Raw genomic sequence first — 72,089 nt, 5'->3', positions numbered from 1 at the left:
TTGCAGTGCTTTCACCTTGCTGGGATTTGCTTCGATTCCCCGCTCGGTCACTATGTACCCCAAGAAACGCCCTCCTTTAGCTCCGAACAGGCACTTCTGTGGATTTAGCTTGACTCCATATTTGCGCAGTGTTCGGAAGGTTTCTTCCATATCCTTGAAAAGATCGGCCGCTCGGACGGATTTGATAAGAATGTCGTCAACATAAACTTCCAGATTCCGCCCGATCTGCTCCTTGAAAACCTTGTTCATCAAGCGTTGATAGGTGGCTCCGGCATTCTTCAATCCGAACGGCATCACATTGTAACAATATGTGCCGTCAGTCGTTACGAAGCTTACTTTTTCTTGGCGGTACTTGATGATATCCTTGGTAAGCATCAAGCATGCAAATTAGTTAGCGGTGGAGTCCACCAACTGATCTATCCGGGCAGAGGATAAAAATCCTTGGGGCATGCCTTGTTTAAATCTCGAAAGTCGATGCAGACCCTCCACTTGCCGCCCGGCTTGAGACCAAGACTACGTTGGCCCCACGGGGCTGCACCTCACGATGTGGCCGGCCTTGAAGTTTTCTACTTCCGTCGGATGATGGCATTACGCTCGTGGAAGTCCCTTTTCTCCGCTTCATCGGCGTCGGTCGGACATGCAATTCATGTTGCGCTAGGCTCGGCATCCCGGGTAACTCATGTGTCGACCAGACGAAGACATCATGATTTCGTTGGAGGCATTGGATCGCTTCTCCTTATGTTCTTCCGCCAGATCGAGGCGATAAAGTCGTGGCCTCCGATCGGGTCGGATGGATCTGACTTCCTCCTTTTCATCATAAATTAAAGCGGAGGTTTCTCGGTTATGGCATGTACCTCAATTCGGGGAGCCTCCGAGCGAAACAAGCCTCTGCTCGGATCATCTCTATATAGCACCGCTAGCTGATCTCCCGCACTTCTCCTACTTTGTCCTCCACGGGAACTTTATCTTGATGGAAGGTTGAGACAACTGCTCGGAATTCGCCGAGCGCCGTCCCAAAATGACGTTGTAGGATGAGGGAGAGTCGACCACCACGGTTAATTGTCCCGGTCCTCTGAGGCTCTTCTCCAGTGAGGTGGCACCGGATTTGTCCGACCAACTTGCATAAACCCGTAGGCGGGGTTGTCATGGCAAGAGCTCGGCTCGATCAATTTATAGTCGAACGCCTTCTTGAATATGATGTTGACCGAACTTCGTGTCAACAAATACGCGGTGAATGGTGTAATTTGCTATTACCGCTTTAATGAGCAGCGCGTCGTCGTGGGGCACTTCTACTCCTTCTAAGTCCTCGGGTCCGAAAGTGATTTCCGGTCCACTCGCCCGCTCCTGGCTGCAACCGACCGCGTGGATCTGAAGTTGCCGGACGCCCGCCTTTCTGGCTCGATTGGAGTCTCCTCCGGTCGGCCCGCCAGCAATAACGTTGATCTCGCCCCGGGAAGTATTGCTCCTATTTTCCTCCTCCCGAGCGGACGGTCGTGACCGTTCTCTGGACGCCCGGCGATTCTCCTGCCTCGGGGATCGGTGCCGATCGGGTGTCTGCTGATGTCGCCTCTCGGTGCGGGTTCGGTCAGCTTCATGAGTCCTAAGTCTCCTGTCGGTGGGAGGAGACCGTCGCTCGGCTTTCCTGGGAACAGGATTGGACACAAAGGGAAGGCTTCGGCAATCCCTCGTGTTATGCGTATCCGTCTGGTGGTAGGAGCAGAACATAGGGGTCCACCTCTTCTTTGGCTTGGGCCGAGTGGCAGCCACCTCTTGTACGTGAGATCTGGCGTGGGGGGATCGGATTGCTTCGGCCCTCGGTCCTCTAGGTGGCTGCTGAGCGGTGTGCTGTTTCCGCTCGGCATGAACAGGTGCACGCTCGGCTGGAGTTTCCTTTTTCCGAGCGGCTTGCGCTTCTTCCACATTTATGTATTCGTTGGCCCGATGCAGCATGTGATCATAATCTCGGGGCGGCTTTCGGATGAGCGATCGGAAGAAGTCCCCATCCACAAGGCCTTGCGTGAAGGCATTCATCATTGTCTCCGATGTGGCCGTTGGGATATCCATCGCCACTTGGTTGAACCGCTGAATGTAAGCTCGAAGCGATTCTCTCGGCTCTTGCTTGATGGCAAACAAGCTGACACTTGTCTTCTGGTAACGCCGACTGCTGGCGAAGTGGTGGAGGAAGGCCGTTCGGAATTCCTTGAAGCTCGTGATGGATCCGTCCGGCAACCTTCGAAACCACCGTTGAGCCGATCCCGAGAGGGTGGTAAGGAAAACTCTACACTTTACTCCATCTGTGTACTGATGGAGCGTGGCTGTATTATCGAACTTACCCAGATGATCATCCGGGTCCGTTGTTCCATTGTATTCGCCGATCGTCGGAGGCACGTAGTGCTTGGGCAGAGGGTCTCGTAGGATAACCTCCGAAAATTGACGATTGATCCGCTCGGGGGAGGAGTCCGCTCGGGGAGCTTTTCCCTTCCTGTCATCCCGCCTTGGCATTTCATCTGAGGAAGATCCTCTATCTCTTCGGGCTGGTATGGCTTCAGGGGTGCGAAACAAGGCCCGATGGAATGCGACGGTGGTTGGAGGTGCTTCCGCTCGGCCATGAGACGCAGATGTTGCTTGCTGCTCCGCCCGCTCGGCGGATGCTTTTTGTTTTTGCTCCATGAGTTTGGCGGCCCTTATCTCGACCAGGGCGTCGAGTTCCTCTGTTGAAAGCGTCACCGTGTGTTGTCGTCCAGCCTCGTCCATTGTCTCCGATCGGATGCAGGAGCGTTCCCACAGACGGCGCCAATTTGATCCTGTCCGAACCAAGAGTCCTGGGCACGTGGCGCTCTCTGGATCCTCGAGTACTCCGCGAACTCCGCAAAAACCGAGCCGGGAGGGGTGTCCCGGCGACGGTCCTCCGACGCTCAAGTCAGGCGAGGAATGACAAGAAGGTAGCCTCAAGATGAAGACGAGCATACCTCCGGTGAAGAAATGGAGGCCTTATATAGACCCCTCGAAGAAGCCTGGGTGCGCCAATCAAAGCAGCCACCTGCATTTGACCATGCCCAGGCGTGGGTCTGTCAGAAGGGCCATGCCCAGATATGGACCCGTCAGAAAAGGTGTCCATGAGGCCATACTGCTACTGTATCAACCTTTCCATGATGTGACGGCAAGATCCTCTATCGTGCGATCTTATGTACGGCCTAATCATCAGACATGCTTCTGTCGATATTCTATATCCCGAGCCGAGCGCATAGGTCGCTCGGCCACCTTTTTCTCCCCTGGCCCTTATTTTGTCCGGGCGGGTTGCCCGCTCGGCTCTTTGGCCCCTGACGTTCGGGCTCCCGGTCGGCCCTTCGATCCTCCTGCCTTGGCGTCGGAAACCCAAACCCATGGATGGGTTATCTAACTCCGCTCGGACATACCCGGATGATCGGCTCGGCCATTAACCGCTTAGTCAGCCCTTCATCGGTTCTCAAGCCGAGACCCTTCAGGAAGTGGGTTCCCCATTCTTACTGCCGGATCACCAGGTTTTGATGAATGACAAATAGGTTAAGTTAGGTTTATTATTGATCTAACACTCTGATCGAGTGTGCAAGATAAGTCCAGACAGGTCGACGGGCTGACCGGATGTCTGGCACGAAGCCCAGCTAGGTCGACGGGCTGACCAGATAGCTGGCACGAAGTCCAAGCGGGTCGACGGGCTGACCGGACGCTTAGGCACTAAGCCCAGCTAGGTCGACGGGCTGACCGGATAGCTGGCACGAAGTCCAGACGGGTCGACGGGCTGACCGGACGTCTGGCAGGTAAGTGAGGTAAGTCACTAAAGGGGAGTGACTGCGAGGACGCGTTCCCAGGAAGGGAACATTAGGCGTCGATCCGGCTTAGATCCATTTCGGATATCTAAGTCGAGATTGTGACTAGATTCCGGTCTCGGAAAGACGAAATCTAAGTCATACTTTTTCTATTAATTCATTGTGCTAAAATCTGTGTTGCAGTGTATATTTTGCCTCGGACTAACCTTGTTTTGCAGGAGAAGGAATCTCTGGAAAAAAGTGGTCCGGGCTCCCGGAGGCAAGTTTTATCCTCTGCGTCACCTCGCCACGTGGAGCATCCTGACTGGACTTACCACGTCGCACCAAGGTGCCCGGAAGGGATCCAGGCGCCCGGAGCAGCATATAAAAGAAGCCCCAGGGGTGGAGCTTCTAAGAACACATCTCTTAGAATTCCCAGATTGCTTTGCTGCTCTGTGATCCAGCGACGCCAACAAAGCTCCGACAACGCACCCTTGCTCTTTAAGTTTTCTTTTCTGTCGGTACAGCTTTGTGTTTTGTTTCATTAGCATTTCTTGTACTCTTTTTGTAATCATATTTGAATTGCTAGTGATTGCCCAACGAAAGTGGTCAAGGACCACGGACCTTCGAGTAGGAGTCGTCACAGGCTCCGAACGAAGTAAAATCAATTGTGTTCATTTACTTTTCCGCTGCGTACTTTTACACTCGAGTTTTTGAATCGATATTCACCCCCCCCCCCTCTATCGAACGATCACGGTCCTACAACCTTGACCTAGGGAATATTGCACCAATAATCTCCCCCTTTTCGATGTTTGACAATACCACTTGTAAGTTAGGCTAATCCCATAGCCTCTACTCCTTTCATGCCAATGTAAGAATGATGGTTTCCTTCATTCTCCTCCTTTTCTAGAGGGCGAACTCCCTCTTAGGTAATGAAGACCTAACTTAACCACACATTCTCCCCTTATTGACACACATCAAAAACTCTCCCCCTGAAGAGTTACCCAACGTTGTTGACAACTTCACTCGTTGTTCACAACACAATAACGAAGGTCTCATACCCTTCATTATTCTAAACACTCATCCTTGAGCATATACCACTTGGTATATTCACACAATTCAAATGAAGGTCTCATACCCTTCATTGTCATCAAATGCTCATCCGTGAGCAAACACCACATGAATAATGAAGATATCCATGTTGGTGCGGGAAGCATCTAACGATAGAACCTGAGTTTTGATAATGGCAAAGGATTCAAAGTTAAGGTGTGTTGTGATCTAACATGTTGAATGAGTATTTCAGGAAAAGTCCTAACTGCGGTTAGGCAGGTGAAAAACCCTAGGGGGTGGTAACCCTAGGTCCTAGGGGGTGGTAACCCTAGGTGGAGAAAAGTCCTAACTGCGGTTAGGCAAAGGGAAAACCCTAGGGGGTGGTAACCCTAGGTCATAGGGGGTGGTAACCCTATGCGGAAAGTCTTGGCATGTCGATGGCTTCAGGCAAAAGTCCTAGGGGGTGGTAACCCTAGGTGGAAAGTCCGTGTCGCGAACCGGTGAAAGGCTGGACTAGCGGGAAGCGGATGTCCAAGAAAGTCCGGGCGTCGAGTCTGAGCAAAAGTCCAGTCGATCCGGAGGATCGACGGTAAATCTCCGAGTGGAGTAGGTGAGGCGTGTTCCCGGAGGAGCAATGGCGTCGGGTCGACCTAGGGTTTCGGGAGGAAATCAGACCCGGACAGTTCGAATCTTGTCAAAACTTTCATTATTATCATTCATTATGTTTCTGTGCTAACTTTGTTGGGTATGTGTTTGGGACTAACACATTTTGCAGGAACAAAGGAGCAAGTTACAACTCGGATGAACAGTGTCCGAGGCGCCTCCATGGAGCTTGGAGGCGCCTCGGGTGCGAACCAGGAAAAGCCAGCGCAGAAGGTTGGAGGCGCCTTAGATGAAGTTCAAGGCGCCTTGGGTCGAAGGTTGAAGGCGCCTTGGGTAGGCTGAAGGCGCCTTGAACTGGATGAAGTTCGACCAAGTCTGTGCTGATCTCCGCGGGTGACTCGGCCTGTTTAAGGCGCCTTGAAGGGCTTCAAGGCGCCTTGAACACCCTTTATAAGGGGTCTCGAGCAGCAGCACCAGTATAACGAACTCCAAGCAATCCTTACGCTACAAGCTGCTCTAGAAACACCCAGAAGTGCTGTTACAAGTCCCCGACAACCCGGAGCTTCAGATTCTGCTACTGTATTGTTGTCGGTATAATTTGTTTTAGTTCTTTCAATTGTAATATCTTATTGTACATTTTACGAGCTTATAGTTGTTGCCCACGGAAAGCGATCAAGGATCACGGGCCTTCGAGTAGGAGTCGCCTTAGGCTCCGAACGAAGTAAAACTTCTTGTGTCCCTCTGTGATTGCATTCGTTATTTCCGCTGCGTATATTTACTTTGATAGTTTTACGATTCCGATACGATCAAAATAGCCACGAGCGCTATTCACCCCCCCATCTAGCGCGTCTCGATCCAACAATTGGTATCAGAGCGGGGTCGTCTTGAATCAGTGCAACCACTATTCAAGACAATTTTCTTTTCGTGGTTTTGTTCGGAGTCAATTAGAATTTAGCCTCATAGCTATATTCTAATTTCTTTTTACGAATCGATTTTTTGCCCGAAGTTGGTGCAACACCACTCGAGCTCGTAATTATTACTATTCTCTTCCCACACTACTAATCCAAGACTCAGTCTTGGAATAGATCTTGTTGTTTTTTTTGTTCTTTTAGATCTAAATGGCCCAACAAGAAGGATATAGCACCGTTCGCCCCCCACTATTTTCCGGAGAAGACTTCGGATATTGGAAGGGGCGAATGGAAATATATCTAAAGATCCAGTTCGACACCTGGATGATCGTCAGAACAGGACTACAACTACCAACTGGTATCGATGGTAAGCCTACATCCTGTGAAAACTGGGAGCCCGCATTTATCAAGAAGGTGGAAGCCGACGCCAAAGCCACCTGCACCATCCAATGCGGTCTGACCAAAGAAGAGCTCAACAGAGTCGGTCCATTCTCCTCCGCAAAGGAACTATGGGAGAAACTGATCGAACTACACGAGGGCACCTCGGAAACCAAGGTAAGTAAGCGTGATTTGTTATTAAATAAACTATACAATTTGAAAATGCAGGAAGGCGAGACGGCAAGCTCTTTGCACGCCCGAATTCAAGATATCCTGAATTCTCTACATGGAATCGGGCAGAAGGTAGAAAACAGAGATATAATAAGGTATGCCCTTAACTCATTCCCTAGGAGTACACTATGGGCATCAATGGTAGATGCCTATAAAGTCTCTAAGGATTTGTCTTCCTTAAAATTAGATGAATTGTTTAGTGAATTCGAACTCCATGAACAGACTAATGCACGGCCATCCGAGAAAGGGATTGCTTTGGTTGCAGGAACGAGTCGAACACGGGAATCAAGAGGACGGTGAAAAATTGAATCGGAATCAGAAGACGAATCCGATTCAGAAGATTCAGAAGATGAACTGGCCGGCGAATTTGTGAATCTTGTAAAGAAACTCTACAAGAAGAAGAAGAGATTCAACAAGAAAGATCTGAAGAAGGCAGTTCAATCCAAGGAGGCCCAATCAAAGACAAAATTTGAAGTCACATGTTACGGGTGCAACCAGAAGGGCCATATCAAGGCCAACTGCCCCAATCAAAAGGAAGCCAAGAAGCAAAGAAGAAAGAAGGCCCTAAAGGCAACCTGGGAGGACGAAGACGACGAACTCAACCAAACAAGTTTACTCGCATTGATGGCCCGGGACCAGATCAGCGAATCCGAGAGCGAGTCAGAAGCCGACTCTGAGCAAAGCCACGGATCCGCATCTGTTTCCGAAGGACCAGACTCCGCTGTAAGTATTCCTAGACTCAATAATTTAGTCAATTATTTACTTCGCAAATTAGCTAAGTCAAATTTGAAAATTAAGTCACTTTTAAGAGAAATAACCACTCTTAAAGGAGTAACTAACTCAAAATCTTTAACTGAAGATTCAACTCAAGTACAACGACTTGAGAAAGAAAATTAAAATCTGAAAAATCAGTTAAACAAGTTAAAAATTACTCTAGAAAAGTTCTCTCTGGGTTCCAAGAATTTGGATCTAATTCTTGGGACACAAAGAGTTGTCTACAATAGAACTGGGCTAGGATACAAAAGTAAAAAGAAATATAAATCCTATTTATCTTTAATAAACAAACAAAGTAGTAAATCAGTCCAAGCATGGGTCCCCAAGTCCAAATTGATCAATCAAGTTGGATTTGGTCAATACTGGGTCCCGAAGGATCAAATATACTACCTCGATAGACCACATCGAGGCCGTGATCCAGGGGGAGCAAAAAGAAAAACGATACTAAAAATAAATTAAATTTAAAATTAAAAATCTAAATTTAAAATTCGAAATTAAACTATAAATTCGAAATTCAAATTCAAAATTCAAAATTTAAAATTATAAATTCAAAAATTAAATTCAAGAATTAAATGAAATTCAAAATTCGAAATTAAATAATTAAATCAAATTAAAAGGAAGGCTCCAGATTATCTTGCACCTTCGAACTTAATCTACCCGAAATGGGTAAACAAGAGTAGACTACCCGGCAGGGTAATTAAGGTTAGAGAAAATTCATTGAAACCTCAATCTGTAATGCTTGTCAACAAGGAAAACAAACTAAGTCAACACACAAACCAACAAATCTAGAAAGAACCAACTCATTACTTGAGCTCCTTCACCTTGACCTATTTGATTCACATGGAGCCAAGTCATTAAGCAAGAACCAGTATTGCTTAGTAATAATTGATGACTATTCTAGGTTTACATGGGTAAGATTCCTAAAAACAAAAGATGAAACCTATGAAACATTTAGTAATTTTTGCAAATTAATAGAAAATGAAAAAGATACTAAAATTAAAAGAATAAGAAGTGATCACGGGGGAGAATTTGAAAATCATAGATTTACTCAATTTTGTAAAATAAATGGATATCTACATGAATTTTCATGTCCTAGAACCCCTCAGCAAAATGGCCTAGTGGAACGTAAAAATAGAACACTACAAGAAGCCGCCAGAACTATGTTAAATGAATATAATTTAAATCACCAATTTTGGGCTGAAGCCATAAATACTGCAAATCATATTCAAAACAAAATTTTAATCAATAAATATCACAAGAAAACTCCTTATGAACTATATTATCATAAAATTCCTAACTTAAACTATTTAAAAGTATTTGGTTGTAAAGTTCACATTTTAAATACTAAAGATTACTTAGGAAAATTTACACCCAAATCTAACCAAGGAATATTCTTAGGATACTCCTCTACCAGTAGAGCCTTTAGAGTATATAATCAAAATACCTTGAAAGTTGAAGAAACAACTAATGTGATATTTGATGAAGAAAATAATTTAACTAATGAAAATAGTGACACTAATCCAAGAGCAGTAGACGATGATGAAATCCAACCTAATCTTAATGAGTCTGAAGAACAAGGTTCTGACTCACAGATAAGACCAACTAGAATAAGCACTTCTCACCCACCTGACCAAATTTTGGGTGACCCAAACCTTGGAGTCAGAACAAGATCATCCTATAGAAACCTTAGTCAGATCGCTCTAATTTCTAAAATTGAACCTAAAACTATAGAAGAAGCTCTGCCTGATCCAGACTGGATTATAGCAATGCAGGAAGAATTAGCCCAATTTGAGAGAAACCAAGTCTGGGACCTTGTACCTAAACCCATAGATAAATCAATAATAGACACCAAATGGGTTTTTAGAAATAAGTTGGATGATCAGGGTGATATCATAAGAAACAAAGCCAGACTAGTAGCCAAAGGGTTTAGTCAAGTTGAAGGATTAGACTACGATGAAACCTACGCACCAGTAGCTAGACTCGAATCCATTCGAATGCTATTAGCCTATGCAGCAAATAAAGGGTTTAAATTATTCCAAATGGATGTTAAGTCAGCCTTTTTAAATGGTTTCATCAAAGAAGAGGTCTATGTAAGCCAACCCCCAGGATTTGAAGACTTAGACAATCCTAATCATGTATTTAAGTTAAAAAAGGCCTTGTATGGACTTAAACAAGCCCCTAGGGCATGGTATGAACGGTTATCCAATCACCTTATATCCAAAGGCTTCAACCAAGGTCAAATAGATCCAACTCTATTTGTAAAAACTGTAGATAAAGACATCTTCATAGCCCAAATCTATGTTGATGATATAATTTTTGGATCTACTAACTCTAAATTTCTAAAAGAATTTGTTAGACTAATGGAAAATGAATTTGAAATGAGTATGGTTGGTGAACTTAATTTTTTCTTAGGCTTACAAATAAAACAAACTAAAGATGGAAGTTATGTTTATCAAACTAAATATGCTAAGGAGTTAATTAAAAAATTCTGTATGGAAAATTCAAAAATAATAAATACTCCAATGGCAACCAACATCAATATTGACTCTGACCCGGTTGGAAAATCAGTAGACCCAAAATATTATAGAAGTATAATAGGTAGTTTACTGTATCTAACTGCAAGCCGACCTGATATATTGTTTGCTCTAGGTATGTGCGCAAGATACCAATCCTGTGCAAAAGAGTCACACTTAACCTATGTTAAAAGAATACTTAGGTACATTAAAGGTACTCTAAATATAGGACTCTGGTACCCTAGAACTTGCACTCTTGACCTTCATGGCTATTTTGACTCAGATTACGCTGGATGCAAGTTAGATAGAAAAAGCACAAGTGGCAGTTGTCAATTTATAGGGCAATGTCTTGTAAGTTGGTCAAGTAGAAAGCAACATTGTGTTGCTTTATCTACTACTGAAGCTGAATATATAGCCTTAGGTGAATGCGCATCTCAATTGCTATGGATGATGCATACTCTTAAAGACTATCAACTAGAATATCATAAAACAAAATTTTCAATTGATAATATAAGTTCAATAAATCTAACAAAAAACCCAATTCATCACTCAAGGACTAAACATATAGAGGTGAAGCATCATTTTGTAAGGGACCATGTAGCTAAGGGTGATATTATACTCAACTATATTGAGTCAAAATCAAACCTAGCTGACATTTTCACAAAACCCTTATCTGAACTTGAGTTCAGCTCTCTTAGAAGACAAATAGGTATGTGTTGGGTAGAATAGATACTATAACATTATATTCTTACATTTTTTTCTAGGTAAAATCTTGATTTTGTCAAAATCCCTACTTTTCTAGAATGTCAAAAATTGGACTTAGCCTAGGATTTTTCCATAGAAATCATGTTCCCCTAGGACTCAGCCAGAGCATCTCACAAACACCTAGGTTTACCTTGATTGTGTTTGTAAAACATAGAACGGCGTGAGATGCATAGGGTACAGCCTGGACTCAAGAATGCTTATATCTGTGCATCGATATGAGTCTGGGCGTTAAATATGCAATAAACACTAATCAAGTTAAGTTCTCCAGCTCTAGTCAAGTCTATCTGGACCAAAATAACTTAACTTGACTAACCAAGTGAAAGCTATTGTCCTGTAGACAATCAGCAAGTAACTCAAGGTTAGACAGTTGGCAAAGGATACTCAATCTTTTAGTTAAAAATGCCTGTACTTTAGGGCTCTGATATCTGATCAACACCAATTACATTGCTATTCAACTTGACTCATGCTTGGACTTAAGGACCAACTGAATAAATAACCTAAATTAAAATTTTAGCTACTCTCTCTCTTCAACTTAAAAATTAACAAGTTTTTTTTAATTAAGCTAAGTCACTTTTCACTTAAGCTACATTTTCAAAGTTCAATGTTTGCAAAAGGCTTAGCTAAGTGGTTCATAGAGCAACTTTCAAATTTTTTCAAACTTAGCCAACCTTGAAACCTAACGTTATATATTATTGCTAAGATATTTTCTAGGTTACCCTTCAGATAGTTTTGCAAAATTTTAACTCAGTGCTTTTAAAATTTTAGGTGAAAAGTTATTTTTCAACTTAGCACTTATCCTGTTTTTTAATCTAATTTATTTTTCAAAAAGAAATATTGAAACTGGCTTATTTTTTTATAAAGGCAAAGGGGGAGAATAAGAAAATTCAAAAGTAAACGTTAAAAGTAAAAAGTAAAAATTTAAAAAGGAAAAAAGGAAACCCTGTATTAAGGGGGAGCTTCACAAAAGTTTAAGTGTTAGCTTAAGTTAGGCGTTGATTTGATTTTATATACTTAAGCTTGCTCACTTAAAACCTTTTTATGCATTTGTTTTTACTTAACTTTGAATTTGGGTTGCCATAATCAAAAAGCGGGAGATTGTTGGTGCGGGAAGCATCTAACGATCGAACCTGAGTTTTGATAATGGCAAAGGATTCAAAGTTAAGGTGTGTTGTGATCTAACATGTTGAATGAGTATTTCAGGAAAAGTCCTAACTGCGGTTAGGCAGGTGAAAAACCCTAGGGGTGGTAACCCTAGGTCCTAGGGGGTGGTAACCCTAGGTGGAGAAAAGTCCTAGCTGCGGTTAGGCAAAGGGAAAACCCTAGGGGGTGGTAACCCTAGGTCATAGGGGGTGGTAACCCTATGCGGAAAGTCTTGGCAGGTCGATGGCTTTAGGCAAAAGTCCTAGGGGGTGGTAACCCTAGGTGGAAAGTCCTGGTGTCGCGAACCAGGTGAAAGACTGGACTAGCCGGGAAGCGGATGTCGAAAGTCCGGAAGCGTCGAGTCTTGAGCAAAAGTCCGGTCGATCCGGAGGATCGACCAAGTAAATCTCACGAGTGGAGTAGGTGAGGACGTGTTCCCGTAGAGGGAACAGTCGTCGGGTCGACCTAGGGTTTCAGGGAAACCGAAGTCAAACCGACGGTTCGAATCTTGTCAAAACTTTCATTATTATCATTCATTATGTTTACGTGCTAACTTTGTTTTGCGGGTATGTGTTTGGGACTAACACATTTTGCGAGAACAAAGGAGCAAGTTACAACTCGGATGAGCAGGCGCCTCCATGGAGCTTGAGGCGCCTCGAGTGCAAGGAAAAGCAGTATGAAGGTTGGGCGCCTTAGATGAAGTTCAAGGCGCCTTGGGTGAAGGTTGAAGGCGCCTTGGGTAGGTGAAGGCGCCTTGAACTGGATGAAGTTCGACCAAGTCTGTGCTGATCTCCACGGGTGGCTCGGCCTGTTTAAGGCGCCTTGAACACCCTTTATAAGGGGTCTCGAGCAGCAGCACCAGTACAACGAACTCCAAGCAATCCTTACGCTACAAGCTGCTCTAGAAACACCCAGAAGTGCTGTTACAAGTCCCCGACAACCCGGAGCTTCAGATTCTGCTACTGTATTGTTGTCGGTATAATTTGTTTTAGTTCTTTCAATTGTAATATCTTATTGTACATTTTATGAGCTTATAGTTGTTGCCCACGGAAAGCGATCAAGGATCGCGGGCCTTCGAGTAGGAGTCGCCTTAGGCTCCGAACGAAGTAAAACTTCTTGTGTCCCTCTGTGATTGCATTCGTTATTTCCGCTGCGTATATTTACTTTGATAGTTTTACGATTCCGATACGATCAAAATAGCCACGAGCGCTATTCACCCCCCCCCCCCCTCTAGCGCGTCTCGATCCAACAATCCACTCTTCATTACTTTCAAATGCCCAACTTTGAGCATTTTCGCTAAAGAAGGTTAACCACCTTCCAAGGTGTATGAAAAATAAATTTTCATGTCCTTAAAGAGTAACTCCCCCTAAAGACATGCACGAAACTTCTGTCATTACACCAACAATGACTTGGAATCCCTAAACCTTTAGAAAACCCAAATTTAGAAGTTTTGAGGTTCAAAAATTCAATATTGAAACCAAACCTCTACTTGGTCTTTCTTAACCAATCCATCCTTGTTTTCATCATGAAAACTCCCCCTTTTTGTATACAAATATATTTTGAGGGGTTAGGAATGGTTACCTAGACTAAAGGTGGTTCAAAATATTGAAATCAGGCTTTCCCAGCCAAAATCAACATCCCCAATCGATTGGAGTTGGGTCCCAATCAATTAAATCCTGCTGAATCGATCCACTGATCGATTCAAACTGCGTGGATCGATCTAGCGAGCTTCTGCTAACAAGAGATGCCTTCTCAATTGATCGCACGATCGATTGAGACACTCCAATCGATCGGTTGATCGATTGAAGCTCTGAAAAAGCTGAAATTCAATTTCAGTCAATTTCAGAAACTCCCCAAAAATTTTACAAAATTCGAAAAATTATGAAAATTCATGTAGACATTCCTTAGGGCATATATTATCATGGAAAAATAGTTTTCTAAGAAAATACTTCATATTTTCTAAGATTGACACAAACTAAAAAACTTGTAAAAACTTTAGTGGTTTCTCCTAATTTGTGTCTAACTTTTCAATAATGAGTACTATCAAAAGATAGTCTTCACCAAGGTTTTCCAAAACATATTTGAAATCATTTTCAAAACCAATTTCCAACCATGTTCTTTGGGCTCAATGCACATGACTTGTACATTAGCTTTTCCAATGATTGGAAAACACATAACTATGTGTTTGATGAACTTAAAACTCAAAAGAATGCACTAAATCAATATATTGAGTTTTGTTCATCATCCTAATATCTCACTTGTATTTAATGTGTACTAAACCACATACAAGTCACCTTATAGTTCTTTTGTGAGATGTAAAGTTTGGTTTTGCCATAATCTAAGAATCATGCATATCTACCAAGGCATTTTGAGGTTATTGTTGGGATCCTACGTACTCGGCTAGAGAGGGGGGTGTGAATAGCCGCCCCAAATCACTCGTTTCTTCCTACAATTCGTTAGCGCAGCGGAAAAATAAAATAGAAACGAAAGGAAGAATATCAAACCTTAACACAGCGATGTACGAGGTTCGGAGATGATGCTCCTACTCCTCGGCGTGTCCGTAAGGTGGACGAACCCAATCAATCCGTCGGTGGATGAGTCCCCGGAAAATCGGCTAATAAAAACACTCCTTCTGGGTGGAGAAACCTCGCCACAGAAACTTCTTGCAACAGCAAGAAAAGAGTACAAGGAAAACAAGAAATAAAGTACAATACAAATGTAAACTTTCTTGCCTTCTCTTCGACTGGAAGAAGCAGCCGCTTCCAAGCGCCTACAACAGCAGGTGACCCAGCCAGAAGCTCACGCGAAGCTTCAAAGCAGCTCAACAAAGCTCAACAGCAAGCTTAGCAGCACCAAGAACAGGAAGAAGGAAGAAGGAAGAAGAAGAGAGAGAGAGAGGCTCGCAGCAGCAGCCCTCCTTTTATAACCTGCGAAGGAAAAACGAAGAAACACAGAAGAAATCTAGCCGTTGCGTCGCAACGGCTAGTGCCTGGATCGATCCGTGGACCGATCAGGCTCCATGTGGATGGGTCCACAGAACGCTCCATATTCCATTCCCTCCTCCTGCAGGTTCCCCGATCGGTCCATGGACCGATCAGAACCTCTGATCGGTCCGGGGACCGATCAGGGCTTTCTTGATCGGTCCCGGACCGATCGGCCCCTCTGCGCCTCGCTCTGTTCGGCCGATCGACTCACGATGGTCACGGACCGATCGATTAACACTGATATGCTCGATGTGTTCGATCGGTCACCGACCGATCGAGAATATTCTATCCTTTGGATCGATCACGGATCGATCCACTCATGGTTTTCGCCCAAACCAAGTCCAAACCAACATCTGGTCAATCTTGACTGTTGGTACATTGCGCCTAGCATCCGGTCACTCCCTTGACTGCTAGGACTCCCGCTAAGTGTCCGGTCAATCCTTTTACCCACTTAGACTTTTCTCTCCGTACCAAGTATCCGATCAGTCCTATGACCTACTTGGACTTCCCATCACCGATGTCCGATCACCCTTGATCCATCTGGATTTTCCCTGCCGGCTTCACTCACGGGACTTTCACCTAGCTTCACTCACTAGGGTTTTCACCGCTTCACTCACTGATTTCCAGCTGCCTGGCTTCACTCACGGGACTTTCCAACCGCCTAACATCCCAGTTAGGACTTTCTCATTCACCTAGCTTCACTCACTAGGATTTTCACCGCTTACTCACCAGGATTTTCCCGAATGCCCGGCTTCACTCACAGGACTTTCACCTTCACCTAGCTTCACTCACTAGGATTTTCACTGGATTCACTCACCAGATTTCCATTGCTCGGCTTCACTCACCAGGACTTTTCAACTGCCTAACATCCCAGTTAGGACTTTCCCACTGCCTGGCTTCACTCACCAGGACTTTCCACACTGCCTAACATCCCAGTTAGGTATTTTCCGTGCCAAGTCTCCATACTTGGACTTCTCCAGTGCCAAGTCTCCATACTTGGACTTTTCCCGTACCAAGTCTCCATACTTGGACTTTTCGCGTGCCAAGCTCCTGTTTGAACTTTTCCAGTGCCAAGTCCCCATACTTGGACTTTTTCCCGAATCAGGTCAACCAGGTCAACCAGGTCAACCTTGACCTAAGGTTGCACCAACAATCTCCCAAACATCTATTCTTGTCCCATATCAAGAATACAACTCTTCCACGAGTGTCAAACATCAACATGCAACTCAACTAGGTCAACCTTGACCTAAGGTTGCACCGACAATCTTCCTAAGTCAAACATCAAAATACAACTCGAGTCAGGTCAACTCGAGTCAGGTCAACCAGGTCAACCTTGACCTAAGGTTGCACCAACAATCTCCCCCTTTTTGATGTTTGACAAAACCCATAATCATGTTAGGTTAACCCGATAACCTAACTTAGGTTTTCCAATCATCTTCCAATGTCCAATGTTCTTTCCTTGAACATTCTCTGGACATTCTCCCCTTAGGTTAACCCGATAACCTAACTTGGGTTCTCCAATAATTCTCCCCCTTTTTGACACACATCAAAAAGAATTCCAATGTTCTTCCTCGAACATTCCTTGACATTCTTCCCCTAGCTTAGGTTAACCCGATAACCTAACTTGGGTTCTCCAATAATTCTCCAATGAACACTCTCCCCTTTTTGACACACATCAAAAAGAAAAAGAGGGTATCAAGATCAAGAGTTTCTTCCTAATGAAAGTCTCATACCTTTCATTGAAACTCTTAATTTCCCCCTTGATACTAAACTCAACAATCAACTTAGTGATAATCCCATATCACTAATCCTCAAAAGTCTTAAGGAGTAAAAACTCCCCCTAAAAGTCAACTCCCCCTTGACAATTAGGTAAAACTCCCCCTAAAGGTCAACTCCCCCTTGACCATTGCACCAACAATGTCTTTGTGAGTTCCAAACCTTTAGAAATCCACAAAAACACCATTTCCATAACTGAAATTTCAGACAACAGCTGAAAATCAGAAACTGGCACGCTCTGATCGGTCCCCAGACCGATCAGAAACCCCATGGATCGGTCCCCAGACCGATCAGGCCTTCACCAGATCGCACCAAGCTCTCTGGTTCTTACTGGATCGGTCTGCAGACCGATCCATGCTTCACTGGATCGGTCCACAGACCGATCAGGACTTACCTGGATCGGTCCCCAGACCGATCCAGACTCTGATAGGCAGATTTCTGAAATTTCCTTCCCGAAATTCAGAAACTCCTAGAAAATTCCAGAAAATTCGAAAAATTGTGAAATTTTGAGGATACATTCCTCATAACATATACTATCATGGAAAAATAGTTTTCTATGAAAATAACTTCCATTTTTCAATCTTGATACAAAGTTCTAAAACTTTGAAATAGTTCAAGTTTAACTCAACTTTGTATCACAATGTTCAATGATGAATGCTATCACTAGGAAAGCTTCATCAAGGTTTTTCAAATCAATTTTAAAATGATTTTAAACCTTTTAATTTAGGACCATAATCTTAGGGCTAAATGTACATGACTTGTACACAAGCTTTCCCTATGATCCTCCATTTCTTGAATTAGGCTCATCTAGGTACAAAAACTATGCACCTTGATCCTAACTCATGATCCTAATATCTCACATACATCTAAAGTGTATCAAATACATCCAAGTCAATGTTGATGTGAGATATGGGTTTAGGTATCTTAGACTAAGGTCTCATGCATTTTCTAAACACAAATTTGATCTCAATATCAAAATGTGTTTTTCATCCTTAAATCAATTTCATTGATTATTAATGCAAGAGATGATGACATGGCATAAAATGATATCATAAGTAAAAACATGTGCCAATGTCATGATGTCATGGCATAAAGTTTGAAAACTTAAATAAACATGACATATAGATAACCTAAGCATTATCATGACATTTCAAATGATAATAAAATAAATATGATGTCATGGCATGGCATATGGCAACCAATCATGGCAAGTTAGCACAAATAAAATACCTAAATTCCCTATCTAAGTATCCTTAGCCTTGGCTAACTTAAAATCTAACCCTAGATTGCCCATATATCCCTAAGAGAAAACCAAAATCCCAATTATGGTATTTCTCTAGGTTTTCTTAAATTGTGCCAAATAAGATTAAAATCGATATTTTTCAAATATGGCACAATTTACTCTTCAAGGAGTAAACGATAATTCCTTTTCATTTTCAAAGGTTCACAAAACCTTGAAAATGCTCCTTGAGTGTCAATTTCCTCAAAGTTGGGTTAACTACCCTTCTTATTGGAGTTGACACTCTCTAACCCATTTATGGGGTAGAGAAGATGCTCCTAGGAACCCAATACCTATTTGAGCTCATTGGGTTCACTAAATATTCACTAGGGATGACTTCCCTAGCAACCCTCCTAATGACCCTCTTAGGCTTTGTAGCCTTGGTCGTTTGGGTCTCGTCAAGGTCAACTATAGGGGTGACTCCCCTTGTAACCTTGGTAATGGTCTTCCTAGCCCTAGGTTTTGTTCCATAATCGAATGGAACATTGTGGTAAGTGGGCTTGACCATTTGGGACTTAGGTTGGTGACCCAAACCTTTCTTGTCCTTGGACTTGGGTTTTTGACCCCTAGACCCTAGAGTCAAATCCTCAAGAGCCTTTTCTAGAGAGTCAAGTCTTGACCTCAAGACTTGATGTTCTTTCTCTAATACCTCAAGCTTTAATTTATCATTTTTCTTTGAGGTATTCCTAGGCATATGTCTAGATGATTTTGGATTCCTACCTAGGTTTTCCTTAGCCTTAGATGGGCTAATTCTAGGGTTGGCTTTCCTAGTGTTATCCTTATCTAGGCTCACATGTTTGGCACCTAAGCATGTGTATCGATTTCTATAATTAACATGCTTATCATTCTTGACAATAGCAATAAGGCTACTAGCATGCATCCTACTAGAATTGCAAGAATGTGCCTTAGAGATTACCTTAGGGTTTGCCCTAGCTCCCCCTATACATGTGCTCGATCTCTTGTCCTTGTGAGATTGCCTCCCTCTCGGACATTGGCTCCGATAATGTCCCCTTCGCTTGCATTGGAAGCACACCACGTGCTCCTTGCCCTTGCGTGTTGGGACTCCGGCTTCCTTGACCTTTGGCGCCGGTGGAGTCTTTCTAACTCTCTTTGGACATTTACTCTTGTAATGTCCATACTCCCTACACTCAAAGCACATTATGTGTAATTTGCTAGAAATTAAAATGCTTGAGTTACCTAGGTTTGAGGGTGGATGAAAGCTCTCTTCTTCATCCCTTCCGGAGGTAGACGCTTCTTCTTCTTGCTCCGAACTTGAAGAAGAACTCTCCTCCTCTTCTTCTTTAGATGTTGAGTGGCCCTCAACTTCTAAATTCATTCCTTCATGAAGTGAGCTCCTTGGCTCACTTGACTCCTCTTCATGACTTGAAGTGGAGTTCTCCTCATGGAGCTTTGCCAAGTTATTCCACAACTCCTTGGCATCGTTATACCCACCTATCCTACACAAAACATCATTAGGTAAAGAAAATTCAATGATTTTCGTTACCTCATCGTTGATGGTTGATTTGTGGATTTGCTCCTTCGTCCACCTCTTCTTCTTGAGAGGTTTTCCTTCTTCATCCTCCGGAGGAGTGAAACCTACTTGCACACACCTCCAATTCTCAAGATTAGTCATAAGAAAATATTTCATTCTTACCTTCCAAAACGCGAAGTCGTCGCAATCGTAGAAGGGTGGAATCGTGATGTCCTCTCCGAGTTGATCCATCTCTAGCTTGTGCTCCCTCGGGTGTTAATCCGGCGAAGAGCGACCTCGCTCTGATACCACTTGTTGGGATCCTACGTACTCGGCTAGAGAGGGGGGTGTGAATAGCCGCCCCAAATCACTCGTTTCTTCCTACAATTCGTTAGCGCAGCGGAAAAATAAAATAGAAACGAAAGGAAGAATATCAAACCTTAACACAGCGATGTACGAGGTTCGGAGATGATGCTCCTACTCCTCGGCGTGTCCGTAAGGTGGACGAACCCAATCAATCCGTCGGTGGATGAGTCCCCGGAAAACCGGCTAATAAAAACACTCCTTCTGGGTGGAGAAACCTCGCCACAAAAACTTCTTGCAACAGCAAGAAAAGAGTACAAGGAAAACAAGAAATAAAGGACAATACAAATGTAAACTTTCTTGCCTTCTCTTCGACTGGAAGAAGCACTCCTGCAGCTACAAAACCAGCACGAAGCTCACGCTAAGCTTCAAAGCAGCTCAACAAAGCTCAATGACAGCTAGAAGGGCACCAAGAGCAGGAAGAAGAAGGGAGATAAGAGGCTCGCAGCAGAGCCCTTATAACTGCGAAGAAAGCGAAGAAACACGGAAGAAATCTAGCCGTTGCGTCGCAACTCAACGGTCGAATCGTGGACCGATCAGGCTCCATGTGGATCGGTCCACGGACCGATCCATTCCCTCCTTCCTGCTCGCCCTCTGATCGGTCCGGGACCGATCAGGCTGATCGGTCCCGGACCGATCAGCCCCTCTGCGCCCCGCTCCTGTTCGACTTCGATCGACTCTAATCGGTCACCGGATCGATCAATTAACACACATGCTGCGATGTGTTCGATCGATCACCGACCGATCAGAATATTCTCGGTATCGGATCGATCACCGGATCGATCCGACTCATGGTTTTCGCCCAAACCAAGTCCAAACCAACATCTGGTCAATCTTGACTGTTGGTACATTGCCTAGCATCCGGTCCTCCTTGACCTCTAGGACTCCCGCTAAGTGTCCGGTCAATCCCTTTTACCCACTTAGACTTTTCTCTCCGTACAAGTATCCGATCACTCCTATGACCTACTTGGACTTCCCATCACCGGATGTCCGATCACCCTTGATCCATCTGGATTTTCCTCCGGCTTCACTCACGGGACTTTCACCTAGCTTCACTCACTAGGGTTTTCACCGGCTTCACTCACCAGGATTTCACCATGCTTCACTCACTAGGACTTTCCAACCGCCTAACATCCCAGTTAGGACTTTCTCATTCACCTAGCTTCACTCACTAGGATTTTCACCGCTTCACTCACCAGATTTTCCCAATGTCCGGCTTCACTCACTGGACTTTCACCTTCACCTAGCTTCACTCACTAGGATTTTCACCGGATTCACTCAGGATTTCCATTGCCTGGCTTCACTCACCAGGACTTTTCAACTGCCTAACATCCCAGTTAGGACTTTCCCACTGCCTGACTTCACTCACCAGGACTTTCCACACCGCCTAACATCCCAGTTAGGACTTTTCCATGCCAAGTCTCCATACTTGGACTTTTCCAGTGCCAAGTCTCCATACTTGGACTTTTCCCGTGCCAAGTCTCCATACTTGGACTTTTCGCGTGCCAAGCTCCTGTTTGAACTTTTCCAGTGCCAAGTCTCCATACTTGGACTTTTTCCTGAATCAGGTCAACCAGGTCAACCTTGACCTAAGGTTGCACCAACAATCTCCCAAACATCTATTCTTGTCCCATATCAAGAATACAACTCTTCCACGAGTGTCAAACATCAACATGCAACTCAACTAGGTCAACCTTGACCTAAGGTTGCACCGACAATCTTCCTAAGTCAAACATCAAAATACAATTCGAGTCAGGTCAACCAGGTCAACCTTGACCTAAGGTTGCACCAACAGTTATGAACATCCACCAAGGATGTGATATGTTAATAAATGTCATTTGTCCTTAAATTGCAAGGAATTAAAATAGTGCATGATATGTTATGGCATACATCAAAAAGAAATAGTTTTCAAAAGAAAATTTCCTATAACTATATGATGTATGTATGACATGACATGGTATTTTTGTGTTTTTCATAATAAAACATGAATACAAAATATGATGTCATGGCATATGATGGGCAAATAAAACATGACAACTTAGCATAAAAGAAATACCTAGATTATCTATCTAAGTATCCTTAACCCTTAGTTAAATTAAAATTTAACCCTAGATTGCCCAAAATGTCCCAAGAAATGTCAAACCCCAATTTTGACATTTCTTTTGCTTTTCTTAATTTGTGTCAATTTAAATTAAGCAAATTCCTCAAATTTTTGGCACAACTTACTCTTTTAAAGAGTAACAAATTGAAATAAGGCTTAGACTTGCCTTTAACTTTCCAACAAAATGCCAACATCCCAACTTGGCATTTCTTTACACTTGATTTCTTGTGCCAATTAAAATTATATACAAATTCTCAAATTATGGCACATCTTACTCTTTCCAAGAGTAAATGAAAATCCACTTCATTTTCAAAGGTTAATAGTTACCTTGAAAATGCTCTCCAAGTGTCAACTTCATCAAAGTTGGGTTAACTACCCTTCTAATCAGAGTTGACACTCTCTAACCCATCTAAGGGGTAGAGAAAATGCTCCTAGGAACCCAAAACCTATTGGTGCTTCTTGGATGCTCTAGGTATTCACTAGGGATAACTTCCCTAGATACCTTCCTAGTGACCTTGTTAGGCTTCTTAGAGCCCTTGGTCACCTTTTCTAGGTCAACTCTAGGGATTTCTTCCTTTGTGACTTTCTTTGTGACTTTCTTGGATTTCTTAGAAGTCTTAGTCACTTTTGTTGCAAAAATACTCTTAGGAATAATCTTCCTAGTATTTTTGACTTGACCATTTGACCTAGGGTTGGTTCCATAACTATATGGAACCCTATGATAAAAAGGTACATCCTTCTTAGCCTTAAGTTTGTACCCCAAACCTCTATGACCATTGGACGACCCTTGTTGTCCTAGACCTAGGTTTTGACTCTTGAATCCTTGTGTATCATTTATGATTTTCCTAAGAGTCCTCTCCAAATTATCAAGTCTTGACCTTAAGACTTGATTTTCTCTCCATAATCCCTCAACCTTGGATTTTTCACTAAAACCTTGATTTTCCTTTTTCTTAGGTAAATACCCAAAATCCTTAGGATTACTTCCTAGTTGGTTATCTACCTTTTTAGCCCTAGATGTGGTAGTCTTAGCATGGAGAGTCATATGTTTTTCTTTAATACTATTATGCTCCCTATTTTTATGGTAAATAACATTAAAATGATAAAAATTTGAATTAGCATGCTTTTTACCATTATTTAACGGGGTAGGCTCAACAAATGATACCTTTCGTTTTACCTTTGAGGCTCCCCCTTGACTCATGCTTCCTCCCTTAGGCTTGACTGCCTTCTTGCCCTTAGGACATTGGCTCTGGTAATATCCTTTTGATTGCAAGAGAAACACATAATGTGCTCCTTGCTCTTCTTTGTTGTGGGGACGGTCTCCTTGGGCTTCACCTTGCCCTTTAGTGCCACTTGGCCCTTCTTCTTGGCCAATTTGGGGCACTTGCTCTTGTAGCGCCCATGTTCCCTACACTCAAAACATATAATATGATTTTTATTTTTAATTGAAACATTTATACCTTCATGTGTAGGGATGACACTTGATCCTTCATTTGATTTAGCTTGACTTGTGGAGGTGGAAGCTTCTTCATCCTCTTCTTCTCTTGACCCGGATGTGGAGGCTTCTTCTTGCTTCGGTGTCAATGATCTACACTCTCCCTCAATCCTAGAGGTGGAGGCTTCTTCATCTTCATCTTGTACATGGAACAAGGAGTATGCCCTCTCCTTGCCCTCTTCATTGCATTCCTTTGAAGATGAAGCTTCTTGGACTTCTTCTTCGGAAGATGAGCATCTCTCACCTTCGGAATTCTCCTCCTCTTGGTCTTGCTCCAATGAGTCACCCTCTTTGGATTCTTCATTGTTTTGTACAGTGGAGGGGATCTCATGAATCTTAGCCAATTTGCTCCATAGCTCTTTGACATCTTTAAAATCTCTAATTTGCTCCAAGATGTTGCTTGACAATAAATTGACCAAAAGCTTGGTCACTTTGTCATTGGTCTCACATCTTTGGATTTGGTCTTGGCTCCACTTGCTCCTCTTGAGAATTTTGTCCTTTGAATTCTTTGGAGCTTCGAAGCCTTCCATTAGAACAAATCATTGCTCTATCTCCACCATTAAAAAATTCTCAATCCTTGATTTCCAAAGATCGAAGCTAATCATTGTGAATGGTGGAGGCACCCTTGTGTCGAATCCAAGACCATCTTGGAATTCCATTTGAAGTTGAGCTTGATGATGAAGTCTTTGACTTGATAGAATTTGCTCCAACTTCTACACCCTCTAGCTTTGTTGCCCCTTATGGCAATGATTCCGGTGAAGAGCGGTCTAGCTCTGATACCACTTGTTGGGACCAAATATGTAGCTAGAAGGGGGGGGTGAATAGCTCGGCGCGATCCTCGTGCTCTTCGTTGCTTGTTTCTTCAAAGATATGTAGCGGAAATACAAGAAACAACACATACAACGCTAACACAACGGATTTACTTGATATCCACCTCAAGAAGAGGTGACTAATCCAAGGATCCACACACTCATGCACCCTCCACTAATAAAACACTCCTTTATGGTAACTACCGAAGGCGGAGAAGCCCTACAAACTCACACTACAAGAAGAAAGGGAAGGGAAATACAATACAAGTAAAAGCTTACAAGAGATGCACAAAAACCCTAACCCTAGCTTCTTTCTCGCCTCTTGACTTGGACGTGCACCAGCACAAGCCTCCAAGAACCTTCAAGATCTGGCGTGAGAGCTTTGTGGAGTCGCTGTGAAGATCTGGGATGAAAATCGTGAGCTCTGGAAGTTCTACCGAAGACGAATGCACACCAACAGTTATATCCTGCGCCAATGGTCAAATCTCAATCGATCGGATTGCTCCCAATCGATCGGGGAGGCTTTGGATCGATCGACCGATCGATCCAGAGCACCTCTGTGCTCTTGGGAATCGCCTGGATCGATCGGCTGATAGATCCAGGGTTTATCGTGTGAAATCGCACCTCCCAATCGATCAGCCGATCGATCGGAGGCTCCCAATCGATTGGCTAATCGATTGGGAGGCTTTCTGTTCGCGCGACACTTCTGGATCGATTGGGAGAAGGCTTATCGCGGGGACTCTCCCAATCGATCGGTCGATCGATTGAGCATGAGCCAATCGATCGGTCGATCGATTGGGCATGAGCCAATCGATCGGTCGATCGATTGGGCATGAGCCAATCAATCGGCTGATCGATCCAGCTCTTGTTTTTGTCCAAAAACAAGTCCAAAGTCCCCTAAACCAACATCCGGTCAACCATGACTTGTTGGTACATCATGCATAGCATCTGGTCACCCTTGACCTGCTAGAACTCCCTTACCAAGTGTCCGATCAATCCCTTTGACCCACTTGGACTTTTTTCCTCGTGCCAAGTGTCTGGTCATCCTTGACCCACTTGGACTTATCTCCACCAGGTGTCCGATCAACCTTGATCCACCTGGATTTCCAGTGCCAAGTATTCGGTCAATCCCTTTGACCTACTTGGGCTTCCCAACACCAGATGTCTGATCAAACTTGATCCATCTGGATTTCCTGTGCCTGGCTTCACTCACCAGGACTTTCCTTCTGCCTAGTTTCACTCACTAGGACTTCTCATTTGCCTGGCTTCACTCATCAGGACTTTCCATACTGCCTAGCTTCACTCACTAGGTCTTTCACCTGGCTTCACTCACCAGGATTTTCCAACTGCCCGACTTCACTCACTGGGGATTTCACCTAGCTCCACTCACTAGGATTTTCCTTCTACCTGGCTTCACTCATTAGGACTTTCCTTTTGCCTTGCTTCACTCACCAGGATTTTCCATAATGCCTAGCTTCACTCACTAGGTCTTTCACCTTGCTTCACTCACCAGGATTTTCCAGCTGCCTGGCTTCACTCACTAGGATTTTCCTTCTGCTTGGCTTCACTCACCAGGACTTTTTAGTCAAGTATCGAGTCAACCTTGACCTACTTGACTCTCCTTCACAATCTCACCACATAAACAATTGCACCTGCAATCTCCATGTCTTGTCTCCATGTATTGTCAAACATCGAAACCCAAACATCAAGACTCGAGCTTGACCCAATTCAAGCTCAGTCAATCAGGTCAACCTTGACCTAGGGAATATTGCACCAACAGTCTAGCTTAGAGCCATTTTGAATGTATAAGCTAAGACCATGACTAGATCCTAGTCTTGGGAAGACAAGATCTAATTAATAATCATTTTATTTTAACTGTGTTAACTCTGTTTTGCAAGTTATATTTTGTTGTGTGTATTAACTCTTTTTTGTAGGGTTAAACACAAATTTGATGAGATGAATAATGTCTAACGCACCTCAAGTGGGATCTGAGGTGCCTCCGCACGAATAAGCAGTGAAGATGAGAATTTAGCGTTAGAGGCGCCTCAGTTCGGATTCAAGGCATCTTAGATGGGATTGAGAGTGCCTTCGAGAGGATAACCTGCACAGTTTGCTCATCAAATCGGAGCTGCGAAGTGAGGTGTCTTAGTTGGGAACAAAGGCACCCTCAATGACCTTTATAAGGGCTATTCGTCCATGCAATCAAACACAATTGCTAGAAGAACTATTTTGATCATTCTGCAGCTTTATTCTCCAACCGCTGCAAATCTACTACGCTCGACCGCTGATGGTAGATCGACACCAATACACAAACTCGATTAAATTCCATTCTTCTAAGTGTTGGTAGCGATTTCATTTATTGTATATCTTTTATATTTGCAAAAGAAAAGTATAGAATGCTACACTTTCCTCATTTATGTACTTGACTATTCAATTGGGAGTTTATCGATAAAGAGATTTAGTGATTACCCATCGAAAAGGTTTAAGGGACTTGGGTCTTGGAGTAGGAATCATCGAAGGTTCAAAACCAAGTAAAATCTCTTGTGTTCTTCCATTTGTGTTTTTGTTCGTTTATTCGCTATGCACTTGTATTTCTAAAAATTGGAAAAGAAATATTTTAAAATACACGTGCCCTCCCCCCTCTCACGTGCATCAGTCCTATAACAACAACTTATGAGTTACTTTTATAATTTGTGGGATGATCCTCAAGTTTCTTCAATTGACTGTTAGGACACTTTGGCGATCTAGAGGGAGGGTGATTAGCTCCAATTGCTTCGTTGATGATGATTGCGACGGATAATTGAAACAAAAACTCCACAATGCTAACACTCTTAATTTTACTTAATATTTAACTTCTTAAGGTGACTAATCTAAGGGCCTACTCTTCCTAACTCATAGATATACTATAAAATCGTCCTTCTAGAAGGTCGAGAAGGCTCGTACAAACTCGAACATGAGAATACACGAGAAGTACAACAAAAGATATAATAAAACAAGAAAAGTAAATACAACATGAGGAACCTTGAATTTGATCTTTTATTGCTTGGAAACGCCTCTTGTAGGCTTTGAAATGAGTATCACTTCACACAAAAATCTTTTAAGAACTAGCAGAAAGAGTGGAGAAGAAGAATTGCGTTTGAATCTTCGTCGTCGCCTTTATACCTCGTGGATTAGGGCTCCTGATCGATTGGCCCAATCTGAGTGCATCCAACCATCCAAACCTTGCAACGACTCTTTTTTCTTTTTGCCAATCAATCACTGATCGATTAAGCACTTCTGGATTGATCACCCAATCGATCCGGATCACCTTTGTGCTCTCACGAGAATCTTCATAATCGATTAGGCACCTTCATAATAGATTCACCATTTTCGCGACACAACTACTATGCTTTGTGAAAAACCAGCTCCTAATCGATTGACTGATCTATTGGCACAACTCACTCGATCACCTGATCGCTTGGGAATACCTCTATTGTATTACGAAAAAGTGCGCTCAATCGATCCACTAATCAATTGGTGCAACTCTCAATTGATCAATGAATCGATTGAGAACGCCTCTACATCACAGAGAAGTGTGATCAATCGATCCACTGATCGATTGGCACAATATTTGATTAATTGCGGAACTCTAACTTGCTTAACCTTGCAAGTCTAGGGTTTCTTGCCCAACCTCCGGTCAACCATGACCTATTGGTACTTCTCCACCAAGTGTCTGATCAACCTTTTGACTCACTTGGACTTTGCTAACTTCCCATTCGAGTTCCGATCACTAAATGTGGTTCTCCTTTACCCACTTGGATTTTCTCTTGCCTAACATCAGTTAGGACTTTATCTTGCCAACATATGATTCCCCTTGATGTACTTGAACTTTCCTTTGCTTAATCACAGTTAGGACTTTCCTTTGCCAACGTGCGATCCTTTTTGATCCACTTGGACTTATTTGCCTAACCGGAATTAGGACTTTTCTTACCAACGTGCAGTCCCCCTTGACCCATTTGAACTTTCCTTGCCAACGTGCAATCCTCCTTGATCCACATGGACTTTCCTTTGCCTAACCGCAGTTAGGACTTTCCTTACCAACATGTGGTTCTCCTAAACCCACTTGGACTTTTCTTTGCCAACGTGCAGTCCTTCTTGACCCACTTGGATTTTCCTTTGCCTAACCCTCGAGTTAGGACTTTACCAGTCAAGTACTAGTCCTCCATGACCTACTCTCTCACATATGTCTTACAACATATTGTCTAAACATGTTGTCCACAATATATTGTTCAAAGATCAAAACTCAAATTCAACTCCACTCAAACTTAGTCAAACTGGTCAACCTGAACCCAGGGAATGATTGTACCAACAATCTCCCAACATTGACGATTTGGGAATTCTTGCTTAGAAATTAGTTGAAATTGAAAAACATTTAGTTTTTCCATTGGTTTGTCATATGATAGAGTTAACATTAGTTTTATCAGTTGTAGCTACTTCTATTGAAAGAGTTTTTTCTACAATGAAGATTGTGAAAACTGATTTACGTAATAGAATAGGAGACGAATGAATGAATAACAACCTAGTTGTATACATTGAAAAGGATATTTTTTTGCAATTGAAAATGAGCAAATATTGTAATATTTTCAACAAATAGAGTCTCATAGAATCCAATTGTCTTCTTTTGTACTGACTCATTACAGTAGGTCCATATCCAAGACTAATGCTTCATCTAGTGTCAATCATCAGTAGCTTTATAATTATATTTTTTTCATGTATTTTTATATTTTTTTACCATTGTTAATGTAAAACTTTAATTATTAAATATATTTATTTAGCTGCACAAAAACAATTTGACCAATTCAGCTCCCGAGAAATTTTTTTCTAGTTCTGACCCTTGATATATATGGAGGGGTTAAGGGGCACTATTTGTTTTTTAATGTAAATTTTCAAAGTTGGTAAGGGATTAAGATTATATATATATATATAGAGAGAGAGAGAGAGAGAGGAATGATTCCCTGCTTGACCTTATGTGAGTGACCGTGGGTGACATCCGACGTGGGCGATTTGACGTAGCCAAAATTTTTTTTTTTTAATCTCCCTCTCATTTACATGTAACAACTTTTTTCTCTTTCCTCTCTCATCTGCATGCAATAACATTTCTCTCTTTCCTCTAAAATTCTCTCCTTTTCTCTTTCAATTGAATGCAATAATCACTGTACTGATTTTTAAAAATGAACATAGTACATACTACAAACATGTAATAATTAGTAGTTGCTACAACATATAGCAGTTACTGTGTAGTAGCTGCTACAACGTATAATAGTTAGTAGCTGCTACAACGTGTACAAGTTACTGTGTTGTAATTGTTATAACCATAATTATTTTTTATGCTATAGCAGTTATGGTTTTGTAGGCATTACACAATTAAAGTAGCTACGAAATTATAGTAATTGCTATAACATGTGTAGTTGCTACAATTATATAGCAAATTTGCAAAGACTACTTTTGATTCGGATATCATAATGAGACAGTCTTTTAAAAAAAAGTTTTATTCTGATATTCAAGTTAAAAGTTATGATTTTTGGAAGTTTGTTAGACAATTGTAGCAACTACATGTTCATAGTAGTTATAGCAATTACACAACCGTAACTGCTATAATAAGAAAAATAATTGTAGTTGCAGTAGTTATTGTTGGTCCCTTAGCGGTCGGCTAGAGTGGGGTGAATAGTCTGCACAATAAAAATGAACAAAATCCTTTCTCGATCTTTATTGCTTGATAGAAATATACACTTGCATAAAAGGAATTAAGAAGTAAACTAAAGACAGAGGCACACAAGGAATTACTTGGTTTGCAATCAGGGAATTGCTAATACAAGGAAGTTGAAAGCTCACTAATGTCTCATTCGGGCAAAAAACCTCTTACAACAATCAAATCTCATAATTATAAAGCTAAACTAAATTAGAATCGATTATAAGTGTTCTTTTCTCTTTTTTCAGTGTTATGTAACTTCTGGGATCAGGGTTGTATTTATAGCTTTGATCGGGGTACTTGGAAGGGTTCCAAGCGCCTGAACGTAGATAGAATTTTATCCGCTTTGCAACAGATCACATTATGTTGTGTTCCAATAGAATTTTCGATCTGGGCGCTCAAACCAGCTCCGGGTTCCCGGACCAAGTCTAAGCACTTGGACCAAGTCAACCTACTTGTTGACTTTTTGGTCCGGGCTTCTTTCCGACTCTGTTCACTTGGGTCCGGGTCTTCCGCTTCAGCTCCGCTCGCTTAGGTGATTTTGACCATCTAGAATAGGGCTCATCTGAACCCATCTTCTGACCTTCTCGAGCAATTTTTTGCTCCGACTTCTCGTCCCTCGGAAACGCTGGGCGCCTCCTTATCGTCCGCCAGCGTACTCTTCCACAACGCCTTGTCCCTCAGATGCACCGAGCCAGTCGACTCTCTCCCGTGTCATCCTTCTCGCTAGCTGCGTCTTTCGCTGGACCTCCTATGCTCCTAAGTGCATGCACACTTAGACACAGGACATCAAAACATAACAGGACCTAAGTTGACTTAGTTTGATCACATCAAAACTTCCACTAGGTACTTACAGTTATGAAACCGTAAATGCTACAACATGAAAAATAATTATAGTTATAGCAACTACGAAACCATTACTGCTATAATTTTATAGAAGGTAATGCATGTATTAGAAGAGAGAGATGATTCATGCATATTGTATTGGAGGGATAAATGTGTGATTTTTTAAATTCTGACGGAGCACTGTTACGATAAAAAAATTATTTTAAAAAAATGATGGGGTGTTGCTATAGTAAAATCACACATATATATTTAATTAAAGTGCATACCTTACCATACGATGGTATGCACGACCAATAAATATATATATATATATAAATATATATATATATATATATATATATATATATATATATATATATATATATATAAGGAAAAGTTACGTTGCACGATAGGCTTATGTGTCTATCGTGCGCGTGTGAGAGGGAGGGGCCCACCTAGACATCTCCTATGTGGGTCTATTAATTTTAATTCGGAGCTAATTTAATTTAAATTTAGCATGCTCATTTGGTGTTCATAATTCTATACATCTATATTTTATTTATTTATTTAGGATTTTAATATTTTTTCAGCACTTAATCAATTTTGATGGAGTTGAAATATTAAAAAAACAAAAAGTTATTATTATTATTGACAAAGAAGGTGGGGTAGAGCCCACATCACTTCTTATCTAATTCTTGGCTAGTCAGGCACATCCTCTATTTTTTAGCGCAATGTTGATACAATGTAGTATAATGTTTTATAAATCCAAGAAGGATTAGGTGGGGTAGAGCCCACTTCACTCCTTATTTAATTCTTGGCTAGTCAGGCACATCCTCTATTTTCTAGCGCAATGTTGATACAATGTCAGTACAATGTGCATTAGATGGGTCATGTATAGAGGGGTGACTTCCTATGGAATACAGTGTTTTATAAACCCAAGTAGGAATAGGCTATCTACAATGTTGGACGAGCTATGGAGCTTAGCTGTCAGCGCACTACCACGAGCGATTTGAGAATTTATCTTTAGTGACTAATGGATAATTTATGTGGAATCGAATCAGTTATAATAGTTATAATGATGGATGAGTTATGGAGGTCGACGATTGTCAGTGCACTACCACAAGAGTAATTTTGGGATTTATGTGGGGTGGTGATGGAAAACTTTTATGGAGGTAAACATGTCATCAAGATTATAAAAAAAACAGATGGTTAAATTTTAATATTGATTTGCTAATGATTTGGATAAATAATTTGTCTTTTGGCACCGTGTGTGGAGAGAGACTCCGCTGAGAAGAGATGTAGATGAAAATTTTGCATCATTTAAATTTATCGAAGTACTCATTCATTTTTTTATAGTATTATTGGCCAAATTTGCTTCATTGAATCTATTATTTACAGTCAGCTGAAACTTTAAATCAACTTCAGTCAATTATTTATCATCAAATATTTACACCAAAAGTGCTTTCATATATATTATTAATTTTTATTTATTCTGTTGATAAGTAATATGATGTTGGCATTTCTGCATCATGAAAATTGACCAGCAAAATACTAGTGACAAAAAGGGTCGAGATGTTGGAGAGCAACTCTCTTAAGGATAAACTCCTGGCAAAGGTCATTTTGCCTCAAAGATTAATCACATGAATAGGTATATCAATTCATGCCTGCCTCCTTTTTTGTTCTTGAAAACAAAAATTAAAGTTTGAGTTTCTGAATATTTATTAGTTACCTCGATTAATCATTCCTTTGCAGCAAAATTCCACACTGGATAAGACCTTCTGTACCTGCTAAAGAGCTAACCATGCAAGAGGAGTCACGGAATGACTACCCTGATAGCAGAACAGGCGGCTGATGTATTTGCCAGTGTTGTTGTTTGATAAATTAACGAGCTGAAAATAAGAACTCCAGTACTTTTCTTGTTTTCTTCGTCAGTGATGAAGGTAAGCATTTGAGCTCTACGAACCTGCATTTGAGTATCTAACTCTCATCCTATATGTAGTAATATCAGTAGTTTAAGTAGTGTACCCTAACTATCAATACAGTGTTCCCATCTTACGCAGTATCTATGATAGTGTTGATACTTGACGGTGTGTGATCCAATTATGACAGCATATGAGTTAACGAATGGAAGTCCCTGTTTGGGGCATTGGAACTCATGAAGTTTAAGCAAGTGATAGTCTTACATAAGGTTATATTTAAATCTTTAATTAGAAATTCTTCAAATCTAACTGGCTTTTTATAGATTAAACGAGTATTAGTACGCCGTTTGCAACTCCATAAGGCTTCATAATTACTTAAATCATAATAATTCGAGATTTAATTATAATTAGTCTTGAAAAAAACGCATCATGGGGACTACATACATGTGGAGCTAAGAGCATCTTCAATACAATTTTTTTTCAAGATATGTAAAGTTGAAAAAACTCAACAAAAAATACTCTAATGAGATTTTTAATTAAGAATAGGTTTAATTTTTCAAACCTATTTTTTTCATATCAAATTTAAAATGAAACTATTAATAATTGAAAAAATCATATTACATGTTTAACTTATTAAAATCATTAAATATTTTATTTAATAATTAAATTATACATCTCTTTTTAAAAATAAATATATTTTACAAATTAAAAAAATATAAATGACTATAATTAAATTAAAATTTACAAGTTAATTAAATATATAAAAATTAAATAAAAAATTACAAATAAATTAAATTAAAGATAAAAATTAATTAAAATGTTAAGTAAAAATTATATAAAGATATTAAAAATAATAATAATAAATAAAGATATATAATTTATAATGTAAAATTAAAAAATTTATTTAATTATGAAAAAAATAATAAATTTTTTATTTTGATATGACATTAATATGACATATTAAAAAATTATGAAAAGATTTAATTATTAGAAATGACCTAAATTCAAAATAAGTACTAGATAAAGAACAACCAACAAACCATGCATTAAAGAAAAAATTAGAAATATGAAGTCGGATAAACATATCATAACACATAAGTATTAAGTAGCATGCATCACATCAAATAGAATTCATAAATGGTCATCAGATTATCAAATGGAAGGTTCACTGACAATGACATCGGCATATAATGGAGAAAACGGCAGTAACCTAATGCCACAAAATCTTATTGCAAAATGCCTCTGATTCTTCTACTCGAAGCCATGTTCGTTCCTCAAGCCTCAGCAAACCTGCATTACGATAAAAGAATAATGGTTTAGGTTGTTTCGTGGAATTGTTTTTGTTAATGATTGACAACGTTCAAGGCGTAGTTACATACCCCAATTCTGAAAGCTTCAAGTGAGCTTCTGCATAATCAGCGAAGAAAGCATCCTCGTCCTGGGACATAAAATCCAAATTTTTGAAAATATTGGAGAACAGACAAAACGTAAGGAAACTACACGGTAATGTTGTAACAGTTTGACAGATAAGATGAATCATACCGCAGCATATTTTTCGACAAGAGGGCGGAAAACAGGGTCTGATAAGAGAGCCTTGTCAGAAGGCAGCTGAAGAAGGTCTTCCTTCTCTCCACTCAGGAGTTCCCTGCCAGTAACAAAATGCAGGTGTCCTCCCAGTTACAAATAGGATTTTTTTTTTTTTACAAGAACAGAAGCTAAGCATTAAGCAGCATAATTGTAACTTACTTGAAGTATGAGTTATCAAAAATGAGGGGATTGGCTGTCCAAGCCCCTTCAAAGCCGGATCTCTCCTTGTGGCACCTTCCCTGCATGAATGGAGACAAGGGTATAGTTTAAGTAAAGATATCAAAGGATATGATGACAAGAGATAGAAAACAATGTTACCAATGTGTGACCCCCGGATAGTGCAACAATATCCTGATCGCTGAGACCCATGTGACCAAATACATCCCTAAGGTGATCAGAACCTACAGAAGTTTTAGAGAAAATAAACAATTTTTTCCTGTTGCAACAGATAACTCGTCCTTCAAAACAATAACAAGGAAGACATAACACTATATCCTGAAATGACTCTCAATTGCAAAAAGATGAACTTCTGAAAAATATAATTCAGTAAGATGGAAGTTAAAAATTATAAGGTTGCACTCTCATCTATGTGTCATTTTTTTGGGTGCATTATTTCATGTAATACAAGGAAAAATATAATTTTTGTTACAACAAAAATGATGTTTTGTAAGCTAAAAAATCAAGTATATCTACAACCCAACTGCAAAATATTGTGACTCGAAACTTATACACTAGCACTTTATGTAGATAACATACCCTTGGTAGCGTCAGGAAGTCGGCCTTCAACAGGTGGCTCTGGCTTGTCCTAAATATATTAAAAAAAAAAAAAAAAAAAAAAAAAAAAAAAAAAAAAAAGAGAGAAACTAGTCAACCATATGAATTTGTTTTAAAAAAAATTTATATAGCCAAGTAATGCAATTATACAAAAGATTAACATAACTAAGAAACAATTAAAAAAATATATATCCAAGTTTTAATATGCATGTTAATAAAAGAAGACAGGAGAGCCATAATTGACTTGAGACGAATATTTTATCAATTCATCAAAATTACTTAAAAAAAATAAAATATAAGTCAATCGCTATGGGAAGGATCCAGGGAATAACAAATTGCATTTGAAGAAGGGCATAACAACAACACGAGTAAGAACTGCATCATGGGGAAGGGGGGAATCAGGTTAATTTTCAAGAGGCATAAGGATGGCAACCTTAACCTGATTAGAAAAAGGTGCAAGGTTGAGATTAAATTTCAAAGTACAAGAGACATGCTTGGAGGACACAGTGACCTTTAAAAGGTCAAGTATAATTTAGCAACTGATTACATGGATACTTAAGAGAAAAACTAGTTAAGAATCTAAGGCAATGATTCTATGCCATTTGATGGTGAATCCATAAGAGATATTAACTTTTCTTTGCTTATTTGTAGGTCTCTTCGTTGTTTCAACTATTTTTAGTGCACTTCTTGAACTGAAATTTGTTCTTACTTCTCAAATTTAACTATTCAGATTTCATAGCATTGTTCAAAACCTAACTCTTACAAGCCCTATCCTCCAATATCCATTTTATATTTGAATGCTTTCTTAGAGGAAAATGAAACAATTTAAGAGAAAAAGGGGAAGAAAAAAATGACATAGATTATCTGACTTCCATTCTATTTCTTTCATCGCATTTCCTTGTATGACACAGAAAGAACAGAAGTAAATAAAATCAGTATATGCTTAAATTTCGTTTCCACCATTTTCACCTGATTAGGAAAGGGGAAAAAAAAAAAGAATTGGATGGAATAAAATTCCTTATCTCTATTTCAAACAAGAAAGATTGATACTTCTATATCGATCTGTTTCTTTTCACTCCAGTTCAACTAAAAACAGAATTAAAGACTAAACAAGAACCTTTTTTTTATTTCAGAAGTACTAATTTATTTTGAGTTTTAGGTTGATTGCCTGAACCGCAATATCAAGGTTGTAGATTTTTGCAGGTCGAGTCTTTTAAAAGTCTTTGTGTGAAACGGAGATATATATGTTGCAATTATAATTCTTTATATCAAGAAATATTTACTTTATCACACTAACAGAAGTCCTATATCAACATCCTGGAAGGGGATCGATCCTCACAGTGGCAGTCTAGATATATTTAATGGGTTGCCTAGGCTTTAGCAAGGTTTGCAGACCAGTAAAGGTGGTGAGCCTGGTCCAGCATGAGCTAAGACTTCTGGCTCGAACAAAGGGCGTATGCTGCATCTAACACATAAGCATAAGCCATTCCTGAACCAACCAACGGTCTATACCCAAGACCTAGGTCAGGTTCGAGCCTGACACAAGGCCCTTGCTGCGTTCAGCAAGGATCTGGGAAGGGCCAGATTGAGCTGGATACGCAGGCTAGCAAGCATCTGCCAACCCCAGCCTCAAAAAGACACTGCATCAGGCCTAGCCTGTTTAAGGCCCAGGTTAAACCACGTCAATTCCACTTAAAATACTTAGCATATGGTTTGACCCAAAAATAGCTCATCTCACCTTGTTCAACTACGAAATTTGAATTAACTAATGGTGAAATACACTAGAGAAACGACAAACATCCGATAGCACATCAAGTCATCAAGGCAAAATTACAAAAAACGGCAAAAAAAAAGAAGACAAATGGAGAGGTGTAAGATCGGGATCTATACCTCCCTCCCTGGATGGAACGGAACCTCAGGTCCTCCGGTGACTTCCACGGCCACGACTCCAGCAAGCTGGCATTAAAACAAAAAATGCAACGAAGTACGATGAAAATAAAATAAAGAAGTTAGATCGTAAGATGAGGAACGCACCTGATAGAAATCGGCATACGACAAAGTGGGGAACTGCTCCTTGATAGGCTCCAAAAGCCTGACGGCGATGTCGAGCCCATTATTGGCACCGTGGGCAAGTTCCACCGAGAACCTCATGGTCCCGAACGGTCCCCCAGTCTTCGACACCACATCGTACGTCCCAGCCGAATGCCATCTGAAACAACACCGATCTCAACGTTCCTTCATCAGATCTAACTAAAAACACGAAACCAAGGCGAGATCGGGTTCACTTACGCGAGCCGGAGCATGAGCGGGGCGCAGTTCTTCTCGGCGATGAAGCCGCGCAGCTTCCTCTTGGCTTTAGCGACCGCGGCCTTGTACTCCTCGCTCACTGCCGGATACGATTTCCCCATCTCTGAAGCGGCGACGCTGCAGCGTCAACGGAGCGATAACTATGCGCGAGCAGATCACACGACCTGCTCCTCCGCTCCAAGGCATTTAATATAAGACGAGAGAAGGTTCTAGTAGCGAAATGGTATCCGTTGGATCATTAAAACCGGCGTCCCGATTTCCAGAGTTTGAACGGCAGATGCAGATCGGGCGACGTGGTGGACGGACCATTAAATTAGAAATAAACTTGAAAAGACTAGACTAGCCTTATGTTTAAAAAGTGTTTTAGAAAATATTAGGGGTAGATAAGTCGTTTCAGCAAAAGAAGGTGTGAACAGGTTGTGCTCCCCAAAAGATTCCATCGCGCAAGCGAGGAAAGGAAAACGAATAGGACGTAGACACGTGTCGATTAAGGATCATGTCACGCTGCATTATAATTTCCAACTGCCTTTGCCAGTGCTAGAGTCGGCCCAGGCCCAGGCCTAATGCCAGTGCTAGAGTCGGCCCAGGCCCGTCTCAGTCTGATTTAAAAGGGAAAAAAAAATTTCCGTTGCCGGGACTCGAACCCGGGTCTTTCGGGTGAGAGCCGAATATCCTAACCAACTAGACTACAACGGATTACATTAAACAGGGAATATTTAAATCTACTTGTGAAATAATAATAGATTAATAAGTAAAATTTTCCTAGATGACAAAAGACGAATACGCTCCCAGCACACCCATCCTAAGGCCAATATAGAAGAGGTAAATCACAGATGACTACTAACCTTTAGAATAATGACAATACTTCGTGCGCTAGCCACTAGATCCATCCGAGAAAACAAATAAAATTCTTCCAAGAACATTATAAGAACCCATCTACACGGTCTCAGTTGATCACACACATTCAGATAATTGATGACTAATTATAATCTCTGATGGCAGTGATAAAGATGATAATTATGTTCACACAGTGCAAATTGGAACTCACCAAAAGAATCAACCATAGGAAGAGAAAAAGAGTAGGATGCCAACAGATACAAACATTTCACAAAGTTCTTGGGACAACGATTATCATGCTAAAAAGCAATGGAAAACTAAAATAGCACCTCAAGTTTGTCAACTTTTTATTTGATTGATGCCTTTTTTGGGGTCCGTCATGATTGTCATCCGAGTTTAATTTTGATTACGATATGTATCTATAGGAAAAGACGTGTTTAATAGACTCATCACATAAGCTAGCGTAATCTTCTAAGGTATCTTTCACAAGCTTGTTTGACTTAAAAACTTAAGCATGCGAGTTTAATTGTGTTTATGTTATGTCTTTGTGATGATACAAAGATAATTACTTTTTGGTACCCGTTTAATGAGATACTATAATATCATAGAATCTCAAAGGTCCACAAATTATAGACAAATATTGAATGCGGCATTTATATGGAAAAAATTATTTCAGTCCTTTTATTTTAATTTTTTAACTATTATTTATTTTTCTAGTAATCATTGACATTGTCATAAGATATTTGATGGTTCATATAAAAAAATTAATTATATTCTGCATACTATAAATAAAGTGCCAAAAGCTCGAGTGACCAGAAAATAGCAATCGTAACAATCTTTTAATCTTATGGAAGTAGCTTGGATTTTAAGCAGAAACACATGAGGATGATCCACTGACCTAGAAATTTATTTTGTTCTCTAGATTTATATTCCTGATATATATAAATAAAATTGATCACCATAAATCTTTCAGAATTTGGGAGCATCTAAATGCATCAGAATGTACTGTTCTGGTACCATGAAGGATAATGTTGATAGAGAAGGAAAGGAGACTTGTTTCTCAGTTTCTGGAATCTTGAATAAGTACAAGAGCGAAAGAAAGTCCAGTGTTTGAACAATAAAAGCAGTTTTCCTTCCAAAGATCCATTAATCATCTGAATTTGAGAGCCAAAATCTGAACCTTGATTCACATTTCTGCAAGAGCCAAGAGATGAATCTGCCTCTGGAGAGCCCTCATGAGATGGTATCTGCAATGTCCAAGTTGAAAAGAGCAATTCTACCTAGACCTGTTCAAAATAACTTCTCAAGTTGACACGGTACAAATAGCTTGAAGCTGTTCAAATTGTCTCATTGACTTACCGACTGTGAATTTTAGCCTTTTGTTTCTGAAAAATAGGCAGAATGCGTGAAAATATAGATGTTTTTTTGGGCTTGAAACCATAAAGGAAGGCACTTAATGGTACTCCTGCCGTATTTGGATCATGTTTGCCTCTAGATATTAATATTTGGAAATTCTCATACAGCTTAGCCAACTGCTTCTCGATTTCAGATTGGACCCCCTTGATTTGATTAAATCCCAACAGAAGGTGGCTTGAAGCCTTATTGCTCATATGTTTCATGCTCATCACCTCACTTTGTAACCTTGCAGCTTCATACGGAGTAAACAATGCTCCCTCAGATGATGAACTTTTGCTCACAACAATAGATATCTCCTCTTGCATATCGTTGAAGGATAAGTACCGCTTCTCCAGTTCCTCTCTCAACAACGTGCTTTGCTCTGACCATAGCAAGAGTTCAGTCTTCAATTCACTCAGTCTTTTGGCAACTGATTCTGACTCAGCATTGTTAGTCTGATTGTTGGTATCAGTAGAATTAGTGCCTTCTGTCTTATTGGCATCCAGTTTATTGATATCAGATTGTAGCTCTGCGTATTTGGCTTTGAGCTTCTCCACATAGTGGTATGTAGTGCTGAATCTTAACCAAAATTCTATGTTTTTGCCGAGAAAATGATCAATATTCTTCCTAGACTCTTCAGAAGGTTGAGTTGTATTATGTTCATAGATACACTCTACATTAATGGCATTTACAGATGAATCTCTCCCGAGAGTAGATAGAGACATCTCAGAGTTTGAGGATATCAATTCACTGTGACAAGAATCAACAGATGAAGCAACTGTACAAAGACCAAGTCTTGTCTTTAGAGATGCCAATTGCTCTCTCAGCAAGCGGATTTCCTCATCTCTCGATGCAATGACATTCACTAGTTCCCCTATCAAAGCCATCATCTCTCGGATGTAATTTTCATTCTTGTTCTCTACCTCTGAAGCATTTTTGAGTGAAGCAACTTCCTTATTCTGCAGAAAATCTTCAAGAAATTCAACAAGTGGCTGAGTTGCATCAATCTCTACCAAGTCTTCCTTGACATCATGGAATTCAGTTACCTCTACAGCCTTGCACTCACGATGTGATTCAATGATACAAGAGGAAGAGGAAGAAGAGGCTTCCTCTTCCTCTGGGAATGAAGCTTCATCGCAAGCATTTTCCATGAGTGTAGGAGGCAGAATCTTCTCTGAAATAGCATTAGTTACCTCTACATCCTTGCATTCATGATGTGATTCAATGATAGAAGCTTCTTCCTCTGGGAATGAAGCTTCATCGCAAGCATTTTCCGTGAGTGTAGGATGCAGAATCTTCTCTGAAATAGCATTAATGCTGTGACAAGCTTCATTTAACTTCTCACGGAAGCTAGATTCTTCATCCTGGATAATTTTCTCAATTGCTTCAACTTTGCTCAATTCATCTTGGGCTTCCTTGAGTCGTTCAGCTAACACATGTGAGTCCTCAGATAGAATCAATTTCTCCTCTTCCAAGTTCTTCACATTTTTATCTAATTCACAGCTAACTGAGACAAATTGATTTATTTGTAAAACCTGTGATGAGAATGTGAGATCTAATTCAGTAACTTTGTTGACAAGGTTATCTATGTGTCGAATAATATCAGCAGTGGAACTTTCAGTGCTTGTCTCAAAGAATTCCTTGATTTTGTCCTGTATATTTTGCAGGCTTAGCTTTGCTTTGTTCAGAGAATCAACTTCTTCTGCCATGTTTTCAGCAGTGAAGCTTATCTCTGTTGTTTCACTAGCCATCTCTACCTTATCCATCTCAGATTGATCACAATCTCTCTTTAGAGCCTCCAGCTTTTCTTTGGCATTTCTAGTTCTTTCATATTCTAGTTGTACTTGTTCCATTGATGTCTTTCGCTGCTCCTGTAATCTGAATATGACATCTTCGCAGGATTTAATGGTTTTTTCTGTCATTATAACAGGCTCATTGACATCTTTGAGGACTTCACTGCTACTAAACTCATCTCGCCACCAGCACATTTTGTCATACATGTCCATGATTTGCTTCTCAAAGTCCCAATACTTGACTATACCATTCTCATATGAGCTTTTGATGAATTGTTTTTCAGCTTGCAGAAATAGTATTCCTTTATGAAGCATATTTATTTCCTCTTGAGCTTTTACTTGATCAGCCTCAGATTTGGCCCTCACCTCACCTTCCTTTATAGACGATTCACTTCCTCTTCTCTTCTTCATCAAACCATCAACCGTTCTCCTGTTAACTTTACTTGGGTCGATTGGGGTAATTGCTTTCGGAAAATTTTCCTCCTCCTCCTCCTCTAGCATGGCATAATGGACTTGGTCAGGACAATGAGTTGCTATTGTGTGGTTGGCCTTCTGTAGTTCTCCGGAGACATGGTCAAATCTTGCAGCCAATGCTCTATATGCTTTATGGGCATCTTCCACAAAGCCTATCAATTCTGGCCTCCTCTTGAAATAGAACTCTGCTTTTTTAGCAAAGGAGTCGGCGTCTGATTCGACTACCTTAAGCATATTTGTCACTGTATACTCCATCTCTGCAGTGAGTACTCTTTGAATTAACAAAAAAGCGAGACAGAGACTAATGTTTGTAACTATAAATGTTTATTTATTTTTATAGAATATCCACTTCAGACACTTTAATAAAAGAATTATAGAGCGGTAACATGAATGAGGTAAAAATCTACTTGAGCTTTCATTTTGAGCAAATAGGCTAATGATCTCTGATGGAGAATCATAGCTCTTGTAATTTACGATAAGAAGCCATTAAACAATGTTCAATAATTCGAATCATATCTTTGGAAAATCTTGCATACAATGGAGTTCAGGACAAAAAGAATCTTGCATATAGTTACAGTGCTTCAAAGAGCTATATGTCTAAGATCAATTTGCCCTATGTATGGGCTGATACCAAAGCAGTAATTTAATAAGGCACTTACATCCTTAAATATAGTCCATAGATTGTCATAAATGAAAAAAGGGCTTCATAATTTTGAAGAGGAAATTTTATACAGAGATTCAATCGGTAACTTGTGGTAAACTGCTTGTTTATGTCTTAGATAAACTATCCATTCAAACAATCGGATCCTTCGTGCCAACCAACACTAACTAATATATCCTCAATAGAATTTATTCGAAAAACATTATTAATGGCCAAAATGATGCTTCTATTACATTACATCAATTTTTTAAAGTGGCACTAGAATTATGTTCCCACCATTGAATATGAAAATTAGTTTCAATATGAAATCAAAATTGCTTTCTTTCAAATCCAGAAATCTTCCAAAAGAGAAAAAATGATACAAATTGGAAACATAGGAATCAAAATCTCGATTCAAAAGGATCATGAAATTTATACAACCAATTCACGGTTCTAATCGGAAAAACAAAAGAAGAGATCATATAGAGAAGAAGAAAAAACAGGGAAACGGTTAGGGGGCAAACCTCGGAGGTTGTTGTCGAGCCATTTTGATTGCTTCGTCCTGATGTTGCTTGCCCACCACCATGAATAGGCACCGCTCTCAGCCCTCTCCAGCATCTCGTGCAATTCTTCCTCCGGCCCTCCCTCCTCTCTCTTTCTCTACTAATCAGGAAAGCGAATCGCAGAGAGAGGAGGAGGCGGAGGCGGAGGTGGGGAAGAACAAGGGAAAAAAATTGTTTTGGAGAGAGAGAGGATTAGGTTTTCCATAGGTCATAGAGATTAAAATAGCTTTAAAAAGAGACTGGTAAAATACGAGCTGGAATTCCGAAACAAATGGAAGAGGAGGAAGAAGAGGGGGAGGAGCGGACGGCATCTGGCTTAGTTGCCAGAATATACTCTCTGTCTCGAACTAATTGGGAAAGGAAGGAATCGTCGTCGGCGCCGCCAAAAGCGGGGATTTCGTTGCGGAAGCCACACGACAAATGTCTACCTAACTCGTCTTCCTAATGTGAAGCCAGCCCTCTAAAAGTGCAGAATATGGTCGAGCGCTGCGGTGCTACTGATCCAAATCCAGAGACGACGGCGGCGACCCAACGTCGTAGCCCTAATCGACGACATTTGAGTGCGGTCTTGAAGCTCGCACCGGTGGATGGATAACGATTTTCCAGAGAGAGGGCCCGCGGAGTTGATATCATCGACGATGTCCGTGACGATGTGTTCAGCGCGGTGGTCGCCGGCTGATCAGATCGCCAGTCGCTGGTGGAGCGCAAAGCTCTGCTTTCCGCACCGAGCCACCGACGAGGGAAATGAGACGATGGGAAATTTTCACTTAGCCTTCCGTAGTACTTATATATTTGTTTATACCGGAAATATATTTATTTTAACGTTATATTCAAATAATTTTTTAAAAAAATTTAATCTAATTAAAAATATGTAAAATACTTTTTATATATTTTTTAATAACTTAGAACGTTAAAATTAGGAGTGTAAACTAATCGAATCGAGTCGAATATGCAGAAAAATTTAAGGCTCGAATTAGGTATATTCGAGTTCGAGCTCGATTCGAATTTCGAAAAATTCAAAATGTTTGGTTCGAATTAAGGCTCAGGTTCGAATTCGGCTCGAAATATTTGAATATGTTCGTGAACTATTCGAATTATTGCTCGAAAATAGATTCGAAAGGTTCAAAATTTATTTATTTAATATATATTTAACTTATATTAATAAATATTAAGACTCGCAAGTAACTCGAACAATATAATTTGGGCTCGAGTTCGATTCGAAAAAAGTTCGAACATATTCGAGTTCAATTCGAATTCGATAAATTCGAATACGAATCGAATATTTTTAGAGCCAACTCGAAAAGTTCATGAGCCGTCTCGATTCATTTGCAACCCTAGTTAAAATCACCCGCCATTATAGTTATTTTCCTACATTAGAATGATTTTAATAAAATTTAAATAGTTTTGATGAAAATTAATTTTTTATATAAAAATATTTAGTATTTTAATTTTGTACAAATTAATTTATGTCCACGTGAATGAAGATAAATTATATAATTAACTTATAATCAATCAAGTGATAATTATAATCAATCAAGTGATAAAAGGACAAAAGTGAGAGGATTAGGAGTTTTTTTGTTCCAAGACATGCACTTATTGATGTCTATTCTGTTGTAATTAATCTGTCATCTCTGGTAAGCTAAGTTGTAAATATATTATATTTTAATAATTATTAATTTAGTTGTTATAATAATTAAAAAATAAATGTATTTTGTAAAATGAAAAAAAGATAGAATTATTATTATTATTATTTGAAAAAAAAAAAACCTTTAACTACAACATTGACGAGGGTCTCTTATTCCAAATTTCATCACTTCCCTCTCTGTAATTTTGAGTTTTTAATATACGCTCTAAATTTTTTAATTCATCATTTATATGAATCTAAAAGCATTAATTAATCAACATAAATTTATACTTAATTATTTTTATTTGAATATGTCATCCTTAAAATCATAATATAATATGAATATATCAAAAACTTATTATTCTTTCTAAATCTAATTATTTAAAAAGAATTATTTTTTTAAACCCAATTTACTGTGATGCATATAATTTTATCTATTATCTTGGCGTAATGTAAAATTGAAATTGTTAAACTTCAAGAAAATCATTTATATAAACATTTATAAAATGTTAAATTTGTTTTCCTTTATTCCATTGTTGTAACTCTCATTATCCATATGAACCTCCGATCGATTTAACGTTGAGAAATCTTCGAATTTTAGTATGATTGGACTCACCACCAACCCCTCGATATATTTATTAAACAATCAGGACTCAATTCTCATGTAAAATTTACCTAACGATTAAACTACTGAACGCCATTTCAGAAACACCCGCTTTCTAATTTTACTTGGTAGACAAAAATTGATGCCCTATCAAAATTAATCAAGTTATAACATCTAGATACCTGATACATATATAAAAAGATCTTCGAATTTTAATTCAAATAATTTTAGTGACTAAAATATCTTTAAAAAGGCAAATACTCATTTAATGTTATAAATAAATTTATTCTTAAATCCTAAAAAAGGAAAATTAATTAATCTCTATTCAAGTTGTTCATATTTTATTAAAATATGTAGTGAAGCAGCTCAAAACTGAAATTGACATAATTATTATTTTTAAATATGTAGCCAGGAATCAGAAATTAGAGTTGGAAGTGGCTTATACTTAATGAAGAGCTTTGAATAAGAAAGGAGTGGATTTTAATGGGCTAAATAAAAAAATTTAGATAGGTAATAATTTTTTTTTGTTTTTTGAACTTGGCTTTACAGGACGGGCCCTAAGCAAGATCCGTCTGTCTGCCCCACAATCCGCAACCGGCACATTCAAATGGATGATTTACACCGAGAAATTTATCGTAAAATGAATAAGAAAACAAAATGTGCAAGAACTATATAATTATAAGGATGCAAGTAATTTAGCATGTTGGGGTTGGGGTGGCTCAATGAAAAGCTTTAAAGGTCTTCAACAAGCTGGTTTCAATGTGATCACAATCTGCCGACCAGAAGATGAGCATGGTAAGAAATTTCCCCAAGGAAAACAGGAAAAAGGAAAGGTAATTTCGAAGTAATATCATTTAGTAACTTCACCTTTGTTTTCTCATTTGTACCGATATAGTCGCATAGTCTTTTGCCTCTAACAAGTTCTTTCCCTGCCCACCATAGCTGCATTTGCTGATGAACCTCACAATCTAGTTTGATATTAAAATATATCACAAATAGTTAGCAGGTAGTGTGAGCTTTTTCGCGACATCTGTGTGAAACAACATATAAGAAAGCTATGCTAAATTCAGGTTAGAAAGCTGAGACATGGAAAACTAAGGTTGCCCAGTTTGAGCATTTGTGAAGGTTTTAAGGAGAAATTCAGCAAGACTTGCATGAAGATGGTTAGTTCGTTGTATTAACAGTTGTTTGTAACAATTTGAGTAACTAAACATCACAAAAGAAGTTAAGAAAGAGCTAAACTTTAGAATTAGAACGAAGCACAATCGTGGATGAAATTTTATTTGTGTAAGCTAAACGTATGGGCATTTGCCCAAATGGCATGGTGTGTTAAAATTTGATTAGAAAACTACTCTAAATGTGGAAGGTGATCATATTAACCAAGAACTGAAACTATCTCAATAATTGGATTACTGATGTGGAGTTTCTTCAAATTGCAAAGTTCAACTGTTCTCAGATCATTGTACTTTCAGCACTTAACTAATACTTTAGGCTAGTTTCGGATTGCATCAGTGATAGCAAGTGTAGAACTTCTTTGGATAGCATGAATCATTTGGTAACATTTATATTTTTGCGATATAGAATGTTTGACTCTCTACAGCAATCACGGGCTTTTCACTTCTAAAGACTACAACATGCTTTCATACTTAATCAAACAATTCCAAGAAAATCATATGTACTCATGAATCTTAATGAATCTTTCACTTCTTTCAATCCTAACCAACCAAATCGCTAATCTGTTAATAACAGTTGAAACTAAAAAGGTGCAATTAGGATCAGAATTCAAGTTGAAACAAATATTCTTAATCTTGCCTTGGACAAACTTAGTTACAGAACAAATGGAGTGATGCTGATCCTGTAGCAGGTGCCTTGTGATACCATGAATTGTACCAAGCATGTTGTTTCAGGTAGAAAGCTTAACACACAGAATTTTGAGAAGGCTAGTGGAAACAAATTTTGTGAAGAAAAGGTGCTTACATCTTATGAGTTATTTATGTATACATTTATATAGGCAGGTATTTCAATAGAGTTATTTATGTATACATTTCTATAGGTGGGTATTTCAATGACCGATAAATTATGCAATTGGATACATTAATTGTGTAGAGTTGAAGATTTAATGGGTACAACAAGACCTAATAAAACTCTTTAAAGTAATTACAATTGAGATAGAAATATCAACATCACCATCACAATAAAACCTCTATGCATGGCTTCAAAATGAGGTTCTCCAAATTAATCTTAATTTATTTTTCAAGGTTTGAGAAAAGAACTAAAGAATATAACAAGGGTAGCTAGATCAAAGTGTGTATGGTCAACTCCAATAACATAACATCTATGCTTAAGTGAGTTAAAACCTACCTCTGCTGACTAAAAACAAAGTGATAAGTTCCTTAGCCAAAAATAACGCTAACTAGTATAATAGCTTACCTGCTTGCACCAATCCGAGACATAAGTGAACCCACAAGTATAATGTTTACCAAATTAGGCAATGCTTGTAACAATATAATAATGAACACTGTTATTACATAATTTTCTAAAGAATCCAAATAGAAATAACATATCAACAGATTATGAAAGGAAAAAAAAATTCTTCTCTTTTTGTGCAACAAACCCATTAATAACAATGCTTTTTTAAGATTAAAAAAAAATGCATCATGGAAACAACAAATGATACCAGGAGGCTGTGGTAGATCACAATCAAGGAAACCCTTTGACTGAACAATCTTGATTTCTTTCTCTATGTTCTTAACATGGGCGCGCAGGGCATGAGGTGATAAGAACCTGTTGTGCTCAACTTGATCCTGCAGCAATGTTTAAAAGCACGCATCAGTTCAAATAGTCAGCTTCCGGATTTTGTTGCACATTTTTCTTCATAGAGAAGCTATAAACTTCTATGTATCTGGACTATATCTAACCTTTGACACATAAGTCTCTGCTTCCGATAAAGATCTCTCCAGGGCAAGAGACGGGTCAGGAGAACTGTCTGAAACAAAATAAGAAGCTATGTAAGTAAATTCTTAGTATATGATCCCGTCCGGAAGCTGAGTCAGATGGAGGCGGGCCTTGTTGTGCTAAAAGTTGACGAAGAGTAGTCGCGATGCTGAATCAGCGAGGTACCCCGTGGACGGGTGCACACGGGCAATCGTACAGAAGGAAAGGACCAGGACGATGACGCTATTGCTCTGCACACACTCAGACGAGTCACCCGGTCGTTAGAGACCAGAAACCAGGGAAAAAGTCCTCGGGTCAGGCCCTCCGACGCTCAAGTCAGGTACTTTTTCCCCAGAAATCACAGAGAAAGCATGAAAAGTAAAAGACTGGTCAGAAATGACGAGTGAGCGTACCTACGTAAGAGACAAAACCTCCCTTTTTATACTGTAACTGAAACCTGACGAATGTCAGGGAATGTTGGGTGTCAGGCTATGTCTGGTAGTGGTCGACACGTGACTTTCTTTTATAGGATGGCGGAGGAATTAAGAAGAGTATGAGCCTCCCACCGTTGGAATATTCCCTGACATGTGATGATTGTTCTTTGACTGGTGGTTACGATTCCTTGCAGGCCTATTTGTCTTTGTCATGTAGTGTCTGGTCTACTGACCCACCTTCATCTGCGACATTCGCAGCCTATATATCCCGACCTGAACTCTGGGTCTAATACCCGACCTGCATTTGTTTATTGCTATCCTAGGCATGTATGTTTCGACCTGCACGCTGTGTCTATCTGCCGACCCATATGTGTTTGCTGTTATCCATGGCATTAACGTCCCGACCTGCACACTGGGTCTGTTTGCCGACCCATATATGTGATGTTATCCATGGCATGAACGTCCCGACCTGCACGCTGGGTCTGTCCGCCGACCCATATGTGTACTGCTATCCATGGCATGAACGTCCCGACCTGCACGCTGGGTCTGTTCGCCGACCCATATGTGTGTTGTTATCCATGGCATGAACGTCCCGACCTGCACGTTGGGTCTGAAAGCAGACCTGCCAGTAGTCTCCTTCTGTAGCTATTTGTGGCCCATGAACTCTTTTACTACTCACTATCAGGGCTGAGCCCCTTCTGACCTTCTTGTCCTCCTCGTTAGCTGGACTATTGATCGTCCATGTTGGCTTGACCTTTGACCTTCTTGCCTTCCTTGTCAACTTGGACTGTTGACCAGCCACGTTGGCTTGACCTTTGACCTTTTTGACCTTCCTTGTCAGCTTGGACTGTTGACCAGCCACGCTGGCTTGACCTTTGACCTTCTTGACCTTCTCGTTAGCTGGGCTATTGACCAGCCACGCTGGCTTGACCTTTGACCTTTTTGACCTTCCTTGTCAACTTGGACTGTTGACCAGCTATGCTGGCTTGACCTTTGACCTTCTTGACCTCCTCGTTAGCTGGCCTATTGACCAGCCACGCTGGCCTGACTTCAAGCCACATCATCTTATCGACCCCACCAAATATGCACCGTATCACAAGCCTCCCCCTCAAGTCGAAGGAAGACCCAAGTCTGACTGACTAGACCCCTACACCCCTCTGTGCTCTCTGTCTCCTGCCATACATACTGTACCACCCTTTATGTCCTATCGCCTGGGATACCCTGTCTGCGTAATTGCTTTAGTGGTTGCTTGTGGTACGGCGCCTGCGTAATTGCTTTAGTGGTTGCCTTGGGGACGGTGCCCGTGTAATTACTTTAATGGTTGCCTAGGGTATGGTGCCCAATCTTCTCTTTAAAAAGACCTCCAGACGCTCTCTTCTTGTATCCTTCTTTTCCCTCATTCTCTTCCTATTTTTCGTCACGCTGCCTTCTCCTAATTTCTCCCTGACACAATGCATTCACCCTCTTCTGACGAGGTTGATCAGCCATCCCTCCAAGTGCGGCTAAATCACCTCACCCTACAGCTTGCAGAGAAGGAGCTCGAACTGAAAAATATGTCCCTGGCTCGAGATCGTCAACTCGCTTCCTTGCGGGACGCAGATGCCTTGTATCGCCTTGCTAAATCTCGCGTTCGCGCAGAAAAGGCAATGAAAGAGAAATACCAGTCTGACCTGCAACACCAACTTAGCCTCCAGGATCGTCTGCAGCAAGAACATGAGGTCAAGTTATCCCTCCTCCGTACGTGCCTTGATGATAAACAATACACCATCTCTCAGCAGCAGACCATCATCAGATCCCTTCAAGCAGAGTTGGCCCGAGCAACGTCCCAGCGGCTCTTGACCCTCAGGATGTTCCTTCCCAGGGCAGTGCCCACACACCTTAACTAACTCCTGTAGCTCCTGTCTTGGCTTTGATTGTCTCGGTGACTCCTGCCCGGGCTTTAGTTGTCTTAGTGACTCCTGTTCGGGCTTTAGTTGTCTAAGTGGCTCCTGTCAGGGCTTTAATTGTCTCAGTGGCTCTTGTTCGGGCTTTAGTTGTCTCAGTGGCTCTTGTCCGGGCTTTAGTTGTCTCAGTGGCTCTTGTCCGGGCTTTAGTTGTCTCAATGGTTCCTGACTTGTAGGGCGTTCCTTCTTGCAGGACGCTTATTCCTGTAACAGCACCTGTATCCCCTACTGGTCTTATGTAATTAATAAACAATAATTCAGCTATTGAGAGTACTACTAAATGTTCCTTTCCATGAATCCCTCTTTATGAAATGAGGCCAACTTTCTACTTTATAACTGTATTCTTTCCTTCGGTCTGTGTTTGTATCGCTATAAAATACCTGCATTCTTTTAGCCTCTTAGAAAACATAACAAACGCACCTCGCGTACCTCACTTTTTCCTTATTCTGGGCCATTATAGTAGTAAGCAGCAATACCTGTAAGGCATGTTGTACTTTACTTTATATGTAAAAGATACTAACCTCGAAAGTGATTGAGCCAACCGGGAAGGTTGTAGGGCGTGAGAGCAATGCTCACTTATAACTCACACTGAGGCGAGAGTCTGAAAAAGCCGACCGAGCAGCTCGGTCGTTGGACGTGAGAGCAGAGCTCACTTATAACTTGCACTGAGGCAAGAGTCTGGAACAGCCGACCGAGCAGCTCGGTCGTTGGGCGTGAGAGCAGAGCTCACTTATAACTTGCACTGAGGCAAGAGTCTGGAACAGCCGACCGAGCAGCTTGGTCGTTGAGCGTGAGAGCAGAGCTCACTTATAACTTAGGCAAAAGTCTGGAACAGCCAACCGAGCAGCTCGGTCGTTGGGCGTGAGAGCGGAGCTCACTTATAACTTGCACTGAGGCAAGAGTCTGGAACAACCGACCGAGCAGCTCGGTCGTTGGGCGTGAGAGCAAAGCTCACTTATAACTTGACCGAGTCGGCTGGAGAGTCTGGGACTTGGTCGTGAGAGCGAGCTCACTTATAACTGGACCGCTCGGTGCGAGAGTGTGAGGCTTGATCGTGAGAGCAGCTCACTTATAACTCGACCACTCGGTGCGAGAGTGTAAGACGTTGGGCGTGAGAGGAGCTCACTTATAACTCGGCTGCTCGGTGTGAGAATTTAGGACTTGGTCGTGAGAGCAGCTCACTTATAACTCGATCGCTTGGCGCGAGAGTCTGAGACTTGGTCGCGAGAGCAAGCTCACTTATAACTCGGTTGTTTGGCGCGAAAGTTGGGACAGTTTTTCAACTTGAATGCCTACAGTCATTAAGTGTAAGTTCTTAAACTAGCACTTTATAACGCGAGGCAAGAGTGCGGAGCAGTAGAAAGCGGCTCGGTGGTTGGGCGTGAGCGAGCTCACTTATAACACCGGGCAAGAGTGCGGAACAGTAGGCGGCTCGGTCGTTGGGCGTAAGAGTAGAGCTCACTTATAACTTGCACTGAGGCAAGAGTCTGGAACAGCCGACCGAGCAGATCGGTCGTTGGGTGTGAGAGCAGAGCTCACTTATAACTTGCACTGAGGCAAGAGTCTGGAACAGCCGACCGAGCAGCTGCCCTCCTGGTCAAGATAAATGTTGCAAACCTGCGGATCGATTCAACAGACAGGACACCTGTAACTGACCCGGGGGTCTAACTCCCGATCCGGCTGTAAGTTATCGATCTGGGGGTCGAACTCCCGATCTGGATATAGGTTGCTAATCTGGGGGTCGAACTCCCGATCCAGACTCGTTCTTGGAGCTCTCACATCGTCTGTCATCAAAAAACATATTATTAGTAGTGTTGAGGGAATAGCCATACTAACACTTTACTTAGCCTTGGCCTTGCTGTATTTGAATTCTTCTCCCGCTACTTTTCTTTCACGATTCTCCAGAAAAGAATGTGGTAAGAGTTTCCGTACACTTGCTTCGTATCATGATTTCCTTATCACATCCATCATTAATATAACTCCTCGGAGGTCGACACCTGTCCTCTGCTTTTATTGCTTATGCAGAGTGACGTCGTCCACACCACTCCTTTTTGTACACGCTTTCCCATAAGAGTATGTTCTTCGACGATCAGACGGTTTTAAGCGCTTTACCCAAAAAAGATACTCTTCTTTTTTCGATATTCCCTAGAAACCCTGCCTTTATAAACCCTAAAGGTCGTCCGCAGTCATTGCCTTGCTCGTTTTGACCGTTTGCTTCCTGTCGCTTCGACTTCACCGGCGTCCGCACCTTTCCTCTTCTAAGCTCCTTCATCTAGTGTTCTTCTCCTCTTCGACTAATCTCATCCTCAACTCCCTTTACCCTGACAATGGCTGATGGTAAGACCACTCTTTGGTATTCCTGCTTCATTTCAGATATGGATGACCACGACCTATCAGTGATTCGTTCAGACCTGCATCTTAATGATGCTTATGAACTTCGAGTTCTCACACCTCGAGAGCATCCTGCTAGCCCTCCGGAATGTTTCATGACTATTTTCAAAGATCAGATTCTGGGAGGTCTTCGCTTTCCCATTCATCCCTTCATTTCTTCTCTGAGCGAATACTTTGGCGTTTGCGTTTCTCAGCTTGCTCCTAACTTCTTTAGGGCAGTTTGCGGCACCATTATTCTCTGTCGTATATATGAGCTTCCCTTGACTGTTCATCTCTTTCACCACTTTTTTCCTTCAAACGTTCAGAGCCGGGCATATTCATGGTACAAGCTAGACCCGACTATAAGTTTTTTGCTGACATGCCCTCTTCGAACAAGGGGTGGAAATCCCGCTTCTTCTTTGTCAGACTACCTCAACCACTGGTCGGGCCTATACAATGGCGCCCAGATCTCCCTGATAACCTTCCTTCACACCAGCACCAGCCTACTTGTATCTCTGCCTCCGAAGCGCTGCAAGGCGTACTTGTTAACTTTTCTGTGTTGTTGTTGGAAGGCTTTCTATATTTATTTGGGCTCAGCCCTGTTCAGAAGGACATCGGGGCTCCGTTTGGTAAGACCCCGTTTTCCTTTTATCTATTATTCCCTAACTGAGGTATCTTTCTTCTCTATCGCAGAAGCTGCCATGTATCGAGCCTACTCGTCTGACGTTAAGCGTCGGTCCTCCTCTTATTTGAAAAATTTAGGCGAAGAGCTTAGACGGGGTGTAGCAGCTTCCTCCCGGTCTAGCCCCTCTGCTTCGCAGTCCGCTCCTACTCTATCTCCAATTCTGCCGGCGGCGACTCATGAGGGAGCTTCCTCAGCACTTCCCCTGGATGCAGCTATAGCTGAAGACCTGGTCGCTGTAGAACAAGTTGACCTATCCCTGATAGGGCAAATAGAGGAAGCCTCGGGAGAACAGGCCGGGGAGGCCACCGTAAAACAATTTGAAGAGATGCAAGTGGCATTCCCCCGACCGGCTGAGCGCCTGAAACTTCAACGCAAGCATAAGAGAGTGACTCCCGCTATTCAAGCGTCACCTCCATCTATCCCGCCCAGCCGTCGCTCATCTGCTACTCTCCGCCCCTTGGAACTCAAAGCAACTACTCCTGCCCGAGAGAGCATTATAGGGCCTGAAGTTCCCATCGCGTCACCCCACGTATCAGTCCTGGCTTCTGGTCGAGGCAAAGCTCCTGCGCAGGCTTCTTCGCAAGCACCAACCTCTTCTCCCAGTCAGCCATCTTTACACTTAACGGACCAGCCCAGGAGCTCTGACACTCCATCTGTCCCCCTTCCCTTGGATGCTCCCGCGTCTACTTCTAGATCTTGGAGGAAAACTCGCAAGAAATACTCCTTTACTGATTTTTGGCGCGTGCCTTCCTCCACAGGCTCAGGGGTAGGCGTAGAAACTACTGATGGGGCTCCTCCCCTTACTGCTCTAATCGAATTAGAAGGCGATTTAGCGGCCTCCTGGCGCACCGACAATCGCAAATTTTGGAAGAATGCTCCGTTGGGGGGCTAGATCATGCGGCTTGTCAAATGGTCGCTGTAAGTCTTTTTACACCCACGCTTCTTTGCTACAATCTTTTACAACCTTTCTTCATATACCTGACACCTGACCCAGCCCTGCTCCGCCAACTTAAGCGCCCTTCAGCACGCCTGTAACTTACAGAGGGACAATGAAGCGCTGAAAGCTCGCCTGGAGGAAATAGAGCTACCCCTGACTCCTCGCGATCCTCTCAACCCCACACCCGGGGATCTGGCTCACTATCTTCGCTTGATTGGAGAGTCTGCCGGATCGGCCCCCAATATTTCTCATGCGGCTTTTGACAAGATCAAGGCCTTGGAACTAGCTTTACAGACCAGTGAGTCGAAGTTGGCCTCCGAGGTAGAAAAGCGCCAAGAGTTAGAGGCTGAGCTGGAGAAGAAGGATGCCCAATTGGCTAGCTCACAAGAAACCCAGGAGAGCCTTCAAAAGACCCTGGCAGAAGTTCAAAATCAACTGGCTTCTAACGCCGACCGGGAGAAGGCTCTTCAAAGCCAATGGGAGGCCAGCCAGGCAACTCTCAAAGCTGTGCAGGCCGACCTTCTGAAGATTCAAGAGGATGTCTCCCAAGGTCAAGAAGCCCTGATTCAAGCCCAGGCTGACCAGAAGAAAGCAGAGACACAGCTGGTCGAGTATCAAGCAGGCGAAGTGGGTCAACTGAGGGCCTACAGACGAGCATATGTCACCTCCCCCTTCTTCATAAAGAAAATGGGAGATGTAATGCACTTCATGGTATGCTGCGGCGTGGGTGGAGGAGCTCGTCAAATGCTGGAACAGAATATGATTTTATCTGTCCCTTCGGAGGATTTTGTAGACATAGGTCGCATCATGGATGAAATTCCTGATGGGTCCTTCCCCTCTTTTAAGGATGATGACGACCTCTTTGTCTTACACGAACCTCCGGTTGAACCTGCTTCTGGCCCTACTGAGCATATAGCTGGCCCTACCGAAGATAATCCTCCACCTCTTAACAAAAAACCTTAATCTGGTTGTATGTATTGCTTTCTTAAGTACTTTTTCTTGATGTACAAATCAACTTTCTTGGTAACTTATTCACTGCTTTTTCTTTATTCCAACATGCTTATATTCCTCGTGATATCTCTTGCCTGCGGATTTTCATTTGTTCTCTAACTTTATTTGTAATGTGGCTCTCTTGCTGATAATCTTGCATATTTCCCTACTGAAATAACCTCAAAGCTCTGCTTACAATTTGGTCGCCCATTTTAGATCCCACTCATCCTAGATCGGAAATCTTTCTAGTTCATCAATCCGCATCCTATCCTTGACCAATCTTCAGCCTCGGTCTTACTCCTAACCTGCATCTCATCCCAGGCCTGACTAACCACAGACCAGCCTCTGTCTAACACCGACCTGTGTCTTATTCCAGGTCTGGATAATCGAAGGTCAGAAAGTAGAAGTCATGCACAGATCGGGGTACCTCGCGATCCAGGTCTGAATACGCAGACCGAGGAATCTGATAATTATCTCCAGTTCGGGAAAGTCTGAGCACTTTAATAACTACAGATACCTTTTCCCGAGATCCTCCTCATATACCGCGCTAGTGTTCTTCTGAATATGCCCCTGGGTGTTACTTCCGAGGCGGATCCTACGACTTTTGTTGTTCCCGCCTATTATTTTGCGCCGATGGATGATAATCTGACGAAATTACCCCTTTATTAGGCGTCTACAAATAGTCTCCACGCTTTCATCTTGCAACGTTTGACGTCCTTCCCTTCTGCCTTTTATTTGCATCCTTCCTGCTCCTGTCCATTTTGACCCGATCATTTTTCGCTTAGTCCTCCCTTTTTCCGTTTCCGCTTCTCATGGCGTCCCCTTCTTTTCTCTCTTCTTTGGTGTCTATACTTTACCCCGGCTCTTCCTCTTTCGATGAATGTGCTCGAGATGACTTACGTTACACCTATGGAGTCGAGGATGACGTGCAAGTGATCATCCCCACTGGAGTACATCGATTCTCTGATCCCCCTATTAGCTCCAGCACCTTTTTCAGAGAACAATTTGTGGCTGGCCTCCGCATTCCTATCCATCCTTTCTTTACCGACATAGGCCGCTATTTCCATATTTCTCTGGGGCAACTGACACCCAATTCCATAAGAATCCTCTGTGGCTTTGTAATTCTGTGTGAAGTGTGCGAAATATCCTGGTCCGCCCACTTATTTCATTGCTTCTTCACCCTACGGCACCAAGAAGAAGGCGTATTTCGTTTTCAGCCCCGTCTTCGCACTAATTTATTCTCCTCCTTACCGCCTTCCGACCCTAGCTGGAGAAATCAATTTTTCTTTATTGCCTTTCCTCGCAACGTGTATTGGCCTCTGCGATGGCAACAATCACTTCCCTCCTCTCCCGAGCTGGGTGAATTTCATCTGGACGCTTCTTATTTGGAAGCCTCATCTCGCCTGGCCGGCTGGCGCATTAACTTAATACATCTTCTATCCGAGGAACTGTTGTCCTACTTTCGCCTGAGTAATATGACCCAGGAGACGCCTCGCTCCCTGGGTAAGCTTTTCTTTCTGTTTTGTCATCACTGCATGAGTATTGTATTTCTTCTAGGGAAAGTAATTTCACACTTTGCCCGTTGCAGCTGAAATCTTAACCTATGCTTCAGAGGTTCATCCCCTTCCTCTAAGTGACATGGAGATAATGAGGCGAGGGCGAGTTATCCTGGAGAGAAGAGCACTTCCCCGCTCGTCTTCGATCTCAATCGGCAGGGCTTCATCGACCAGCCCTCCGCTCAGACCCGTTCAGGGAGGCTCTTCTGCTGCCCGATCTTCTTTACTGGCCCCTCCTACTCGGTCTCGGACTGTTCGTGCCCCTTGATCGGTCGCTCCTGCTCGCCCCCGGGCTGCTCGTCCACCTAGGTCGGATACTCCCTTTCGCCCCCGGGCTCCCAATTACCCCCGAGCCCCACGTACGGCCCGGCCTCCTGCCTTAGTACCACTACCTTCGGTTAATTCTCCTCGAGTTACTTACATCCCTGGTCGGGGACTTGGCGAAAGATTGATGGGCCTTGGTGGGGGCACATGCAACGTTCCCTTTACTAGCTCTGCCTCTCGTGATGCTTACCAAGCGGCTCATCGAGCCCGTGCTGCGAATGATCGCTTGAGCCAGAATGTCTCCAATCCTTCTAGACGCAGGGCTCGATCACCCTCAGATGACTCCGATTCTGACGACCATCCACTATCTCAGAGGCGTCGGCGCCGAGTCCCTCGCGTGATGCCAGACTCGAGCCGCTCGTCTATTCCTTCTCCTCCACATGCAGCTGACTTTACCCCATCCCATCAGGTGACTCCACCTCACCTCCAATCCCAAGCCATGTAGATGACCCTCCTATTTCGTCCAGTAATCAGGCCGAGCCCCCATTGGCTCAACCGTTCAACGCGCAACACACTCAGGGTGATGAGGTTGGCCCTTCAACATGCCCTTCGGTTACCCCCCCCCCCTCAGAGCCCCCTCAGGGACCGTCTTCGGCTCCCTCTGGTGCCACCGCCGAGCCTTCAGCTACTCCCGGCTCAGCCGCGGGTCCCTCAGGACCCCCTCCGCTTACTTATCAGGACTACTGCACTACTTTTCCTTCTGAAGCATAGTTATGGTCTCAGACAGATGTTCCCACCAGCTCTCTGAAAATAAAAGGTCGTCTGGCCACTCCATGGGAAGAAAGTCTGCGGCATATGGATTCTTTGCCTCCCCCGACCCAAATGGATCAATTTGCAGAGTTATATATCGAGGTAACCCTCAAAAATTTTCCAACTGTTGTTTTTCCTGCTCTTATCAGATACTTCTTGCATATTTCAGGTCTGTGCAGAATCTATGATAATGAACCATTCCTTCCATGCTACTCATCATCAGAATAAGATGTTACGAGACCATGTTGCTGAACTGGAATTACAACTGAATGATCCTGCCCAGGCCAGCCATGCTCTGCGAGCAGAGATAAAATCTTTGACCAGTAGGAAAAATAGTCTAGAAGTGTCCCTAGCCCTAACTGAGCACGAACTTGAAGAGCTTCGGGAGAAGCAGAGTCAGGCTGATAATGTACACCAACAAAGTATGAATCAGCAGGCTTTAGAGCATCAAAGAGCCATGGACCAGCTGGTTCCAAAACTGCGTGCGACTGAAACTCTGATGCAAGACCAGGACCAAAAATTAAAATCGCAGGAGGTCCTTTTGAAATTTCGAGAGACCCAACTGACTTCCCAAGTAACAGAATTGGCCACTGCCAGAAGTGAACTAACTCAGGCTAGGGCCACCACAGAGGGTGTGTCAACAGCTCTGGCCCTTTACAGAGAAGGGGAAAACGATCGCTGCCTGCGACACCGGGCCGAGTATCTGCGTTCTCCAGAATTTTGTGCACAGGTGGGACATCGCTTTTCCACATCTGCTATCTACGGGGCGGGCGGGGCTCTGCGACAACTTCATGAGCAGGACTATTTAAAGTCCATTCCACCTCCTGAATTCTTAGACCACGATCGAATCATCAAAGAGATTCCAGATGAGATATTTGCCCCTTTCAACTGACATTTTTTGACTTTTTGTAGAGTTAACAGGCTCTACCAGCCTAAAGAGGAACTATAGACAGCGACCACGAGAAGGTTCGGGCATGCAATCCAGCCGGAGAAAGAAAGAACTATCAGCCTACGAAAGAGCGATCTAGCGTACCTAGGGCGACGGAACTTCTTCTTCCAGTTCTTCGCCCATCATAGGTAGGGTCTGAAAGAGGGGCGAGCGGAGCCCTTACACGGGAGGACAGCTAGGGACTGTGGGAATCCCGGAGTGCTTATGTTGAGCGCCTGCACAGCATTTGATTTGGTTCGGGCTTTCGCGACTGGCACTAAAAAAAGACCCCGAACAGTGTCAATTCCGCTAATGATTCAAAAATTGCTTGTAAACTACTTTGCTGTTGTTTTTTTTTTTTCACCTTCCAATGCTTGCTTTAAATTGCTTAGCTTTGTCATGACGTTTTACATATAATCTGCTTTCACATTTCTCGTTTTTTCCGATCTACTTTTCCTCGGTCCGCTAACCCCACCTGTGAGATGAGTCACAGCTCAGCTTTTCACTCGATCTGCACTTCTCGGCCTATCCTTCAAACTCGATAAGGTCGTAGATAATTAGCGCTCCAGGGTCGATCTAGCTTCTTGCCTCGTTCATCTTGTAAATAATAAGCTCCGGAGGCTAACTTTTTAATGACTTTATAAGGTCCATCCCATTGTGGTGCTAGCTTAGTCACGTCCCCTACTGGCTTGATTTGCTTCCAGACCAGATCTCCTTCTCCAAAGAATCGAGGAATTACTCTTTTATTGTAATTTTGTCTCATTCTTTATCGATAAGCCTCTAACCGAGCCGCTGTTTGGTCGCGGGTCTCGCTAATAAGATCTAGCTCAGCTAATCGACGTTCTGCATTTCCTTCATCGTATAATATCCTTCTGACCGACGGTACCCCAATTTCTATGGGTATCACTGCCTCATTGCCATAAACCAAGTGAAACGGTGTCAGACCTGTGCTTTCCCGGGGTGTTGTATGATAGGCCCACAGAATGCTTGGCAGCTCTTCCACCCAATTGCCTCCGACATGATCTAGCTTGACCTTCAGACCCCTAACTATTTCTCTATTAATTACCTCGGTTTGACCATTGCTTTGAGGATAAGCTACTGAAGTGAATGCTTGCGTTATGTCAAATCCCTTGCACCAAGCCTGTATTCTTTGTCCTTGAAATTGCCTTCCATTGCCGGACACCAGCTTGTGAGGAATACCAAATCTGCAAAGGATGTTCTTCCACAAGAACTGGATGACAGCATCTTTTGTAATCCGGGCCAGGGCTTCTGCTTCTACCCACTTAGAAAAGTAGTCCACGACCACCAACAAGAAGCGCCTCTGACCTGGTGCCATTGGAAATGGTCCCACGATATCCATGCCCCATTGATCAAAAGGACAGGACACTATAGATGTTCTCAACAGGGTTGTAGGTCGATGGGTCAAGTTTTGATGTTTCTGACAGGACAAGCATGTGTTCACCAGTTTGTGAGCATCCCTCTGTAAAGTAGGCCAGAAATATCCGGCCAAGAGCACCTTGCGAGATAATGTTCGACCTCCCACATGATTGTCACAGCATCCTAGATGTATCTCTCGCAAGGCCTGGTCAGCTTCCTCCCTACTCAAGCATTTAAGTTAGGGTCGAGAGAAAGACCTCTTGTAGAGCTGGTCCCCAATCATGACATAAGCATGAGCCTGCCTCCTTACCAATCGAGATTCTTCGGGATCTGAAGGTAAGATACCTTGCCGGAGATAACTGATCACGGGTGCCCACCAATCCATAGTTGCTTCTGCATTATTTTGCAAATCTATCTGGGCTATCAAAAAGATTTGTGCCATCGACCGATCCAGCACCAAAGTAGTTAAGGAATTGGCCATCTTTGCTAATTCATCTGCCCGCTCATTCTCCGACCTGGGTATCTTTGTCACAGTAACCTCTGCAAATTCTGCCTTCATCTTCTCATAAGCTTCTTGATACATTTACAATTTATCACCATTTATAATAAAGTTGCCTGTAACCTGCTGAGTCACCAACTGGGAATCTGAATAGATGATTACCCGAACTGCCCCGACATGTCGAGCTGCTTGCAGTCCAGCCAATAAAGTCTCATACTCTGCTTCATTATTCGTGGCTCGGAAATTCAATCGTACTGCCACCTGGAGTATATCTTCTTGAGGAGATATTACTAAGACCCCGATCCCACTTCCATGATGATTAGCGGACCCATCCACATAGATCTTTCATGTTTCTTCAGGGCTGATTTAATGTATCTCTGTTAAGAAATCTGCCAGGGCTTGTGCTTTAATAGCAGTGCGCGGCTGGTACTGTATGTCATATTCTCCCAATTCTGTGGCTCATTTAATAAGCCGACCTGCAACTTCAACGTTAGTCAGTGCTCTTCCCATGGTGCTGTTGGTTAAGACTGTGATTGGATGCGATAAAAAGTAAGGTCGTAACCGTCGAGCCATAAGAACCAATCCATAAACCAACTTCTCGAGTGTCGTGTATCGGGACTCGGCTCCCTTCAATAAATGGCTAAAGAAATACACTGGTCTTTGTACATTGTCCTGTTCTTTAACGAGCACTGCCCCTACAGCCTCAAGGGTGGCTGACAAGTAAACCCATAAAGGCTCTCTTATAACAGGCTTAAAAAGAGAGGGTAGGGTCTCCAAATACTTCTTCAATTCTTCAAAAGCCTTAGTGCATTCTTCATCCCACTGGAACTTGGAGGCCTTCCTTAACACTTTGAAAAAAGGAGCGGCCCGGTCTGCAGATCTGGAAATGAATCTTGACAGGGCTGTTATCCTGCCGACCAGCTTCTGTGTTTCTTTTAAATTCTGAGGCGGCTGCATATCCTTGAGCACTTGAACTTTTTCAGGATTGACCTCTATTCCTCGCTCGGTCACCAGATAACCCAAGAATTTTCCTCCTTTAACCCCGAATAAGCATTTCAGGGGATTGAGTTTCAACCCATACTGTCGGAGAGTTCTACATGTTTCTTCCACATCTTTGATCAAGTTTTCGGCCAGCAGGGATTTGATGAGTATGTCGTCTACATAAACCTCCACATTTCGCCCGATTTGCTCCCGGAAGATTTTATCCATCATTCGCTGGTAGGTAGCTCTGGCATTCCTGAGACCAAAGGGCATGACAGTATAACAGAAAGTACCGTCGGCCGTAATAAAACTAACCTTCTCTTGGTCTTCCCGGGCTAGAGGTATCTGATGATACCCCTGGTAGGCATCCAACATACATATTCTTTCACATCCGGCTGTGGAATCTACCATTTGATCAATCCGGGGCAGAGGATAGCAATCTTTGGGGCTAGCTCGGTTGAGGTCCCGGAAGTCAATACATACTCTCCACTTATTATTGGGCTTCTTTACCAAGACTACATTGGATAGCCAGGATGGAAATTGAACCTCCCGAACATGTCCTGCTTTTTTGAGTTAATCTACCTCAGCTCTTATTATTTTATTCTGATCAGCTGAGAAATTTCTTTTCTTTTGCTTCACGGGTCGGGAGTCAGGTAGTAGATGCAACTTGTGCTCAGCCACCTCTGGCTTGACCCTGGACAGCTCCTCAGTAGACCAGGCAAAGACATCCCGATTGCGGATTAAACACTGAATTAATTCTTCTTTGAGGGGAGGAGGAAGGTCACTAGCCACCCGAGTTAAACTTTCGGGTCGATCAGCGTGTAGTTGTACTTCTTCCCAAGGGATGGGCTCCTCAGCTATAGGAAGGGGCTCCTCTTGGACGACATGAACACCTCCGTCCTACATCCTTTGATGTTTCTGAGCCTCCACTCGGACCATGTCAATATAGCACCGCCGAGAAACCTTCTGTTCTCCTCTAACTTCCCCGACCTGCTCGCCCACAGGAAATTTGATTTTTTGGTGAAAGGTCGAGACAGCAGCCCTAAATTCATGCAGGGCTGGCCTCCCTAGGATAACATTGTAAGAAGAAGGGGAGTCCACTACTATAAACGTGTTCCTTGTGCGCACCAATGGCTTGGTACCCAAAGATATAGCCAACTTAATTTGGCCCATAGGCTTCACTTTATTGCCGGTAAATTCATATAAAGATGTAGCCACTGGCTGAAGTTCAACGACATCAATCTGCATCTCTTCAAATGCAGTCCTGAATAGAATGTTGACTGAGCTCCCGGTATCAACAAAAACCCGAGCCACTCGGCTGTTGGCAATGATGGCTTTGATGATGAGCGCGTTGTCATGAGGCAACTCCAGACCCTCCTGGTCTGCCGGCCCAAAACTAAGAACAGGGCCAGCAGCTTGCTCCTGACTGCATCCAACAGCATGAACCTCCAATCGCCGAACATGAGACTTACGTGCTCTCCCTGAATCTCCGTCGGTTGGCCCCCGAGAGATCATGCCAATCTCTCTAACAGCTGCGTTACCTCTATTCTCAACCTCCCGTGATCCTTCTGGCTCTTTTCCCCGGCCAGGCTGATACGTGCTAGGTCCTGCAAGGTCAGGACAAGATGGTCCGGCTTGTTCTGACACCCTTTGTTCTTCCATCATCCTGATCAACTGGGGAGCTAGCTCAGGCGGAGGCAACCCCATCTGCCTGTTTGGAGTCTCGAGCGAACTGAAAGCAACGATTAGTATCATGTGTATGCGACCTATGATAGGTACAGTACCTATTATTCCTTGGCCCTGGTCGGGGGATGTGTACAGCAGCAACCCGAGGGGCAGGTCGAACTTCTGGCCCGGGATGAAAGGCAGGTCTGGCTTCCTGGACTCGCGGTAAAGGTTGAGGGGGTGGTTGAGGCGCTCTTCTCTCTTGCTTGTTAGCGGAAGGAGGTGGTCTTTCGGCCTTCCTTCGAGTTGCTTGTGCTTCCTCCACCTTAATGTAGGAAGCAGCTTTTTCCACCATCTCATCAAAATTCCGAGCAGGATTTTTGATGAGATCTCTAAAGAACTCTCCCTCTCCCAATCCATGAGAGAAAGTGCTCATCAGAATCTCTGAAGTGACAGTAGGGACATCTTGAGCCACTTGATTAAAGCGGTTGATATAACTTCGCAAGGACTCAGTTAGCCCCTGCTTTAGAGTGAAAAGGTAATGATCTGTCTTCTGATATTTCTTACTACTAGCAAATCGGCGCAGAAAAGCCGTTTTGAAGTCCAGAAAATAGGTAATGGACCCTTGGGGCAACCCATCGAACCATTTTAAGGCTGAACCAGATAAAGTATTCAGGAAAGCTCTGCATTTGACAGCATCGCTATATTGATGCAGCAGGGCTGCATTTTTTAATTTTCGCAAATGATCTTCTGGGTCCTTGCTCCCATCGTATTCTCCGATCGATAGAGCCCTATAGCCCTTAGGCAATCTTTCATTTAGAATCCTGACTGAGAAAGGTACTTTCTCATCCGGATCTTCGGGGAATGCCTCAGGTATGACAAGGGCCTTTCCCTTCTTTGAATCCCGCGGCTGTGAACTCTCAGCTACAGATGCTTGAGGTTGCTCCTTCTTTAGGCTTTGCGCTTGGAGCTCTGGCTGATAATATCCTATGCTTGGCTCACGATAAGGATGTTGAGGAAACACCTCAGGCTGCTTTCTTTTGGAACCCCGATCTGAAACAGGGAGGGACTCCTTGGAAGCCTCAGCAGGGGCTTGTCGTGGTCGCGAGACAGTTGCCTGTCTCTCCGAGGCTGCCAATCTTTTGGCCTCCTTGAAGAGTTCATACTCCCCAGCGGTCATAGTAACATGAATGCGGCCAGACTCTTCCATCGTCACGTTCCGGATCAGGTTATTGTGTTCCCACAGACGGCACCAAATTTGATCCCGTCCGGAAGCTGAGTCAGATGGAGGTGAGCCTTGTTGTGCTAAAAGTTGACGAAGAGTCGTCGCGATGTTGACTCAGCGGGGTACCCCGTGGACGGGTGCACACGGGCAATCGTACAGAAGGAAAGGACCAGGATTATGACGCTATTGCTCTGCACACACTCAGACGAGTCACCCGGTCGTTAGAGACCAGAAACCAGGGAAAAAGTCCCCGGGTCAGGCCCTCCGACGCTCGAGTCAGGTACTTTTTCCCTAGAAATCACAGAGAAAGCATGAAAAGTAAAAGACTGGTCAGAAATGACAAGTGAGCGTACCTGCGTAAGAGACAAAGCCTCCCTTTTTATACTGTAACTGAGGCTTCTGGAACCTGGCGAATGTCAGGGAATGTTGGGTGTCAGGCTATGTCTGGCAGTGGTCGACACGTGGCTTTCTTTTATAGGCTGGCGGAGGAATCAAGAGGAGTATGAGCCTCCCACCGTTGGAATATTCCCTGACATGTGATGATTGTTCTTTGACTGGTGGTTACGATTCCTTGCAGGCCTATTTGTCATGTAGTGTCTGGTCTACTGACCCACCTTCATCTGCGACATTCGCAGCCTATATATCCCGACCTGCACTCTGGGTCTAATACCCGACCTGCATTTGTTTATTGCTATCCTAGGCATGTATGTTTCGACCTGCACGCTGTGTCTATCTGCCGACCCATATGTGTTTGCTGTTATCCATGGCATGAACGTCCCGACCTGCACGCTGGGTCTGTTTGCCGACCCATATATGTGATGTTATCCATGGCATGAACGTCCCGACCTGTACGCTGGGTCTGTCCGCCGACCCATATGTGTGCTGCTATCCATGGCATGAACGTCCCGACCTGCACACTGGGTCTGTTCGCCGACCCATATGTGTACTGTTATCCATGGCATGAACGTCCCGACCTGCACGCTGGGTCTGAAAGCAGACCTGCCAGTAGTCTCCTTCTGTAGCTATTTGTGGCCCATGAACTCTTTTACTACTCACTATCAGGGTTGAGCCCCTTCTGACCTTCTTGTCCTCCTCGTTAGCTGGACTATTGACCGTCCACGTTGGCTTGACCTTTGACCTTCTTGCCTTCCTTGTCCGCTTGGACTGTTGATCAGCCACGCTGGCTTGACCTTTGACCTTTGACCTTTTTGACCTTCCTTGTCAGCTTGGACTGTTGACCAGCCACGCTGGCTTGACCTTTGACCTTCTTGACCTCCTCGTTAGCTGGGCTATTGACCAGCCACGCTGGCTTGACCTTTGACCTTTTTGACCTTCCTTGTCAGCTTGGACTGTTGACCAGCCACGCTGGCTTGACCTTTGACCTTCTTGACCTCCTCGTTAGTTGGGCTATTGACCAGCCACGCTGGCCTGACTTCAAGCCACATCATCTTATCGACCCCACCAAATATGCACCGTATCAGTATACTTTATGGAAATATGGATACAATTTTGAATTTTTAATGATTCATTATGTTGCAGAAAAGATCCATTTGATAGGTTACGGAGGATTGTGATTAGGGCTATTAAGAATTTTTCCCTTTTGGCATGCTGCAGAACAGAAACACAAGAAGAAAGCTTCTCTAGTTACATAAAACGATTTAGGGTACCAAAGATTCACCTGAGAATGAAGGGTCGGAAAGCAGGCGTTGCCGGAGGAGAAGTGAGAGGGATTGGATGTGAGACTGCAGGGCGTGGATGCCCAGGATGACGTCGGCCACCTCATCGATGGCCGAAGTGGAGATGCAGTGGTAGAGGAACTGCTGCTCCTCCAACGTCGCCGCCTTGACGTGCACCACCACCATCGCTTCTCGAATGTTGCCCCTTCGACGCTGTCATCTCTCTGCCTGCGGCGATTATGTTAAAAATGTACAAAAACAAATTAATCATTTTATGTATTATCATTTAGATTAATTTTGAAAATGGCCCAATATTTATTTATTTTTTAAAAAATACTTTAAAATGTTTTATTTTGTAATTAAAATATTCATTATTTAAAATTAAAATATTAATATTTTTTTTATCCCAAGTAATAAAGAGAAAGTTGAATTAACAATAATAAAATAAAATTTATTTAAATATATATAATAAACTTATATAATTCATCCTATTTAATGGGATAAAATTTTATAATTATTATTTTTGTTGTTGCATGTTAAAAAAAATAAATAATAACCCTTAGAATTGAATTAAATGGGAACTTAACTCAACAATACTTATACTCATCTTATTGAATAGGCATGATGATCTTGGGTTGGGTGCGGTTGAGACATTGAGAATAAATGATTTCACCTTGATTGTAGCAGATGATGGCCTCGATAATTAGATTGACGAGGGGGATCTTAGTCAACTGGAGGATGATATCAAAAGACTCATTAACTAACAAATAAAATGTTTATATTTGAAGTAAATCAACTGGATACTTGACTAGTTAAGTTGAATCTGTTAGACATTCAATTCAATTGAGTCTCCTAAATGAGTTAGAGATAGAGAAAAGTTAAAATGACGACCCTCTTTGATTTTCATTTGTAAGCATTCACTACAAAAAAATAAGGTTTTTTGGGACAAATTTGGGACGAATTTTAAAAATAAAAATCGTTGCAAAATTTTTTGGGACGAAATCAGGGACGAAAATTTTTTCGTCCCAAAATAGTTGATGCAAACTTTTGGAACGAATTATGATTTGTTGCAAATTTGGCAACGAATTTGGGGACGAAATTGGCGACGAATAAAATTTTCATCCCCAAATTCGTTGCAAAAAAGCATACAAATTTGCAACGAATAATTTTTTTATTGCAAACTTAGCAACGAATTTGGGGACGAATTCACATAATGGTTTATTGCAAATTTGGCAACAAATTTGGGGACGAAATTGGCGACGAATAAAATTTTCGTCCTCAAATTCGTTGCAAAAAAACATACAAATTTGCAACGAATAATTTTTTTGTTGCAAACTTAGCAACGAATTTGGGGACGAATTCACATAATTTTTGTTGCCAAATTTGTCTCTATTTTTGCAACAAATTTGGGGACGAATTCGTTGACAAATTACTTTTTGTTGCCAAGTTTGTCCCTAATATTGCAACGAATTTGGGAGCAAATTCGGTGACAAAATATTTTTTTTGCCATTTTGTCCCTAATTTTGCAACGAATAATAAATTTGTTACAAAATTGACAACGAATTTGGCAAGGACGAATTTTGGGACGAATCCACAGATTCGTCCCAGATTCTAGGACGAAATCTGGGACGAAAATAAATTTATCCCTAATTACGATAGAATGGGGGCAAATCATTTTCGTCACCAAATTCGTCCCTATATTAAATATGTTTTCCAGATTCAATTTGTTTATGCAATTCAATCCATAGATACATAAACACCAAATTCAAATAACAGATAATATACATTCAACACATCCTAATTTCACATACAATATTAATAATTGAACTCAACTCATAATTCAACAAATATAAAGATCTCAACAAATTTTACAAGATCTATCTTGTTCAAGCTTCTAGAAAATATTATATAAAGTTCAACAACCCAATGTTATATAAGTCCATCATCCAACCAAGAAGGTAAATAAACTAAGAATACATCAAGTCATCTTCCTCTGCCACAAAAGCTTTGCTCCCCATCAAATCTCCTTTGCCTACATAACAACAAACAAATAAACCAGATCATATGTAACAAGAAAGATTATAAATATGATACGATATGGCCATGTAACAAGAACGATTGGAAACAAGACATAACTGTGAAATTCTTTAAACATTCAAATAAATGCCCTATTTACCAACGATATGAACCATCCATGTCATAGCAACGGTAAATAAAATTATAAGAATTATCTTGAAGCTAAGTACAAGTATCGTAACTATGATACAACCTAATATAATTGGCACATCGAATAGAGAGAGAGAGAGAGAGAGAGATTGTGTAGTATGGTATTAGGGTTCAAATTTCCTCACTTTGTTCACTTTATTTTTCATTTTAATTTGCTGAATTTATAGTTTTGTCCTTCGTTTGGTTGTGTTTTGGTGTTTAATGTAAACTAAAGAATGTTTAAAATAATTGTTCCTTTCATTGTGTTAACTAGTTGGCAATTTCATATGATTAGCTTTAGCACATCTTTAACAACTCTTTGCAAAATATTAAGGTAGGAGGATGCATCGTTATCTAGTAAAGAATTTTAGAATGGTGTGATATAATTCTAGATGAAATATAGAACTTTTATGTATCTATATATATAGTTTTGAGACTGTACATAGATCAAATTCAGAACTTTTATAAATCTGAATATGCCATAAAAATATTTTTGACCAAATATATTTATTTTTAGAATTTTTTAATCCCAATTTGACCTAATTTGGTGTTAAAAACTTGAATGACTGAAAATATTAATTAAAAATTATGGATGATGACATATTTACAATCATGTCAACGATACGAACGCATAGAAACTTGTTTCATGAAATTCTGATGTCTTTAGCTCCATATTTAAGCTTTCGGACACTAATTTACAACCATCCGTTGCATAACACTTTTTTAGTTAGTAGAAACCTATATATGTTTTAAAAAATATTTACCAAAATACATCGGAATTTGATGAAACAAGTTTCTATGTATTCGTATCGTTGTCCTGATCGTAAATATATCCATAAAAATATTTTTGACAAAATATATTTATTTTTGGAATTTTTTAATCCCAATTTGACCTAATTTGGTGTTAAAAATTTGAATCACAGAAAATATTAATTTAAAATTATGGATGATGACATATTTACGATCAGGTCAACGATACAAACGCATAGAAACTTGTTTCATGAAATTTTGATGTCTCTAGGTCAAGATATAAGCCTTTGGTGTTTGATTTTATTTTTTAAAAATTATTTTCAGGTAGGGATTTTGGGACGAATCCAGGGATTCGTCCCAAATTTTGGGACGAATCCAGAGATTCGTCTAAAAAATTTAATTATTTAAAAAAAAATACAACAAAATGGGACGCCTTAAATACAGACTTAGAGACATCAGAATTTGATGAAACAAGTTTCTATGCATTCGTATTGTTGTCCTGATCGTAACTATATCCATAAAAATATTTTTGACCAAATATATTTATTTTTGGAATTTTTTAATCCCAATTTGACCTAATTTGGTGTTAAAAATTTGAATCATTACAAATATTAATTAAAATTATGGATGATGACATATTTACGATCAGGTCAACGATACGAACGCATAGAAACTTATTTCATGAAATTCTGATGTCTTTAGGGCCATATTTAAGCTTTCAGATACTAATTTACAACCATCCGTTGCATAACACCTTTTTAGTTAGTAGTAACCTATATATGTTTTAAAAAATATCTACCAAGATACATCAGAATTTGATGAAATAAGTTTCTATGCATTCGTATCGTTGTCCTGATCGTAAATATATCCATATAAATATTTTTGACAAAATATATTTATTTTTGAAATTTTTTAATCCCAATTTGACCTAATTTGGTGTTAAAAATTTGAATCACTAAAAATATTAATTAAAAATTATGGATGATGACATATTTACGATCAGGTCAATGATACGAACGCATAGAAACTTGTTTCATGAAATTTCGATGTCTCTAGGTCAAGATATAAGCCTTCGGTATTTGATTTTATTTTTTAAAAATTATTTTCAGGTTTGGGACGAATCCAGGATTCGTCCCAAAATTTTAATTATTTTAAAAAAAATACAACAAAATGGGACGCCTTAAATACGGACCTAGAGACATTGGAATTTGATGAAACAAGTTTCTATGCGTTCGTATCATTGTCCTGATCGTAAATATATCCAAAAAATATTTTTGACCAGATATATTTATTTTTGGAATTTTTTAATCCCAATTTGACCTAATTTGGTGTTAAAAATTTGAGTCACTGAAAATATTAATTAAAAATTATGGATGATGACATATTTACGATCAGGTCAATGATACGAACGCATAGAAACTTGTTTCATGAAACTTCGATGTCTTTAGGTCCATATTTAAGCTTTCGGACACTAATTTACAATCATCCGTTGCATAACACCTTTTTAGTTAGTAGAAACCTATATATGTTTTAAAAAATATCTACCAAGATACATCAAAATTTGATGAAACAAATTTCTATGCATTCGTATCATTGTCCTGATCGTAAATATATCCATAAAAATATTTTTGACAAAATATATTTATTTTTGAAATTTTTTAATCCCAATTTGACCTAATTTGGGGTTAAAAATTTGAATCACTGAAAATATTAATTAAAAATTATGGATGATGACATATTTACGATCAGGTCAACGATACGAACGCATAAAAACTTGTTTCATGAAATTTCGATGTCTCTAGGTCAAGATATAAGCATTCGGTATTTGATTTTATTTTTTAAAAATTATTTTCAGGTTTGGGACGAATCCAGAGATTCGTTCCAAAAATTTAATTATTTAAAAAAATACAATAAAATGGGATGCATTAAATATAGACCTAGAAACATCGGAATTTGATGAAACAAGTTTCTATGCATTCGTATCATTGTCCTGATCGTAAATATATCCATAAAAATATTTTTGACCAAATATATTTATTTTTAGAATTTTTTAATCCCAATTTGACCTAATTTGGAGTTAAAATTTTGAATCACTGAAAATATTAATTAAAAATTATGGATGATGACATATTTACGATCAGGTCAATGATACGAACGCATAGAAACTTGTTTCATGAAATTACGATGTCTTTAGGTCCATATTTAAGCTTTCGGACACTAATTTACAACCATCCGCTGCATAATACCTTTTTAGTTAGTAGGAACCTATATATGTTTTAAAAAATATCTACCAAGATACATCAGAATTTGATGAAACAAGTTTCTATGCATTCGTATCGTTGTCCTGATCGTAAATATATCCATAAAA

The 72,089-nt window shown here is 41.4% G+C and overlaps 3 protein-coding genes and 1 non-coding gene across 4 annotated transcripts; all 4 read right to left on the bottom strand.

Annotated features, from left to right (window-relative positions):
* Nucleotides 1–34,021: 34,021 nt before the first annotated feature.
* On the bottom strand, nucleotides 34,022–37,744 carry LOC121997389 (L-ascorbate peroxidase, cytosolic). Its single transcript, XM_042551773.1, has 9 exons — nucleotides 37,545–37,744; nucleotides 37,290–37,464; nucleotides 37,146–37,211; nucleotides 35,238–35,286; nucleotides 34,800–34,882; nucleotides 34,641–34,720; nucleotides 34,437–34,539; nucleotides 34,274–34,332; nucleotides 34,022–34,184 (listed from the first exon to the last, which is right to left on the bottom strand). Exons 1-9 carry the CDS (start codon nucleotides 37,661–37,663, stop codon nucleotides 34,169–34,171), a joined length of 750 nt encoding a protein of 249 aa, XP_042407707.1. The 5' UTR covers nucleotides 37,664–37,744; the 3' UTR covers nucleotides 34,022–34,168.
* Nucleotides 37,745–38,185: 441 nt separating this feature from the next.
* TRNAE-CUC lies at nucleotides 38,186–38,258 on the bottom strand. The gene has a single exon. It is a non-coding gene; the product is annotated as a tRNA-Glu (tRNA).
* A 1,178-nt stretch (nucleotides 38,259–39,436) lies between these two features.
* On the bottom strand, nucleotides 39,437–44,012 carry LOC121997388 (protein NETWORKED 2D-like). Its single transcript, XM_042551771.1, has 3 exons — nucleotides 43,226–44,012; nucleotides 39,759–42,318; nucleotides 39,437–39,685 (listed from the first exon to the last, which is right to left on the bottom strand). Exons 1-3 carry the CDS (start codon nucleotides 43,317–43,319, stop codon nucleotides 39,676–39,678), a joined length of 2,664 nt encoding a protein of 887 aa, XP_042407705.1. The 5' UTR covers nucleotides 43,320–44,012; the 3' UTR covers nucleotides 39,437–39,675.
* Nucleotides 44,013–46,034: 2,022 nt separating this feature from the next.
* On the bottom strand, nucleotides 46,035–67,019 carry LOC121997387 (cilia- and flagella-associated protein 298-like). The gene is made up of 5 exons (XM_042551770.1): nucleotides 66,769–67,019; nucleotides 48,411–48,478; nucleotides 48,170–48,296; nucleotides 46,360–46,460; nucleotides 46,035–46,264 (listed from the first exon to the last, which is right to left on the bottom strand). Exons 1-5 carry the CDS (start codon nucleotides 66,950–66,952, stop codon nucleotides 46,235–46,237), a joined length of 510 nt encoding a protein of 169 aa, XP_042407704.1. The 5' UTR covers nucleotides 66,953–67,019; the 3' UTR covers nucleotides 46,035–46,234.
* Between the last annotated feature and the right edge of the window lie 5,070 nt (nucleotides 67,020–72,089).

This window comes from Zingiber officinale, chromosome 6A (assembly GCF_018446385.1).
Source record: "Zingiber officinale cultivar Zhangliang chromosome 6A, Zo_v1.1, whole genome shotgun sequence".
Taxonomy (NCBI): domain Eukaryota; kingdom Viridiplantae; phylum Streptophyta; class Magnoliopsida; order Zingiberales; family Zingiberaceae; genus Zingiber; species Zingiber officinale.
This window is presented reverse-complemented; position numbering and strand designations above follow the sequence as displayed.

Excerpts from the sequence above, each read along its gene's own strand:
- LOC121997389 (XM_042551773.1), bottom strand. The coding sequence starts at position 37,663 with ATGGGGAAATCGTATCCGGCAGTGAGCGAGGAGTACAAGGCCGCGGTC. Across the intron at positions 37,465-37,544 it reads CCGCTCATGCTCCGGCTCGC|ATGGCATTCGGCTGGGACGT; the intron begins GTAAGTGAACCC and ends GTGTTGTTTCAG. Across the intron at positions 37,212-37,289 it reads CGTATGCCGATTTCTATCAG|CTTGCTGGAGTCGTGGCCGT; the intron begins GTGCGTTCCTCA and ends TTTTAATGCCAG.
- LOC121997388 (XM_042551771.1), bottom strand. The coding sequence starts at position 43,319 with ATGCTGGAGAGGGCTGAGAGCGGTGCCTATTCATGGTGGTGGGCAAGC. Across the intron at positions 42,319-43,225 it reads GCTCGACAACAACCTCCGAG|AGATGGAGTATACAGTGACA; the intron begins GTTTGCCCCCTA and ends TACTCACTGCAG.
- LOC121997387 (XM_042551770.1), bottom strand. The coding sequence starts at position 66,952 with ATGGTGGTGGTGCACGTCAAGGCGGCGACGTTGGAGGAGCAGCAGTTC. Across the intron at positions 48,297-48,410 it reads CAGAGACTTATGTGTCAAAG|GATCAAGTTGAGCACAACAG; the intron begins GTTAGATATAGT and ends ACATTGCTGCAG. Across the intron at positions 46,265-46,359 it reads GTACAAATGAGAAAACAAAG|ATTGTGATCACATTGAAACC; the intron begins GTGAAGTTACTA and ends TCTGGTCGGCAG.